At 32.7% G+C, this 70553-nt stretch overlaps 9 protein-coding genes across 10 annotated transcripts; 8 read left to right on the plus strand and 1 right to left on the minus strand.

Annotated features, from left to right (window-relative positions):
* Positions 1–3465: 3465 nt before the first annotated feature.
* LOC125810319 (GPI-anchored protein LLG1-like) lies at positions 3466–4631 on the plus strand. Its single transcript, XM_049489826.1, has 2 exons — positions 3466–3580; positions 4121–4631. The coding sequence occupies exons 1-2, from the start codon at positions 3496–3498 to the stop codon at positions 4462–4464; spliced, it is 429 nt and encodes a 142-aa protein (XP_049345783.1). The 5' UTR covers positions 3466–3495; the 3' UTR covers positions 4465–4631.
* Positions 4632–7765: 3134 nt separating this feature from the next.
* Positions 7766–14718, plus strand: LOC125810287 (uncharacterized). Its single transcript, XM_049489795.1, has 5 exons — positions 7766–8229; positions 9552–9588; positions 11094–11330; positions 11425–11472; positions 14058–14718. The coding sequence occupies exons 1-5, from the start codon at positions 7925–7927 to the stop codon at positions 14454–14456; spliced, it is 1026 nt and encodes a 341-aa protein (XP_049345752.1). The 5' UTR covers positions 7766–7924; the 3' UTR covers positions 14457–14718.
* Positions 14719–16277: 1559 nt separating this feature from the next.
* Positions 16278–24611, plus strand: LOC125810347 (uncharacterized). Its single transcript, XM_049489849.1, has 6 exons — positions 16278–16683; positions 19993–20056; positions 21458–22753; positions 22893–22953; positions 23033–23985; positions 24272–24611. Exons 1-6 carry the CDS (start codon positions 16278–16280, stop codon positions 24609–24611), a joined length of 3120 nt encoding a protein of 1039 aa, XP_049345806.1.
* A 1924-nt stretch (positions 24612–26535) lies between these two features.
* On the plus strand, positions 26536–29987 carry LOC125810348 (uncharacterized). The gene is given in 8 exon segments (XM_049489851.1): positions 26536–26992; positions 27113–27334; positions 27411–27658; positions 27740–27943; positions 28052–28144; positions 28290–28394; positions 28546–28935; positions 29979–29987. Coding segments are annotated over 8 exon segments (1728 nt in total).
* A 2305-nt stretch (positions 29988–32292) lies between these two features.
* On the plus strand, positions 32293–32739 carry LOC125810349 (agamous-like MADS-box protein AGL29). Its single transcript, XM_049489852.1, has one exon. The coding sequence runs from the start codon at positions 32293–32295 to the stop codon at positions 32737–32739; it is 447 nt and encodes a 148-aa protein (XP_049345809.1).
* Positions 32740–36382: 3643 nt separating this feature from the next.
* LOC125810290 (uncharacterized) lies at positions 36383–43876 on the plus strand. Its single transcript, XM_049489798.1, has 10 exons — positions 36383–36721; positions 38369–38464; positions 41607–41691; positions 41888–42009; positions 42237–42261; positions 42354–42437; positions 42522–42551; positions 42629–42734; positions 42836–42900; positions 43651–43876. The coding sequence occupies exons 1-9, from the start codon at positions 36629–36631 to the stop codon at positions 42897–42899; spliced, it is 705 nt and encodes a 234-aa protein (XP_049345755.1). The 5' UTR covers positions 36383–36628; the 3' UTR covers position 42900; positions 43651–43876.
* Positions 43877–45580: 1704 nt separating this feature from the next.
* On the plus strand, positions 45581–50705 carry LOC125810292 (protein ABA DEFICIENT 4, chloroplastic-like). 2 transcript variants are annotated; one of them, XM_049489800.1, is made up of 6 exons: positions 45581–45704; positions 46689–46842; positions 47560–47660; positions 48018–48149; positions 49940–50028; positions 50472–50705. In XM_049489800.1, exons 1-6 carry the CDS (start codon positions 45657–45659, stop codon positions 50617–50619), a joined length of 672 nt encoding a protein of 223 aa, XP_049345757.1. In that variant the 5' UTR covers positions 45581–45656; the 3' UTR covers positions 50620–50705. The 2 variants fall into 2 exon arrangements, with proteins under 2 accessions (XP_049345757.1, XP_049345758.1); XM_049489801.1 differs by having other exon boundaries at positions 45620–45704; positions 46695–46842; positions 50472–50686.
* Positions 50706–52122: 1417 nt separating this feature from the next.
* LOC125810303 (uncharacterized) lies at positions 52123–55578 on the plus strand. Its single transcript, XM_049489811.1, has 3 exons — positions 52123–52311; positions 52432–52495; positions 54968–55578. Exons 1-3 carry the CDS (start codon positions 52238–52240, stop codon positions 55241–55243), a joined length of 414 nt encoding a protein of 137 aa, XP_049345768.1. The 5' UTR covers positions 52123–52237; the 3' UTR covers positions 55244–55578.
* An 861-nt stretch (positions 55579–56439) lies between these two features.
* Positions 56440–59185, minus strand: LOC125810300 (ribulose bisphosphate carboxylase small subunit, chloroplastic 2). Its single transcript, XM_049489808.1, has 4 exons — positions 59000–59185; positions 57688–57822; positions 57517–57569; positions 56440–56819 (listed from the first exon to the last, which is right to left on the minus strand). Exons 1-4 carry the CDS (start codon positions 59177–59179, stop codon positions 56642–56644), a joined length of 546 nt encoding a protein of 181 aa, XP_049345765.1. The 5' UTR covers positions 59180–59185; the 3' UTR covers positions 56440–56641.
* Between the last annotated feature and the right edge of the window lie 11368 nt (positions 59186–70553).

Genomic DNA, 70553 nt, shown 5'->3' on the forward strand with positions numbered 1-70553 from the left:
GTTAAGCAAACTTATACTACTTAATTACTCATCATAACTATAGTTTGCTACAATTACCACTCGCGACTAACATTATACATTAATTATGTGGGCTGACTTCGAGTTTGTATATGTATAATTCGCCAGAATATACAAATACATATGTATAATATACAATTATCTAACCGATATACATATACAATTCAATTCTCTCCCACTCTCTACCCTCTCTCCTCCCTCTCCCAATCTCGTTCGCCTCTCTCCTCCCTCTCCCAATCTCGCTTGCCATATATACAAATGCATATGTACAATATACAATTATCTAACTGATATACATATATAATTCACCTCTCTCCCACTCTCTGCCCTCTCTTGCTCGCCTCTCTCCTCACTCTCCCAATCTCGTTCACCTCTCTCCTCCCTCTCCCAATCTCGCTCGCCTCTCTCCTCCCTCTCTCAATCTCGCTTTCCATATATACAAATACATATGTATAATATACAATTATCTAACCGATATACATATACATATCACCTCTCTCGCTTGCCTCTCTCCTCTCTCTCCCAGTCTCGCTCGCCTCTCTCCTCCCTATAACATGTAGCTACGAATTGTAATTATCAAACTATAGCTATAGAGAGTAATTAGGCAATTTTTGAGTGGCTATATGTGAAAGTTCCTCATAATTTTAACATATTGTTATTTACCTTTTATAACCACAATTTGAATTTCAACTCAAGAAAATAAACAAAATAAGTTATAAATGGATAGATAATCCTAAAAGATATTGAATAGATTGTAATTCATACCTTCAATATGGGAACATACATTACACCAATGCAAATTAAGAGTCTTAAAACATGTTGAAATTGAAGATTATATTGGGTTCAACTGAAGATTCTTTTAAAATAGGTTAAGACTTGAATGAGTTGACATTGATCTAATTCAAATTATCTTGAGCCCAACCCATACAATTTTGAGCGGATTGAATTGATTACCTATATTTGGGTACATTTTTGACACCCCAGTATCATCTAAGTAACATGCAATACATTGAGTATATAGTGATAATTATTCAAACCAAACATGTATACATACAATGCAAATATGCATAAATACATACCGTACACATTGTATGACAAAGAGAAATTAGAATACATGCATTCATATAGAGTACTATATGTGTTATATTTAGATTAATTGAAGCATGTTAAATACAAATAATTTAATCTAAATGTATTATTAGATGTGAATATATTTTCTTAATAATTGTTAGCATTTCGTTTCAAGAATTTTGAATACACATATAATATTATGTGTTGATGCAATTCTATCGTCTAGACATTTGTCTTTTTTTCTTTCTAAAAGTTTATAGATGACAATTTGGATGCCATTAATAGAATTAACCATGCTAGATGTCATTATCTATACTTGATTAACTATGTCTACACATGATCACTTTCTTATCCCACCAACATAAAATGTTCTTCCATGTAAATATATCAACAATATCAACCTTTTTCATTAATCTTCATAGGCAGTATGTTACTATACAAAATACCTATTGTTTATTTTTTATCTTCATGACAAAAATATAATTACATAATTAATATGTCACTATTTAGCTTCCAAAGATGAATTTTTGCTAAAATTCATTGTCATTTCCTACTTTTTGTAGTGATCCATAGGTGGTTATTGGAGCCACAAATTTTTTTCTTCTATGACCATTTAACAAAATGGAGACTATTCTTTTATAATTTTTTGTACAATAAACAAGGATGGTGTTTGAGCCATCTTGCTCATATTTGTATCATTCACAAAAATATATGTAATGTTTTAAAGAACATTTAAGGTTAACATAATGATTTTTTAAAATCTCATCACCTAGTATACCATATAAAAATATTTCATACGACTTTCACAAGTTATGAATGATTAAAAGTTATTAAACTAATCAAATTCAAACTTTAATTATGATGAACAGGATAAATGATACTTTTCTTGTAACATAATTCTTAACTTTAGTTATTCGTTTGGTAAATGGTTCCCAAAAATTGTTGAAATAATATTTGACAATCACTTCGAATGTCACTATCTAAAACATAGTCATAATTTGAAAAAAAATATTGCATACTTAACCACTATGGTAATTACAAACTTCTTCTGCTTGTTCTTTCACGTTGATAAAGAGATCTCTGGGGAACCTAAGAGCAATAGTGAGAGTTGCGCGATCGTTGTTGGAATGTGTAGAAACGGAAGAAAGAATTGGATCGGGGGATTGGTAAACTTTAGACATTGGTTTGAAGGTTGAATTGCGATAACCTGAAATTTAAATTATTGTTTTTATGTTTAAAATAATTACATATTACGCGAATATTTCTATCATAAATATGAATTCACTATAGTTTGAAATAATTAATATTGTCTCACTTATTAATAATTGAGAGAAGTATTGAAAAACCTTTGAACTTGGTGCAAATTGTTAGTCCCCCCACCCCTCCCTCAAAAAGAAAATTATTGACAGACTTAAAAACGCCATCTACTTGACTAACTAAACTTAGATACACGTACACCCTTGATACACTCCCGATCTACCACATGAGATAGTAAGTGGTCTCAAACTTTTATAGGAGCATGCGACTCTTAATAAAAAGTCGAGAGAAGTGTTGAAAATACCCAAAATTTGGTGAGAATTTAGAGGTGTATTTCACTCATGTTGGAAGATCGGGGGTACATTTAAGTTAAGTTAGTTAGGTAAATGGTGTTTTTAAGACTGTCAATAGTTCGGAGTTGAAATAATAATTCGCGCCAAGTTTAGGGGTGTTTTCGATACTTCTCTTTCAATAATTTTGTACTAGATTTTAAGTCAGATAAACCACTCCTTCAGTTTTCAAGTCAGATATTACATGTATCAAAGGTACTAGATACATGTATCTAGTGTATCCCATATACATATAAATCACACTTATATACATAAATTATATCTAATTTAATCCACATATATCTGAATAAATATAGAACGAAAGATAATTTTGAACAATGAAATGAAGACACATAAATCAACATAAATAGTTGTCCATCAAATTAAGACCCAATAAAAATAATATATTTTTATCTATATTTAATATGTGAATATAACTACAAATATGTAACTTCCCCTTCTATCCATAGATTGCATTAAGGGTCGTTTGGGAAAATATTAGCATATATGGTAAAAAAGATGAGCATGAATTACCATAATAGATTTTATGTTTGATTTAGGTTATAGAGAATAACTTTTAAGAAATTTATATAATTTTTGGAAAATAGTGTTTGGATTAGTTGGAACTAAGAGAAATTAAGGGCCTATAAGAAGGAACAAATCAATGGACAAAAAAACTAGTTCATTTTTAGCCTTTGTTTCTCCAAGTCTTTCTGTCTTTCTCTGCATTATAAATAAATAAGAAAAATTGTGAAAATATTCAAAAGAAAAAAAAGTGTATCAAAATAAGAAGAAGAAAATAAGAAGAAGAAGAGCAACAATGGCATTTGAAAGATCATGCTTCTTCTTATTTTTCTTCTTCCTTGCAATTGGCTTGGCTTCCTCTTCCCCAAACCACATCTCATGTAATTATTCCTCTCATTTTATTTTATTTATGCTCTTGTTCTCGATGTCATATCCATTATGGAGTCGGATTAATTTAGATTTAAGCCTTTGGGATTTTCACTCTAGGGTAACACGCTTCGATCCCAACTAGAGGGACTCCATTTCATAGGTTCAGATTCAAGACTTTGATTAAGGATAGAGAGGGTACTTACTATTCCATCATATATAGTCCACAACCATCGGTGATCCTCCATTTTTATTTCGTTTAATATTCCTTATTTTGTGTTATTTCCCACTAGACTCCATTAGAAACCGGTTCAGATTTTAAAGTTTATATATTAACATAAAATAATAACTAGATTCACAATTAATTGTCTATAAATATTTTATGAATTTCTTATTACAAATACATTATTTGATCAATAGAAGTTACTAGGTTCACATAAGGTAAGACCGATCAATGAGATTCATCTAAACCTCCCTTAAACATAAAATTACATTATTTATGGCATAATTCAACTTTCTATTTTATGTAACCTCTTTGACTTCTTCGTATGCAGATGATGCACTAAATGCTCACATGCTAGGAGGTCGTGGCCTTCTTGAAAAGTTCTATGTGAAGAACGATTGCCCCGTTGAATTCGAAAAGGAAGACTTGTCACCTCTCATCAGAACATGCAAAGGACCTTATTACAACCCACTTGTGTGTTGTAACGGATTCACGCAGATAGCTTGCAAGTACGCGGAACTTATTAATAATGTCGATAACGGGTGCTCAACTGACTTATTTTACGTCTTGAATAAACAAGGAGGTTATCCAAATAATCTTTTTGCACAAATTTGCAAAGGAGATAAAGAGGGATTGCCTTGTGATAAGCCAAAGGGTAACAAGGGTAGACATTAAGTTTTTTTAATTAGCTAGGCATGAGAAAAATGCTTGGATTGATTAATTTTTTTTTTTATGATATTGGTTTGTAATAGCCTTTGTCATTCATTTTTATTAAACATGGTGTATGGTTGAAAAATTTTAGTATTGCATTTTGTGATATGAATTTAATTAGTATTGATGATATGAGAGCTTGTATATTTGGGATGTTTCGTGTGATTGTGTCGAGAAAATAACTGATATCGAAAAATATCACAATAATTATAATAGTTTGTTTTAAATGGTGAGTGTTGCGATTGTTAGAATAAAGATAATAATATCATTCAACTATTCGAATTGAAATATCATCAAATTATTAGAATATTGATGATCATGATATTAGCGATCCAAAATTAAATTTTGTTTGGCTTATAGTTATGGCGAGATGTTTCTTGAAAATAGTTGGAGCCTATAAATAATAATTTCATCTTTGGGATTTGACTAAGAGCCCGTTTGGATTGACTTTAAAAAAATAGTTTTTAAGTCAAAAACAAAAAGTCAAGCTTAAATTACTTTTAAGTTAAAAAATAAAAAACTAGGGGAGACTTACTTTTGATTTTTAACTAATTATTTTAAATCATTTTAAACTTATTTTAAGTTATTTTTAACATTGTCAAACACTTTCTAACTTATTTAAGTCATTTTTTGACTTATTTTAACTTATTTTTATATTTGTGAAACAGTTCAGAAGTCAAAAACTGACTTAAAAGTATGTTTGACCAATTTTTAAGTCAATCCAAACACTCTCTAAGTCAAACAACAAGCAACATTCAAAAACATTGTTATTTTGTACTTGAGTCGGTGATTTCACCTTTTGATCAATGTCTCTCAATGTAAATTGTTTTTTTTTTCCAAGAAAAGAAGAACTATTTTTATATAGGAATAAGAGTTTTCATCAAATAATATTTATTAATAGGGTTCATGAAGTTTGTAATATAAATGTGTCCTCCAAAAAAACTTAAAACATATAAACTAAGGACTCTTTTGGCCCCAAAATTATTTGGAAACTCTAAGAAGCAACTATATTTTTAAGACAGCAGACATCCATGATGATTAGTCGTGATCCATGAGCATTTGAACCTTAAATTTTAGGGAATGTTTGGATGGAAAGAATTTCCAATTTTCTCTGGTTTGGATGACTTAAAAATTCGGAAAAATATTTTTCAAATAAACTAATATTCTTCCAATTTAAGGAAAATAATTTTCCTACATATAGTAAGAAATTAAATTTAAAACTCTCTTGCAACCTCACCACGTGACCCGAGGCCTAACTCCCGACCCTAACCTCAACCACAACCATAACTTAGGACTAGACTCCCAACTTTTCACCGCGACCTGAAACAAGACTCGTAACCCCAACTCGGGACTCGAAAGTCAACCCCAAGCCCAACCTAGAACCCAATTCCAACTCTGATCCCAACTCGAGACTAGACTCCCAACCCGTGACCTGACTCCTAACCCTTACTAGGGACTAGAACCCCGACCCCAATCCCGACATGAGATTGAACTCCTTATCAGGACTAGACTCTCAGCCTCGACCCTAAACTCGACTCTCAAAACTCAATTATCAGAGACCTGACTCTAAATCTCGACCCGACTTAGGATCTAACTTCTAACTAGGAACCAACTCTTAACCCCGACCCAAGACTCGATCCTAACCCCAAATTTGGTCGCAACCTCTATCTAGACCTTACTCCAACCAAAACCTTAGCCTAAGATCCAACCTCAACCTCAAACCCAACTCTGAACTGGGACTTGATGACCATAACCCTGTCTTGGGGACCTGACCCCGACCTAGAGCCAGACCTAGGACCCAACCCTAATTTGAGACAAGCTTACAATCTCGACTAGTGATCCGACACCGACTCCTAATCTCAACCCCAACCCCCACTTAAAATTTGACCTATTTTGACACCTATTCGAGGTCAAGGTCTGGTTGTAACTTAATGTCAGGTCTTCGATGTTCATTTGGGATCAAGAACGGGGTTAGGACACAAGTCAACATCATGTCGGGGCTTGTGATTAGGTTTGTTGTTGGGTCCTAAGTTAGTGTTAGGCTAAGGTTAGATTGAGGATCAAGTTTTAGGTTGGGGTCAAGTTTAGAGGTCTAGTCCCAAATCAAGGGTGGGGTCAAAGTTGTGTCTCGAGTTAATGTTAGGTTTATATGGGGTTTCTGGTCGGGACAAGGGTCCAGGTTTGTGTTAAAGTGTGGGAATCTACGTTCGCTATAATAGTATTTGTCCATATTATACATAAATGCTCTTAGAATAATAAAAAAAATAATTCTTACTAACCAAACACAAAAAACTAAGTAAGAAAATCACTTATTTTTCAAAAAAATAATTTCAAGCAAAAATAAGTGGTTTTGTTACTTCATTTTTGGTGTTTGGTTAATAAGTAGAAAATATTATCCAATGAGCATTTATGCATCATTAGGAAAATACTATGACACCTAAGACTCCACTCCCCACTTAACCTAAGACCCATTTTTCAATCACGACCAGGGACTCAACTCTCAACCCCAAACCTGACTCTTGAACTTAACTCGTGAACCCAACCTAGAACCCAATCTTAACTCGGGATCCAACTCAAGACCTGACTCTCGACCTCAATCCAAGATTCGACTCCTGACCCTAGATTCGCCCCCCAAACCCAAAGCCAACTCAAAATCCCAAACCCAACTCCCTTGGCCCTACTTTGACCTGGGAATTGACTCACGATCCTGATTTGGGTCGAGGTCGTGTCTAAGTCAAGATCGGAAGTCGTGTCCCAGTATGCATAGTGTTATATTCATTAAAAATATATAGTATGATACACAACACAATATAATATAATACTTCCTTTGTTTCAAATCACGTTTTATTTTTCGAGAGTCAATTTGACCAATTTAGTTAATTTTTTAAAATTAAAATTCAGATATTCCAAAATTATACAAAAAGTATTATAAATTACTTCCTTTGTCCCATATTAGTTGATCATCTTAATAAAACTAGTTGTCTCATATTAGTTGATTAACCTTACTAAATTAAGAAAATATTAATTAATTTTTTTTCCATATTACCGTTGCAATTAATTCTTTTTGAAAATGTTCATATTTGTTTGTAAAATTTCAAGAATTTTTGTTACATGAGTGAATTAATAAAATTATTTTTTATTTATAATTTTTAATATGTGTATAAAAGAAAGTGATCAACTAAAACGAAACGGAGAAAAATACTTCATACACTATTTTGGAAAGAGAGTAACAACCATCCAAAGAGAGTATTAACAGAAATATGAAATTCCAAGGATCAACATTTCTTTTCTCTAAACGCGGCTCCTCTTTCCCATTCACGCGCCGCCGTTCACCACCACATCATCTCTCACCGCCACCACCCATAACGTTACCGTCATCAAAAGGAAAAAAGATACTTCCATTTATGAATCATATGTTATTAATATGGGCGGTGTGACGTCATCCATCGCCGCTAAATTCGCGTTTTTCCCACCGAATCCTCCGTCGTACACGGTTGTTTCTGACAAGTCATGTGGCGGTAAATTATGCATACCTGAGATACCTCGGAGGGAAAACGTCGACGTTTTGAAGCTGCGGACTCACCGGGGAAACGAAATCGTCGCCGTATACGTGAAGCACCCAAAGGCATCCGCCTCTATGCTTTACTCTCATGGAAATGCTGCTGATTTGGGGCAAATGTTCGAACTGTTTGTTGAGTTAAGCCTCCGTCTTCGGGTCAATCTCATGGGGTAAAATTCTCATTACTCTGTAGAATTGCTTATAATAAAATTATCCAATTTTGCTTTCATCTTTGTTTCTCTTTTTGTCATCTGATTTAAACCCTTGCTCCTGAGTGTGTGCTATGGCATATTTAGGGGAAATATATTGTTTTGAAAACAATAACAACATATCCAGTTTAATCCCATCAAGTGGTTTGGTGAGTGTAGGATGTACATGTACGGACCTTACACTTACCTCACGAGGTAGAGTGACTCTTTCTAAAAGACAATCGGCTCAAGTAACTCATAACAAAACAATTTTAGAAAATAACATACAAAAGCAAAGCAGACATAGCAAAGAATAACGAAATCTTTCCATAGAATTCATATAATGAAGACTTATCTATTTAAGCCTAAATAGTTAATGGAGCATAAATAAGGCACATTAGTAAAATGTAATTTTCTTATCCTTACTTTTAGATTTTAAAGATATGACCAAAAACTTTTATAGTGATTTGAAAGATTTTAGTATTGACTTTTACAAGTGAGCTACCTTACTTAAAATGGAACAGAAGGAGTTTACCTTAGAGTCTTCTTATGATCGAAAAACATGTACATGCATGAACCATGTTTCTGCCTCTTCATGCAACGCATATTCAAGATTTTTTCTGGGGGACTCCACAGACACTTACGTCGACTACATGGAGGGGATGCCACAGAAGAGCCTTTGAAAGAACGCAAAGGAGAATTATATAGCAGCAACTGATAGTGCTAAATTTTTTTCTTTATTTGATGCACATACAATATCCTACCTGTATTTATAAAGGATAAGTATCTTGGCAAGGAAATCCATATATATGTTTCCTTTGTAAGCTCTTCTATACGAGTTTTCCCCCTTTTGCTATGAATTTGGATCTTCCTTCAAGAGTCATACTGTAAGGAATGGATATCATATAAAACTCATCAAGGACTTAGATTAATAAATGAGAATATTTTATTACAAGGAGCTGGATTATGAAGTTCATAACACTACTGTTGGTGGAGTTTATTTAAAAATTGCTTTAGTAGAATTCTTTTGTTTGGTAGAGGGAGAACACGAATAAAGATAATGTTTTTCTTTTGTTGTAGCTTAAGACTGTGCTGCATTATATTTTTTCTATAGCATACTTTTACTGAAGTGTCCCACAGGTCTAATGAATATGCAAATCATTTATTTTCACATGATTTTATGCCTAAATCCTTCTCTTCTTTCTTCTCAGTTTTGGTATATAAATTTGTCAAACTAGACAGTAGGATTTCTATTTTCCTTGGTTTCTTATACTTCACTGACTTGTTCATGTGTGCTTCTTTAGGTATGATTACTCTGGATATGGACAGTCGACTGGAAAGGTTAGATATCTATAACCATAAATGGTATTACATGGTTGATAGCAGCAGAAAGTCTGTTTAAATGATGATGTCTATGGTGGCTTTATCCTTTTTAATTTCGATTGGGGGAAGTGGAGGGGAGGGGTAAATCAACAAAGGCAACCTTCTGGACAACATTCAGCCGCCTTATAAATCCAAGTCTAGGGGAATTTCCCATCTTATCAGACAAAATGCATTGGTGAGAAGTATAAATTAGCAATGTTTTCTACACAAGCGTTCTATCATCTACTTGTTTTGAGCAACCACATAAGATGTCGTTGACCATGAGCTTAGATTCTCTGTTGGCATGGTAACCATAAGCTGAAAGCACCTTTTATAACTTAGCAAGCTTCTGTTCTAGGTCCAGTGAATTCTCTAGGACCCTGCCAAATGCAACTTGGCATTTTTAGCGCTACTTTGTGTTTTATGAAAATGGTTGATTTTCCCTTCTCATAAGGAAGACATGTCCTAGCTCTAAGTAACCAATATCCTGAGGATTTCTTAAGCCATTAACCTCCCTTTAAGCAAGAACAGTAACTGATTTTAAGAAGTTGTGTGTAATTGCCTGTATGTAACTAGCATAAGCTTGAATAATTCATTTTGAAATACTGAAGTGAAGTTCATGAATAAAATATGCCAAGGAGATCCTTCGTCTTTGGTTTTTGTGTCTCTTGTGTGAGTTGTTGAGCCTCTACAGTATGTTTTATGTTGCAAAAATGGGTAATCACCTCTTGATTTCTTACAACGTATGACAATTTAGTTGATATGTTTTTCTTGAGAAAGGTAGCTAAAGACTCTTTAGTTGATATGCTATTGTTCAGTAAGTATATTATTAGGTGTATGTTAATACGGAGTACCATCTTAAGGTGATAGCCTTATGATTAGCATTTCCAGTACTGCTGGAAGAGCTAACGTCAATAAATCTTCATGGATGTCCAGAAAATTATTTTCTTGCGTCTGTACTTCGATATTTTCTCTTTTGAGCCGGGGGTCTATGGGAAACAACACCTCCTTACCCTCACAAAGGTAGGGGTAAGGCTTGCATACATCCTACCCTCCCCAGATCCAATTTGTGGGATAACATTGGGTATGTTGTTGTTGTTGTTGGGTGTCCAGAAAACCTTTTCATGTATCTACCCATAAATTGTCTTTTTATTTTTCATTTTGTTGCTTCCCTTCTACACTAGCTCTAGCTATTTGGTTTGTGCATTTAGAAGTGTGATTACGATGTTGTTTGGGCTCTTCTTTTATTTCTCTTCATCTTTTTCTGTCTTAATATCGTAAATGACTTGTTTTTTTGGAGTCTTGAATAGATATCTAAGGACCTTATAAAAAATACGAAATTCGATATCTAATGAAGTATCAGTGAAGAAACTTTCATTTCTGAGAATGTTTTGTGACAGTATTTAGGTTGTCTTATGGGTTTATTCTCCTTATTGCTGTCAGCTGTTACTCATAATATGAAAAACTATCCTTCTCTGAACCAGCCATCTGAGTGTAATACATACGCGGACATTGATGCAGTATATAAATGCCTAAAGGAGCAGTATGAGGTCAAAGATGAACAGCTAATACTGTATGGTCAATCTGTTGGAAGTGGTCCAACCGTTGATCTTGCATCACACACACCCAATTTAAGAGCTGTTGTTTTACACGGTCCAATATTGTCTGGTCTAAGAGTGTTGTACCCTCTCAAACACACACATTGGTTTGACATTTATAAGGTAATTTACACTCTTAACAGGTTATAATTTGATTACTTTTTCTCTCCCTATTTTCACTTATACAAACTGATGTTTTTCCTCCAATTTATTTCAGAATGTCGAAAAGATTAGCTTGGTGAATTGTCCTGTTCTAGTCATCCATGTGAGTTGTCTTCTTTTCAACTTTTTAATCCTTCCATTCCCTAATTTACTTTCCTTCCTCCCCTTCTCTCGGAGCCCTCAGTTAAACTCTTACAACCTTTAGTCGGTATGAAGTCCTTGGAGGATGTGGGGAGGAGAAGGTACGGGGACTACCATTTTACTTGTTTGACCATGCTTGTAGTTTCTTCTCTAGAGAATTGCTATTTGATGGATCATGGGTTTCCTTTTTTTCAACTGAATATTTTCCATGCCACCGGATTAACTTTCTAGGTAAGTCATGCTTATTTTCTTTTCTTCCAAGTATAAATATTATACCCTTCGGGGTGGCCCAGTAATTTGGGCTTGGGATTTCAATGTTGGAGGTCTCAAGTTCGAAACCCCTTACCAGCTAAAGCAAGGGGTTTGCCTTCTGGGTCGAGCTCGTTGCACCGGGCTTGCCTAGTGGGGGTTACCTCTCCTATGTGGTTTGCGAGTTATTGCATAGGAGCGGGGGTTTTACCCTATGCGCACCTAAAGGGTAGCGGCTGCGGGTTTCCCTTGTCATAAAAAAAAATATATAAATATTATGAAAAATAGTTTGATCTGAATTTGGTTAAGAAGTTCCTAGAGGAAGAGAATTTTTTCAGAATTCAGTTAGCTCTGATGATGTCTCTGTAATGCAGAGTGACCAAACATTGCGAAAATACGCAAGTTATGCCCTGAACTTGTCCAGAAAATCCATTTTCATACTCCAACTTTATGGGTGTCCCCTTACCCTCCATTCTTAGTCACAGTGGAACTACTACCACCTCCCTGTCACACCCAAAACCAGTTACATGTTGTGTGATGGACAGGTGGAGTAAGCATTCCACATCCGGAAAGCTTTAAAATTCTCATTCTTTCAAAAAATCTTCCTGTTCCATCTTCTTCCTTTCCACCATCCTATCACTTCATGCTCCATTCCAAAAGAAATGATCTTTCAGAGATAGGTTTTCCATTTTCCTTTCTCAAACCCAATGCTAAATTTCAAATTTGGGTTCAAGCGAAGAACCACCAGCGAGCTTTGCCCGGGAAAAAATCTTGGGTATCCTTTTATTATCTCCACCCTTCTCCATCTAAGAATCTTCTCCGTTCAGCCATCATTTTCCTAGAGACCCCTATCCAGAAGTTAAAAATAGAACTGAAAGGACAACTTCACCGGAATTTTTTCGATCACACATATTTCAACCACATATAATCTTATTGTACTGTAAATATGATGAGGCTGAGAAATGAAGGCGGTTTCTGAGTGTTGATTATTATGGTTGTCTCTGCCTTTTTTTTAATTTTTTTTTGTGAATGACATGTGATGTATTCTGGAACTTTAGACCAAAGAGGTGAAGTTGGCTGGTTTTGAGGAGGTATAGGTGGGATTGGTGGTCTCTGGCATATTATATGAGGGGATAAGGTGGAGATTTGAGAGAATTTTTTTTTGAAGTGTGGTTGTATATAGGTTTTGTGTTTAGGAACGGGGATGGCCATGGTGCCGGTGGAGATGGAAAACTGGGAAAGAGGTCTTCTCTGGTGTTGGTGGAGGTCACGGAAGCAATGGTGATGGAGGATGGTGGAGGTTCTAGTGGGAATGAAGAAAAGCAACAACGAGAGAGAGAAAACAGGAGCAAGAGAATGGAAAAAGAATAACAACAACAACAAACCTAGTGTAATCCCACATTGTGGGGTCTGGGGAGGGTAGAGTAGACTGTACGGAGACCTTACCCCCTACCTCGTGGATGTAGAGATATTGTTTTTGAAGGTTCCTCAGCTCAAGTAACGCATATCAAAGTAGTTTAAGATCAGAAATACAGAAGTAAAGAGGACATAACAAATAATATGGAAAGCATTACATAGCATTCAAAAAACAAGAATAGTAACAACTAAATAATGCAATAACCGAAGCACAAGAAAGAACAGGTAGTAAAAAGAAGTGTAATGTAAGAAACTATAAGAGTAATGCTACTACTACTGATATGAAAGGAGAAACAAGTACAGTACAAAATGGTAAAAGAATAAGAGCAAAAGCTTTTTCAACTTAAGTGTAATTAGTTGGATAATATCCAATTAGAAAATGGCAACGGTACAGTTTAGCGCGCTTTTAACATTTTCTTTTGTTTTACGTCCATTTCAAAGGTGAGCACTTTCTCTGCCACGTCATCTTTAAGGGTATTACTTCCACTTTGATCAAGCATAGGGGAATAGAACGCTCGTTAAGTTGAAGTGTGTGATGACTTTTTGAACAAGTTCAGGGGGTAACTTTAATTTTTCCCTTAGACCATCCAATGGATTCTTGAATTATATATATACATTGAATGAACTGACTTTTCTTTCTGCAGCAACTGGAACAATTTTGTTTTCTAGCAAACCACTGAGCTAATGAAATACTTCTGCAGAATGTTAAACACACTCGTAATCTTGATGTTATGTTCTTTCTTATCAAAGATAGAAACTGAATTTCAGGTAGCCATTTTAATCAGTGGCCTGATAACAGCCAAGAATCATCTGAATGTGACAATTTTGAATGTACAAGTAATTGTTAACATTTTACTCAATTATTAACATTTCCATGTGTAGGGAACAGCAGATGAAGTTGTTGATTGCTCCCACGGGAAACAACTCTATGAACTGTGCAAGGAGAAGTATGAACCATTATGGATAAATGGAGGCGGTCATTGCAATCTTGAACTTTACCCAGTTTACATCAAGCATCTAAAAAAGTTTGTTCTTGGTCTTGGCAAATCAAAGACTACTACAAATGGTTCTCATAAACCATCTTTAGTCTCTGACACTAAGAAGCCAGCTGAAAGTGTCTCCTCAAACACACTCAATCTGCATTCTGACCTTCCAGAAATTTCAAGAAACAGTTTGGATAGTCGACTTGATAAGGCAAAGAAGTCGAACAAACCTGAGAAGTCTCGGATGAGCACAGGTTGTGTTGACAGGTTTAGGAGACGGAAGGGATTGGTGTGGTAATAATAGCTTTTGTATAGGGGCAATCCTGTTAATTTATAAAACATTGGATTGAGACGAGCTTAAATTGAGCGAAATGGACAGTGTGGATTTTTATAGCTGACTCCAACTTGCTGGGATTGAGGCGTTGTTCTTGGAACGTGACGCCCTAACGGGTGATTGTAGGTGTAAATAATTGCATTATCTGTATCATTTAGAGGTGAAGTTGTGATTTCTGCATCCATTTTGCCCTGTATATAATCTCAAATATTCAACTGTCATTTTTTTATATAGAAAGCTTATAATTTTTGGCTGTGATCATGAGTTCTAATAAAAGTACATTGGCAAGAGAGACAAAATATTATTTCCCTTACTAGTTATGGATTCATTAATAATGTATTAGCTATTTTTAATGTTTAATTAATGAAAGATGAATATCTATTGAGATTTTTTGAACAATTTTTATGCATAACAATTAAATAAGATTTAAATGTCAAACGTTATTGCAGAGGTATAACAATCAAACAACAATATACCTATTGTAATTATATAAGTGGAGTCTCACCTATTGTGATTATACAAGGGGAGTCTAGGAAAAGTTGAATTGATGTACGTAAATCATACCCTATGAAGTTGTTTCTGCGTAGACTCTCGACTCGAAAGAAGTAAGGGTTTTTTCTAACGTGCCTATGTAGCCTCCCGTTTATAAGTATGGTCGACAATATATTCATAACTGAAACTCTACCAAGACATTTTCTCCTTGATTCCCAGCCCAAAAAATTCTCGGATATCATAAAAAATAGTAGCATAATCTTTTATTTAGTATTTTAGACGATTATGACCAAAAAAAATAGCGGAGACGATCGTTATTTACCTTTGATGATAAATATTGCATTTCACAGTAGTGCTACATTTATTTTTAATGATAATAATTTAATTATCGTTAAATATATTTTTTAGTGGCAATTAATCTTTTTTCTAAATGTCTCTAAAGCTTATAACGACATTCATTTTAATGACAATTAAGTAATGCTGATAAATAATTTAATACTCTTTGTTAATGTGCATATTTATTGCCACTAAAAATTATTTTTGTTGCAGTGTAACTATATTAAATATTTATTTATTTCAATTTAACTTCAAATACTCATTGTAGTTAATGTACTTATAAGGTTTCTTCTCAATGTGCTAATCTTTTAATTAATTTCGACTTATTTTAGTATTAGAATATCAAGAAAATTTCAATTTAAGTTTAAATTTTACATTTGATTAATATTAATGCATGTAGAAAGCTTGAATTCTCATTGTTTTAATTCATTAAAACATTTATTTATGGTTAGTGAAAGTCAACAATTTGATTTTGACTTTGAAATTTAAAAGAAACATATACTTAGTTGGTGTTTTTTCAAACTATATTCACACTATTTAATCACAATTAATAATAATATATTTAAATAATTACTATTTTAAATTAAAATGTTAGATTTCTCTAACTACTTGCAATTACACGATTTGTGTTTTATAATGCAAGTCAATTTTTTTTATTTTAACTGCAAAATTTTAAAAGATTTGGATGCATAGTTGGTCTTTCCTCAAACTATATCCACACACTATCTAGCCACATTTGGTAATTTATTAAATATGTTAAATAAAATATTTTCCTTTTTTAGCTTAAAATAATATATTTCTCTACCTACTTGCAATTATAGAATTTGGTTAGTTTATTTTTCATGTATATAAATAATAATGTCACAGTATTCTAGTTCTCATAAGTGTCATTTCTTGGAGAAACATATTGATTCTTGATAATCTTTTTTCTTATTCTCATTCCTTATAACTTTAGTGATGGAGAGTAAGAAGACTAGAGGAAAACAAAAAATTCCAATGTCAAAAATAGAAAAACAACGTGATCGCGATGTAGCATTTTCCAAACGTTGCTCAAATCTATACAAAATGGCAAATGAACTTGTTAAATTGTGTGGTGTTGATATTGGAATAGTACTATTTTCACCTACAAATAAACCTTTCTCATTTTTCCACCCAACAACTGAAGCGGTCATTGAGCGATTTTTGAGTCCAAATTCACAATCAAGTGAAAAGACTCGCCTAGATGCAGATCAAGCACGAAATAAGGTGAATCAACTCAACAATCACCTAGATGCTATGGAGAAAAGGCTTGAGCACATAGAAGAAATTGAATGTTCTCAAACACTAATTCAGCTTAGTCAAATGGAAGAAAATGGTCAAAGAAGTAAGTGTAAATCGATTGACCAATTAAATGCAGATGAAATAACAAAATTTGAAGCATGGTTAAGGACCACCGTCTCTACTATGAATTATCGTCTAGAGAAGTTGAAAAATTAGGCTTTATCTTTGAAAAATGCACCTAGCACTTCGTAAGGGAATACCACCCCAAGTTATTATCAGTTATGTGAACCAATGATGATGAAATTTTAAATTGATATCATTTTAGAATTTTGAGATATGTTTTATTTTATGTTCTATTTAGTTTGTTTTAGTTGAGCTAAAAGTATGTATTCTGTTATAATTTTCGATATCAATATATGAATTTTTTTAATGCTTTTAAAACACATTTTTTTTCTTTGTATATTAATATTTTTTTAGTTTAAAATAGTAAAGAAATGATTTTAAAATTTTAAATGGAACGAAATAAAAGATGAAAATTATAGAATGACATTAATTTTAGAGGAAATTTTTTCGTCCTTAATTAAATGTCTTGAGTTTAAGTTGTTAGAAAGAAAAATTCCTTGTAAAGAGCAACAAAAAGTTATTTCTTTAATATTATTTCATATGTTCCAAAACACTACCAAGTCCTTGTATTTCAATCTTTATCATGTTAACAAGTCTCAAAACAGTTATACAAACACATGCATATATATGCTAATAAGTTAATTTGGAACACAAATAAAATAAAACAAAGCATCATATTATTTCATACGAGTTCAAATAAAATTAGATAAACATAAAACACAACATGGAATAAGAAAAAGGAAAATCTTCTCAATTTTGAAAATTTAGTTGAGACATAAAAGTATTTAGATATTCATGACTCCTCTTGCTAATATCTAAGAAAGGAAATCATCATATCATTACATGTGATAAACAAGAGCTTTTCGTTTCGAAAATTAATTTTATGACTTTAATGCAATAAATTGTAAGTTAGATAATCATCTTTTAACACCTCTAAATTTTACACCAAATAGCTTTGCTCTAGATGATAGGAAATATAATTAAAAGGACATGCAAATTTGGTTAGGTATTGTTCATAAAGTTGAGGATCAAGAAAATCGATTGTAATTAAGAATGATGTGAATGAACATTTATTGAATACAACATTTGATGATCATAAAAGAACATGTCTCATAAAGGACTAAGTGGCATTAATGGCCATAATGTCAGGAAGAAGAATGCTTATTTGGGACATTTTTAATTATTTGACAACTCTATCATGGATACTCTTCATCATTCATATTGTGCATCAATTATATGTTTACTCTGAGAAAAACATTAGTTTAGTTAGATGTTTCATTTGGTTTAGATACTAGTCGATACTATATACTATGTTCTATCGATTGTTTTTTGAAAAAATTAGTACTGATCATCAAAGCAAAAGAGAATGAATGTGGATGTTAAAGTTTTAATTTTGTGATTAAAGATAGTGAGAAATATAGAGAATTATTTTATCTTGATTATGAAGTAGTCGCATTCTAATTCTTGTATTAGTACTCTTTGTGTGTATATTGAATGGACTGTGTAAAGATGATTGTTTATGTATTGAATATAAACAAAACCACTTTCTAGATCACTAAATATATTTATACTCTTAATCTCTATATAATTGTTATGATCAATGTGATTCGTTAATTTCTTGATTTATTAAAATGTAAAACTCTATTGTAAGTCGATAATGCTTGATAGACGGGTTAACCCTGAAATGAGTTGATCTATCGGCTACCCCTCTAATTGAACCCTAAGCTCGGGGAATCATAAATTATTGTATTTTTTTTCTAAAATGACACTCTCCCTTGATTTTCACAATAATATTTGCTTGTGAATTTACATAGTTTTTTTGTTTTTTTATAAAAGGTTTATTTTACACAATCTAGGAACTTCCACTACACCATTTTAGGCCTATGGCCACACTAAATCTGGACAACGCTTGTAAAGTGTTGCCTAAAATATTTTTGGGAACGCTTTTAAAATGTAGCCTAAATTTTTAACTTTTGGCATCGATAATATTGGCAACACTTGTACAGCGTACTCTTTAATGGTATAGGCTACACTTTATAAGCATTGTCATAAAATGAAATAAATGGCAACAACTATTTACATATATGGCCACACTTTTAAAGTGTCTTATTTTTATAATTATAAAAACAACACATTAAAAGTGTGGCCTAAAAGTTTTCACCAAAATATTATATTCCCTCCAACATTTTTAACTCTCCCTCCCATTTTTATTGGCCAAAAATATTAATTGATAAAACATTAATAAAAACTTTTCTCTTTCTCTTCTTTCCTAGAACATACACTTTACTCTTCTTTCCTTGAACATAACTCTTGGTCTGTAGAACAAGCTTTTTCCAGAACTGAAGATCGAAGAGAGGAAGATGAAGAACTGAAGAGCTGAGCTGAAGATTCTCTTCTCCAGAACCCGATTTTCTCGAAGAGATGAAGAGCTAAAGCTAAAGAACTGAGGATCGAAGAACTGAAGAGAGGAAGCTGAAGAGCTGAGCTGAAGATTTCTCCTATACCGATTTCGTGAAGCGTAAGTACCAATTTCGTACAACTGAGATTCCTTTCTATTCTCTACTAATCATCTAGTACTAAAAACAGTCAATTGATTGAATTTTTGTTTTGTGTTTAGAAGGAATTGATTACTTTGGGGTTCTTATAGCTGAAATTTCAAAGTAGGGAAAGAAATTGCGAAAAATCTTAAAGTCAAAGTTAGCCCTAGGCATATTGAGCAGACGAGAAAGAGGGAATTACTACTCGAAAGCATTTGAGTCAGTAAGTATCTATCTTTTTTTTCCTTAATATTATAAATTTTGAATTAAACTATCCAGCTCCGTAGTGTTCAAGACTATAGTAATGCAAAGAAGCCACAAGTATTACTCAGTAAGCTCAGCTACACAAAACATTACAGTCTCTAAAATCCTATAACTCTGTAAGCTCAGCTACACAAAAGTATAGCCAAATAAAATCATGTAATCCTATAACTCTGTCTCCGTAGTGTTCAAGTCTAACATACTCACAAGTATAGCCAAATAATCCTATAACTCTGTAAGTTCAGCTACACAAAACATTACAGTCTCTAAAATCTTAATTCTTGCAAATGTATGCCTATAGAGATGCTTTGTGTATGCAGTTTATTAAGTTGTTGGATATTGCTTCCTAGAGGATTTTTTCGATATGCAGTCCAGACAGTTTTATCTCTTTTGTCAGTTTTAGTTGCCCATCAATCTTGGGTAGTTTAATTTACTTGCATTGGAGGTTGGTTGATATTTGGAATATTACTGTGCTTTTTCAAAAATTACAGAGTCTTCTTTTTTGATATGTAGCCATACTCTATGTTGGATGTTTGGAGGAGTAGGAGTTCCACTGTTAGTTTCTCCTATTTTGTGACTAGAAGCTCCTCTTGATTTTCTGAATGATATTGTTTGCTCATTTGCATAGGGAACATGTTTATTTCACCAGATGAACATATTCTTGATTAATACCTCTACCAGTTTAAGCTTTTCAGCTCTAGAACAGTCTACTCAGGAAATTTGGGTTGGAGAATAGATATAAAGTTGTGTATGACCAAGTGCTGGTTCTATTTTCTTGTAAATTTCTAACAAGACTAAAAACAAATCCAAACAAATATTGTAACTCAATATACCAAAGCAACAAACTTCTATACAAAACAAAACACAAAAGAATTGAATAAGAAAGGATTCAGGAGGCAGAACTCTGTTCTGCTATTGGACATAGTCTGACTGCTTGGAAACACAAGGTTCAGGAGGTAGAATTCTGATGCAGAATGGTTGAATATGACTGGTATGTTTCTGAATAAGGGAGGTGCATAGGTTCAGATTATAGAATTTTTTATGAAGGAAGCAGAGTGATCTGGTAGTCCTGGCAGGTTCTGATTGTAGGGTGAGTCCTGGCAGTTAACTGCAGTAGATAAGAAAACTGATAAGAACACACTCCATATGCCAGCTGCTACTTTACAGTGCAAAAATAGATGCCTAGCACTCTCCAACATTGTCTAACGGCACATATAACATTCATCAGGGCATGTTTTTCCTTCTCTAAAATGCAGTCAACTTTAGTCTTAAAATCTGGTTCAACTTGCTTGCTTTAGATCGTGTTAATTGTTTTCTTCCTATTTTTAGAACTTGAAAGGCTAGATAACACTTGAAGTAAAATTAATGAACTCTTTTTAAAATCAGGTTTCCAGTAAACCTTATCACAGGATTCTGTTAAGCCTTGAACACTTCTAGAGTCTTGAAAAATTTCACAACTCTTCTTATTCAAAGTCCTTCTATAAGTAATATTTCACCCTTTAGGATCCAAGATTATAGCTAATCTTGCTTTAGGTCAGGGATAACTTAGAATGAATAAACTCTACGAAACTTTAAGTTTTTTTGGTGTGATCGACTATCTATTATAGGATCATTGTAATGTTTGCTTGAATGTTTAAACATGGTAGTAGATGTTTGCTTAATCTTGATTAGTTTATTAAATTGTGTCTATCCTATTAATTTACTTTCTTTCTTAATTGTGTCTATCCTATTAATTTTACTTATTTTTCCTTAGAAGTATAATCAACATTCAAAAACATTTGTGGAGGATTCAAGGTTTGATTTGGCATAGCACAAGCGCCATGACTAGGTAAGAAACTATTATCATCTCATAACACCTGATTCTGGTAACTTACTCATGACTTTTAAAACTTATTTGTGAAGTAATTAATGATTTAATGATTGTTACTGAGATTAAATATTGATATATTTTTCTAGGAATTCAAATATCTCATCCAAGGATTGGATTGATTTAGCAAGGTATAGCAAATCGTATATTGATGGTGTTGAATCATTCCTAGATTTTGCTTACTCTTATGGAGATCCTCAAGGACAAGAAATTCAATGTCCATGTGCAAAATGTTGTAATATTCGTTGGACTCGAAGGAATGTAGTGTATGATCATCTAATATGCTATGGATTTGTTAAAGGTTATACTAGATGGATCAATCACGGGGAATGGGATATCAAGTTGAATGTTGACGATGATATGGATTACTCACGTGATGATATTGATGGGTTGTTAAATGATCAATTTAGAGATGTTGCACAGGCTGAAGGAGTTTATGATGGTCCAAATGAAAATGCCAAGAAATACTATAACTTATTTAAAGAGGCAAGCCAAGAATTATATCCTGGTTGTATAGGATTCTCTAAATTATCATTCACACTTCGTTTATATTTGTTGAAGTGTCTACACGGATGGAGCAATGAATCATTCACTTCTCTTTTAGAATTATTAAAAGAGGTAATGCCCGAGTTGAACATTCTTCCGTCTTACAATAAGACCAAGTCTATGGTTAAGAATCTCGGTATTGATTATGAGAAAATTGATGCATGTCCAAATGATTGCATGTTGTTTAGGAATGATCATAAGGATGATGAATTTTGTCATACTTGCAGAGCTTCACGATATATTAAAAATCCTAAAGTTGATAGTGAGGTTGAGCCTTCTAAGAAATCACATCGAGTTTCAGCAAAGACTTTGAGACACTTTCCATTAATTCCTAGACTCAAAAGGTTATTTATGTGCTCAAAGACGGCTAATTCTTTGAGGTGGCATGACGAGAAACGTTCTAAAGATGGAAAGTTAAGGCATCCCGCTGATGGTCAAGCATGGAAAGATTTTGATAGGTTGCATCCAATTTTCGCACAAGATTCTCGCAATGTAAGACTTGGATTAGCAAGTGATGGATTCAATCCATTTCGAACCATGAGTATATCTCATAGCACATGGCCATTTATGTTGATGGCGTATAATCTGCCACCTTGGATGTGCATGAAATCTGAATATTCAATACTTTCTTTACTTATACCTGGGCCACGATCACCTGGAAATGACATTGATATTTACTTACAACCATTGATAGATGAGTTAAAATTGTTGTGGGATTCTGGGGTTGAAACATATGATGCTTCAAGAAATCAAACTTTTCAAATGCGAGCAGCTCTTATGTGGACAATCAATGACTTTCCTACATATGCTATGTTGTTTGGATGGAGTACAAAAGGAAAGTTTGCTTGCCCTTGTTGTAACTATAACACTAATTCTCACTATTTTAAGCATAGTCAAAAAATGTGTTATATGGATCATCGTGTTTTTCTACCCATGGACATCTAACAAAAGATCTTTCAATGGAAAAACTGATTTCAGGCCTCCTCCACCTTTATTAAAGGGAACCGATGTGCTTAATAGCTTACAAGATTTTGAAAATGTGTTTGGAAAGAAGAGAGAGATCAAATGATGGCCCATGGAAAAAAAGGTCAATCTTTTTTGAATTACCTTATTGGCAGCACAACTTGTTACGCCACAGCCTTGATGTAATGCACATAGAGAAGAACATAGTTGATAGCATACTTGGAACTCTTTTGGATATTCCTGGCAAAACAAAGGATCATGCAAAGGCCCGGTATGATTTGAAAGAGATGGGAATTAGAAAGAATCTTCATCCAAAAGATACTGAAGATAATAAGAGAACAAAGTTTGCAAAAGCTTGCTTCTCAATGACAAATGGAGAGAAATCTGTTTTTTGTGGAGTTTTAAAGACAGCCAAGCTACCTGATGGTAGTGCCTCCAATATATCTAGGTGTGTGCAATTGGATGAAAGAAAATTGTCTGGTTATAAGACCCATGATGCTCATTTCATGTTACATTACTTGCTTCCAATACCAATTAAAAGCATCCTTCCAGATCATATGGTTATTCCTTTGATTCATCTATGTTCCTTCTTCCAACGTTTGTGTCAAAAAGATATCATATTGGAGGAACTAGATTGCTTAGAAGTAGAGATCAGGGAAACAATAAATCAGTTGGAGCGAATTTTTCCTCCGTCATTTTTTGATATAATGATTCATTTGCCTATTCATTTGGTGAATGAAGTGAGATTAGGTGGTCCAGTTCAGAACCGATGGATGTATTCCACTGAAAGAGAAATGGGTACATTCAAATCATATATCCACAACAGACGTTATCCAAAAGGTTGCATAGTAGAGGCGTGTGTGGGAATAGACTGTATGAATTTATTTTCTAGATATCTGCATAGGGCAGTACAAACCAGATTTAACAGAAGAGCCCGAAATAATGATGAATGTGACCCAAGTGATGCAGAAACAGTGAGTTTGTTTCCTAAAAAGGGATGTCCTTTAGGAGCAAAGAAAACTGATCCAGTTAGTTTAGATAACAAGTCACTAAGTCAGGCACATGCATACTTATTGGGAAATTGTGATGAGATTCAAGAATATATTAGGTACTTTAATTTTATATAGTATTTTCTTTTGTATAATTAATTTTTAACTTATTTTATTTATCATTTTAACAAAAAAGTACATATTGTGTAGAGAGCATGAGCAAGAGGTTAATAATCATCTGCGAAGATCTAAATGGAGCAAGGCCAAAGATCATTGTCAAAACTTCTCTCAATGGTTTGAAACTCGTGCTTTGCAAGAGGATGTGCCTGATTTGATAAAATAATTGTCTAGACGACCAAATTTTGTTGCTAAAAGATACTCTGGGTATCTCATTAATGGATATAGATTCCATATTAGGCAACGTGATGCAAGGCATAAAACACAAAATAGTGGTGTTACAGTCGTTGCCTCAACTACAAGTTTTGCAAGATCAAAGGATAAGAACCCGATTGCTACAGATTTGACTTATTATGGTAGAATAGTTGATATAGTTGAGTTAGACTATTATAGTCATTTTAAGGTTGTTCTGTTTAAGTGCGATTGGTATGAGGTTGAAAAAGATATTTATGGCCTTACTTATGTCTATTTTAACAAGAGATGCTCTCAGGAAGAGCCTTTTGTGCTTGCTTCTCAAGTACATCAATGCTTCTATGTGCAAGATCCATATGATCAAGATAGACATTAAGCTATGAAGACTGTTTCGAGAGACTTGTTTAACATGAGTGATGAATTTGAATCTGATCTCCCACAAAGTTATGAAAATGAGTTGTCTGAACACTTGATGGGACCATCCATACCAGAAGATGATGGTGAAGTTACCTTAGTAAGGACTGATGTACCAGAAACTGTTATTGATGTGCCTTCGGAGGAATTTGTTACTCAACAACTTGAGGTTGAGTATGAAAAAGAGTTTGAAGATGAGTCTGAAGAAGAGTTTGAAGATGAGTCTGAAGAAGAGTGTGAAGACGGGTCTGAAAATGAGTATGAAGATGATTCTGAAGATGAGTCAAACGATGAGTCTGAAGACGAGTTTGAAGATGACACACCATGAGTTTTAATATTTTTGTGATGACCATATAGTGCTAACTCACTCTTTTTGTTATTTCACTATTTTTGTACAAACACCTTAAGATATCTAAGTATGTTGTTGTTGTTGTTACTTGTAAATTGTGGTATTTGCTGCTTGTATAGGGTGAATCATGCATGTGCTCCAACAAACATGACTATACTAGATCTAGTCAGCTTTCTTGTTGTTCCTAAAGTCAATGATTATACTTACTTTTCTTAGATAAGAATTCTAAATTATGATGTTTTCTAATTCAGACATGCTTAATGAAGTTCTTCTGTAGATGGCATAGGAGGTTCTTCTTTTCTTTTTTTTTCAGGATCAAGCTGTTATACTATTGTCCTATTTTGTAGTGTTCCTAATGTATAATTTTTTTGCTGCAACAGAATTTAGCTGGGATGATGTGAAGGTTGATAAACATCGAAAAGGCAGTGAAGGCGGCACAGTGAAATCAGTCCTCTGTGTGTAGTACTCCCTTATCTTTCTGGAAGCTAATGATTAGTTCACTACTCATTCTCATTAGCACAATGAAGGCAACACATTTAAATCTTTTAGGGGTCGTTTGGTTTGAATATGAGTTATGATGGGATAAGTTATGTTGGGATAAGTTATGTTGGGATTAGTTATGATGGGATAAGTTGTCCTGGGATTATTTCTTATTGAGTGTTTGGTTTGTTATATTCAAAATAATATATATTGATAAATTTTAAGAACAAGTTGTTTGTTTACAAAATTACCCTTCACTTTATTTAAACTTTTTAAATTTTTCTTTGTGAGCTTTAGTTATTCATTTTTTAAAATAAAACTTTTATTTTTTTTAACTTAAATATTTTTGTTTATGTATTCCCATGATAAGTACCATGTGTATTTAAAAATATAACTTTTTTCTTATTTAGCTTAAAAATAGAACTTTCCTCTTAAGTTTATTAAAGAGAAGAAAATTTATGAGAAATCAAAATAAAATAAACATAAGAATTAGTCAAATAAATTCATAAATAAAAATTATATTTATATAGTATAATTTTTTAATAGAAAAATATGTATAATTATCATAAAAATAAGGAGTAGTAAATATTATTATACATGGTATTAAAAAAAATGTAAATATACATAAATGTAAAAAATGATATATAAAAAGGATTTAAAGGGACATATTTGTCATTTACCTATTCTATCTCGGGATAAGTTATCCCGGGATTACTATACCACCCATGGGGAGGGATAACTTATCCCGGTACTAATTATTAATCCCGGGATAAGTTATCCCGGACTTGCCAACCAAACAACATAATTTTTTTTTTATCCCATCACTATTTCCTTATCCCATCACTATTATTTCTAATCCCTCACACCAAACGAGCCCTTAAAGTTATATTTCTGTAGCTTTTTCTATCTAACAATCCTAGAACGTATATGATTATGAAGCTAGAACCTCTTCTCTTTGCAGGTTTGCTTTTTCTATTTAACAATCACCTGATTATTGTTTTGTAGGTTAACTTACTATAGGGAAAGAAAATAAAGAGATTAAAAGAAAGCGGGAAGAATGAGTCAATCAGCAGCACTAAAGAAAAAGGGTTCGAATCCGAACAAAGCTCAAAGTCCACTGAAGAATCTGAACTTTGATATGCAATACCGATCAAGTACTGAATTGGCTAACCAATTCAAGATTAAGAGAGAACAACTTGCTAACGAACGCAATGATAAAGCTAAGAAAGAGCATGCACCAATAGCACATAAAAGAAAGAATTCTGAGGATTTCATTCCACAACAAGGAAAGAGTAAATTGCTCGAGTACAAATCAGTAATTCATTCGTCTTCGAGGGAAGAGTTTGGTACCTCACATATGGTTGTTGGGAAAGGACAAACTAAAAAGAGCTTATTTCAATCTGGAGAGTCCATTCAAGAGAAAGGAACTAAACTTCATATGCACAACTTTAGGTTCCAAACGTCTTCCAAGAAAGGTGTTACTGCTTCAGTACATGTGACTGGGGAAGCACTTGGTAATGCAGAGGAATAACATGATATTCAAGATCTACTAAACTTCAAACATGTGAAGAAAAAGTCGGTCCTACCGGCCACAAGTCCTGATCAGTTTCTGGAAGAACAACGACTACAAAAAGAACATGATATTCATGATCTACCAAACTGCAAGCAGGTAAAGAGGAAGTCGATCATACCAGCTACTAGTCTTGATCAGTTTAAAAAAAAACAAGCAATACACATATATGATGAAACAAAAACTGATAACCACAAAGTAGCTGATGATCTTGTGGATCAAGAAGAAATCGGCGGGGATGAGTGTGCTATAGATGAGGAAATTGGCATTGATTGTGGTTCAGAAGGTATGTCTTAAGCGTTGTAAGATATATTACTTATATAAAAGAAATTTCTTATTTCCTTACTGTTACATCAATCTAGGAATATTGGAGCCGAAAAAAGTTCGAGAAAAAACAACATGTAAGGATATTCACGCAAGAAATTTGGAAGAAAGAAAGAAGGTGACATTTGATAAAGGACAAGCAGTGGGACCAACTGGTAAGATAGTGTCAGAATTAACCAACTTTATAGGAACAATTTCAAGGAACTCTAGATTCATCAACTTGATGTACACTAGTTGGCATGCAGTGCCAAAAGATACGAAAAAGCGCATGTTGGAATATATCAATGTAAGAACAATCAATTTTGAGATTGCATATTTTATTGTTTGCTTTTACTGACTGAAGCTAAATATATTTTGTTTTGCATAGTCCAAATTCCTAATTCCAGTAGAAGGAAAGAAGTGGGTGATGACTAGTCTTCGTGATGCTTGGAGGCGATACAAACAAAAAATTAAAGAGAGATATTTTGATAAAAATAGTACCGTTGAGGATATACTAGCAAAACGTCCTGATGACATGCCAGAAGAACAATTCCGTCAATTGATCAAGTATTGGAAACACCCAACTGTTCAAGTAAGACTAAAATAGTGCATTTCTACTCTTCAACTTATTTTGCATCATATCTATTCTTTTTTTTTGTTTTATTTATTAATTCAAAGATCTTTTTTTATTTTAATATAGGCCATGTGTGAGAGGAATTCTCGAAATAGGAAAAAGCAAAAGTGGAGGCATCGAAAGGGACCTATTAATTTTGCAAGAGTACACGTGGCATTGGTAATACTTAGCAGACATTTCGTAAAAAAATTGAATGTCATGAGACCAATCCACTTTGTCTTTTTGGATGAAAAACTTACCATATCTTAAGCTTTCTTTAGAACATATTGATACGTTTTTTAATCTCTTTTGATATAATTTGTAGCGTGCAACCAAAGAAAACAATGAGGAACCATCAAAGTCTGAAATGTTTATTGCAACTCGTACAAAGACGGGAAAGGATCTTCACATCGATACTCAAGCTGCAATAGTAAATTTTTTAAAGTGGATTAGTGATGAATTTAATTCAGGTTTAAAATTTATATATTGCCAGGAGGGTGGTATTTTTATTTTAATATGCTTGAGTCGCTGGAAAGAAAGAAGTGCTTACATTTAATATGAATGTCAATTTTATTCAATAGGTTGAACTTCAGAATCGCCAAAATTCCGGGGAAACAACAGATGATGCTTTTACGGCAGTGTTTGGAAAGGAGCAGCCTGGTCGAATTAGGTGCTATGGTAGATCAGTGACAACAAGTTCTTTGAAGAAAAATGAGGAAACTAACAAGCTAAAACAGAAATATGCCAATGAAATCACTTATCTAAAAGAAGAAATGAATGAAATGAGAGAAGAAATGCGACATTTCTTTAGTCAATTGCTTTAAAACAACCCTGGATTGAATGTTTGAGATATGCCAGGGTGTGTTCGATCTAACATTGCTTCACCTATTGATGCGAGTAGTGCACAAGCTGTAAAAGGCCAAAATCTTCCACATTCTTCCGGGTCAACTCATGATCCAGTTCTTCAAAAGGTATTTTGTATTTTTTCAAATGTTCTTTTTTTAGAGCAATAAGTTAGAAAATTAGTATACTAAAGAACTATATCCTATATGATTGTAAATTTGTGATAGTTGGCTAATTAGTCCTCTCAGTTTCTCTGAAAGTCTTCTTTCTGGTAGTTGGCTTATTAAGGCAGTTAATTTGCAAGCTTTTTAACTTCATGTTTGAATCTTTCAAAGTAGCTCTAGTTTTGGCATGATTGTTCTGGAATTTTTGGTGGCTCTTCCTGTAGTTCTTCTTCTCATTGGTTGCTCATTTGTGTGTAGTTGTGGCTCCAACCGGCAGTCCTTGCTTGGTAGTGATAATAGGAGTCGCAAGGCCAATAGGTATATCATTTTTAGCCTGATTTGTGTCTTAGTCTAACGACAAATGATTGGATAATAGTATAGGGAGCTGGTTCAGGGCAAAAGTTGAAGGGTTGTGGATTGACTTTTCGAGCTCTTTCCAATACCTTTATTGATCTCTTAAGGAGGATCCATTTCTTCAGCTTCCAGTTCTTAGACTTTGGTGGCTCAAATTTACTCTTGGTGATAGTATTATTAATTAGCAACAAAATCCATTGTTTCTAATTGACTGTCATGATGTCTCAAGCTTTCGTACAGTGAATTTGTACTATTTTGCTCTCTGCCATCTGTATGATCAGTTTTTGGTGGCTCTTCATCTTGAACAATGTCATTAGTGACACTGTGTATTGGATGAATCATCTCGAGTCAGTGTTGTTAGGATCTGCCTAACTGTTTCTCTTATGAGATTGACAGTATCATTTATGTTGAAACTTCTCCCATTGTGGCTTATATCATCATTTTCTTCCGAGAAATCTTAAGGAGAGTTGTCTGTATTCGTTTCAGCTAGTGTTTGTTGTTATTTATTTCATCGAGTTGTTCATTCCCTATTTTTTATACAACATCTGAAAGAATGTGCTGTGATATCAAATGCCACATGCTGATGTGCTTCTGTTTTTTCATCTGTTTTCTGTATGTTTCGTCTTCTGCTTCTGTTATCTGTTTGTTTGCAGAAAATTTAATACATAAGGAGAGGAGAGTAAGCAATCACATGTAGAACAGTAGAAGTGTTCATGACTTACATTCACTACTTGTTGCTGATTGATTATATGAGTGATCTTGAACTTCTGGAAGAAGAATTCTCTTGATTGCTTCTTGTACTAGCTTAACTGCTAAAAGCTTAGCGCTTCAATCTCTTGGTTATTTGCATTGTGATTTGTAGTCATTGACTCTCTTTCGGAATAACTCAAAAATGAATCAGAACTTTTTGCTGCACAAGACTTGTTGCCACTATCCTTGTGATTATCTTCATCAGCTCCACGGATTAGTTTGCTGTCCAATTTTGTAGATTCATCCGAAATCATATGTCTATGATCAAGCTCCACATGCTCCTATTCTGCAATCTGATTTTTTGTTCATAATTGGTTTTAATTTTTAATTTTATTTTAAATGTGTAGGGAAATGGAGGTGATCAAATTTGAAGGGTCGCCACAAATTAATTTGATCTCATTGAAGTGGATGATGAAGAGTTTTTGAACTATTGTAAAAGTTTGAATACGTTATATTTGATTTTGTGAAATATATTCATTGCTAGAATATATTGAACTATTGTAAGAGTACTTTTTGAACAATTATTGTGTGCACATATTTAGAATGTTGTTTTATAAGTATGTGTATGTACACAAGACATACTATCTTTTGAAGTTTATTGCAAATCTATATATTTGAATTACTTATTAGCTAATTTGATGCTTGAGTTTATTTATTGCAAAACAATATTGGTGTTTTTTAATTAGAAATTGTGGCATATAAATATTTTATAGCCAAAATAATATTGCCACACTTAAAAGTGTAGCCATAGGATTGTAAATTGTGTATGCACATGGGCAAGGACTACACTTCAAAGTGTTGTCATACATAAGATAGAAAAGGCAACACTTTAAAATCGTGGGCAATATGGAAGAAAAGGCCACGCTTGAAAGTGTAGCTGATAAGGCAACACTTTTAAGTGTAGCTGCGAAGCGTGGCCTTTTTTCCTTTTAGGCTATGCTTGAACGTGTAGCTAACAAGGCAACACTTTTAAGCGTAGCTGCAAAGCATGGCCTTTTTGCCTTTTAGGCTACGCTTTTAAGCGTAGCTATTAAGACAACACTTGAAAAGTGTTGTCTAAAGTCAAAGGTTACACCTCTTTAGGCTACCCCCAAAAAAGTGTTGTCGAAAGTCAAAAAGTGTAGCCTTTTATCAAAGGACACACTTTTTGCTAGTTTAGACAACACTTTTCTAGGGTGGCCGTAGCCCTAAAATGTTGTAGTGTTCCATAATTTTGTCGTGGTTCATTTGTTCAATAGATCTTGACATAATACATCCTAATAATAAAAAAAAATATAGTAAAATTATTAGTTGATTCATAATGAGCGTTAAGATTGAAATTCTCTTAAAGAAGACCGTCAACTACTCAACAAACAAGGTAAGAAAAGTGAAAAAACAGCAGTCACACACAAACACAACAAAATGATGAAATGAAGAAAAATGAACGAGAAGTATTAGAGGAAGAATTGTCGAACTTCTTACATGGATATCTAAAAATAAGGCTTGATGAATGAAATCTAGTCACGTTACAAAAGTCAGTAGAGTTCACCAACTTGCGAGATCAAGAAAGATTGTCTAAACTTAGTAAGTACATTAAATATTTACCTATTTCAAATTAAATTTAGATTTTTATTATAGTTGGTTCACTTATAATGCTTCTTTTCAGTAGATCTTGTAATTAATTTTGGATTTTTTTTTTACTAAAGTTAAAATTTTATATTTGATTGTCATTAGTGCATATGGAAAGTTTGAATTTGTATAGTCTTAATTCATTGAAACATATCTATTCAAATATTTATTTAAATTATATTTGACTTTGACTTTGATTTTGACTATAAAATTTAAAAGATTGTTGTGCATAATTGGTATTTCTTTGAATTATCTTCATAGTATCCAACCACAATTGATAAGTTTATAATGTGTTAAAATATTTACCTTTTTAGCTTAAAATGCCAGATATCTTTAACTATTTCCAATCACATGATTTGGTAAGAAATTTATGCGAAGAAGTTTTTGATGTATATATATAGTGCCACTATATTCTATTTCACACGAGTGTCATTTCTTAAAAAAAAGAACATATTAGTTCTTAGATAAACTTTTATTTATTCTTGTTCTTTATAATTTTAGTGATGGAGAGCAAGAAGACTAGAGTGCGACAAACATTTTCAATGTCAAAAATAGAAAATCAACGTACTCGCAGTGTAGCGTTTTCCAATCGTCGCTCGAGTCTACAAAATGGCAAGCGAACTTGTTGATTTGTTCGATGTTGATATTGGAATAGTACTATTTTCGCCTGCAAACACCCCTTTCTCATTTTTCCACCCAACAATTGAAGCAATCATTGAGCGTTTTTTGAATCCCAATTCACAATTAAGTGAAAACACTCACCTAGATGCAGATCAAGCACGAAATAAGGTGCATCAACTCAACAATCACCTAAATGCTATGGGGAAAAGGTTTGAGCATGTAGAAGAAATTGAATATGCTCAAACACTAGTTCAACTTAGTCAAATCAAAGAAAATGGCGAAAGAAGTAATTGGAAATCGATTGACCAATTAAATGTAGATGAAATAACAACATTTGAAGCATGGTTAAGTACTACCGTCTCTAAAATAAATTATCGTTTAGAGAAGTTGGAAAATGAGGCTTTATCTTTGAAAAATGCACCTAGCACTTCATAAGTGATATCACCCTAAGTTATTATCATTTCAAATAAATATTATTTTAGAATTTTGCAATATGTTTTTCTTTATGTTTTGCTTTAGTTTGTTTCAGTGATGCTACAAGTATGTATTATGTTATGATTTTTTATATTAATATATGATTATTTTTTTAAAAAAATGCTATAGTATACCTTTTCTCCTTTGTATATTACTTGTTTTCTGGTTTAAAATATTAAAGAAAGGGTGAATAAGAATAAAAGATGAAAATTATAGAAATGATATCAATTTTTGAGCAGATTTTTTTATTCTTAATTTAATGTCTCTAAATTTGAGCTTTTGGAAAGAAAAATTCCTTGTAACAAAAGAGTTCTTTATTGAATGGACAGTACAAAGCATGAATCTCAATTTTTAAGACGGATGAATTCCAAATATCAAATGATTAAAAAAATTATTATGAGAATATCTTGTTATTAGTATTATATAATGGACTATGTTTTTAAGAAAATTTTTTAGATTCATATCGATCTTAATAAAATTTTACCCTTTGGGATGACCCAGTGGTTTGGGCTTGGACTTCCATGTTGGAGGTCTCAAATTCGAAACCCCTTGCCAGTGAAAGCAAGGAGTTTGCCTTCTGGGTCAAGTTCGTCGCATCGGGCTTGCCTAGTGCGGGTTACCGCTCCTATGTAATTTGCGAGCTATTGCATAGGAGCAGGGATTTTACCCTGTGCACCGAAAGAGTAGCGGCAGTGGGTTTATTTCCTTGTCATAAAAAATAATAAAATGGTTGACTTTTTAATTAGGAAAGTCATTCAATCTTGTTCTTTGATTGATTTTTGTGTGAGATTAAGTTTGATGTACTATTATTGTATACAATTTTTTACATTATTAGGTAATTTAGTTTTGAATGGAAATATAGCAATTTTAAAATAGTATTATACTTACTTAGGTTTTTTTTTAAAAAAAAAAAAAAACTGTAAATTACGGAAGATTAAATAGTATTAAGGAAATTTGGCCACCCCTTGACCAATCAACCTAAGTGGTTGTTCAATTGAAATTTACATAGTAAATAAATAATATTCATTATTTTAACATGGAGCCTAGCACCTAGGGGTGTACATGGCCGGGTTGGTTCGGGTTTTTCAAATATCAAACTAAATTATTTGTGTCGGATTTTTAAATTTATAAACCAAACCAAACCAATAAAACTCGGGTTTTTCAACCTCGGGTTTTTTCGGGTTTTTCGGTTTCTCGGGTTGTTTCGAGTTTTTTCGGTAAAGTATTCATACAAACATATAATTTACTTGTACTTCAAATATTTTTTTTAGTCCTACCAAAATACAACTATCTAAGATATTTCTTAAAAATATAACACAATATAATATGATTAATGACACTAAAATATCCAACAAAAATAATAATAATGAAATCGCGTAAAACAAATATTGCAAATTAACAAGTCATAATGAAAATTATCATAATTTAAAAGTACTAAATCATGCTAAAATTAAGTTTAATAAGTATTAGTTACATGACTAAATATTAAAGAAAATTAAAATTAGATTATGTATTTTAATTGTCTAAACCAATGTAAAACTAAAGAACAAATATTCAATATTATTGTCATTCTTAGTGTTGAATTGATTTTCTTTTTGCATTAGTATTGATTTGATTTTGATTTAAGCTTTATTATAATTACCAACATCTATGGACTATAATCTTTATTGACCTATTCATAATTCTAAGTTTCAAACTTGAAATAATATATTAAAAGATAAAAACTATGGAAAAGTATAAGAAATATTTAAAAATTATATCAAAGTAAATATTTTTATGTATAAAATAAAATTTTAAAATTATATATATAAATTCGGGTTGGTTTGGTCTCGGGTTGGTTTTTTTAAGTTAAAACCAAACCAACCCAAATATATTCTGTTTTTTTTTTTTCCAAAACCAAACCAAGTCAAACCAAACCACTAGTCGGGTTTTTTTTCCGGGCTGACTCAATTTGCGGTTTGGTTCGATTTTCGATTCGGTTTTGTACACCCCTACTAGCACCTTGTGTTGCATTTTAAAATAGTGGTTATTAAAATTCGTTAGCACATTAAACGTTTACCTATTTCAATGAAATTTAAATTGTTTTATTATAGTACACTTATAATGATTCTTTTCTATCTTCTAATTAATTTTTACTTATTTAGTATCAGAACATCAAGATCTGGACTTGTATTACATTACATAGATTTTGATGGTATAGAAATTTCATACACTGCACAAAGCTTAAAATCTTAAAGTTAAAATTTTAGATTTGAGTAATATTAATGCTAGGGGAAAGTTTAAATTCTCATTGTTTTAATTCATTAAAACATTCCTATTCAAATATATTTCATATTGTCTTTGTTAATACAAATTAGAAATTTGATTTTGACTTATATAATTTAAATGATTTTGGTGCGAAATACTCTGTTTACATTATCTAATCACAATTGATATCTTTATCAAGTATGTTAAAATATTTACCATTTTAGTTAAACTGTTTGATTTCTTTAACTTTTATTTATAAAAAAGAAAGACTTTGACATGAAGAAATTTTATGTCATATAGAAGGATTATATTAAAGAATAATTAGTTATTGTTGTTGTTGATTTTTGTAGACTAAGAAATATTTGTAAAATAATGTATATTAGAAAATTTTGTAATAATAACTACAAGCATTTATTTATTAAAAAAAAAAAAAGATATGTGATTTATTAATGCAATATCTTAGAAAATTATGATACCTTGTTTATAAATTATAATTTGCTCATTTGGTAAGATTGTCTAAGAGTTGATGAAGTTTTGATAATTTTCAGAAATCATAGTGTTCTGCTCTTGCTGAAATCATTACTTTTAATTCTACCGTGCTCTAGCAATTGCACTTTGTAGACCACTACTATGTAGTTAAGCAGGGACAATAAGTCTGTAGTGACGGAAATCTATGAATGAATTTGGGGGGGGGGGGGGGGGGTTGTCCAGTACTTATCACTTCCCAAAACAAAATTCATAAAGTCCTCGGTAGGATTGACAACATTCCCCTCAAGGCACGATTTCGGGACAGAATCTCTTGAATAAAAATCTTGTCATTATTATGAAAAAAAATACAATATAATAAATTCATACTGCTCATCAAAATAAAAAATTTCAACTTCAAAACAACTTAATTTTAAATCAAGTAAATCAATTCAAACTGAATTGTAACAACCCTATTCAAATATTACATGCCATTATTGATCTTCATTTTTTGTAAGTTTCTCACCCGATGTTCGATATTACTATTAGAGTGGTTCCACATTGGGGCTAAATATCTCCTAACACAAGTGCTTTCAAACTTCATGAGACTCAAGATCATAAAAGAAAACTTACTACTCCATCGCAACTTTGTTGGTGTCATTGTATTTCTTTCATGATATTCAAAAGTTTGGATTTTAAAAGTTTTAAATATATAAAGTTGTCTTTCTAGTATTTGACAAGAGGATCCACGTGGCAACCACCAATTGGGTAAAAGAAGAAAGATCTTAACAAATGACTTGTCTTCAATTGTTCAAAAGTTTGACATAGTAAACGACAAAAGTCTTTTGCTGTTGTTTTACATAGGCAAGAAGAGATGATTGATTGAGAAAAAACGGTATCGTTTCATCACCATTCTTGTTGGTTCTCCGGTCATTGTTCTCTTTCACTTTCGTAGAAGTTACAGTGTTGAGAGCCATTACGCGCAAATTCCCAAACTGAGTTGTTGACCAAACCCACATTCAACGCTGAAAATTTCAAACTGATTTGGTAGAAGGAATAAAAGCTTGAAATTTTGGGATTTAGGAGTAAAAGTTGAAGGTTTTGGAGGATTTTACGATTTGGGGTTGTAAAAAGAGAGATGAATCCGAATTGGGAGCTTCAGAATTGTTGTAATCGTGACCAAAAGCTCTTTCTTGTTACCATTGGTGTTTTCACTGTCGCCATTCTTGTTGTACGTTTCTCTGTCTCTATCTCTCTTTGGTTTTGCTACATTGTGATTTTAGGAGTATGGAATGTTGTTTTCTTTTCCCCTTTTTGGATCAAGTTTTGGTCTTTATTGGTAGTTGGAGACTTGTAAGCAAAGAGCTTTTGGCTTAACTTTTGCAGTTATATGTTCCTGTTTTGATTTTTGTGGCTAATTAGGAGAGGAATGTAAAATTTCAAGGTTATTGGTATTGTTTGATAAAAAAGTTGAAAAGGGAATTTAATAATTCTTTTGGGTCCTTCTGAAGCTTGAACTTTTAAAATTTTTAAAGCTGGCTCTGTTTAACTAGTATCTATCTATAGCTGTAGGAGTCGTTTAGTTGGCAGACTAAATTATCCTGGGATTATAGTCCTGACTAATTTATCCCATCCGTTGGTGTGATAAAATAATTCCAAGTTTGATGGGATACAATGGGTCATCCAGGATTAAAGTTGGGATTTATTACTAATTAGAGCTTCTGAGTAGTATTGTTGGCCTTTATTTACTTCATTTTGTTGTCAAAAAAAAAAATGAAGTTTGGGTATAAGAAGAGAATGTCCGAAAACTATTATGAAGTCAGATTCAGTTTGAAAGGAGGAGCAGACTATTTTATAGAATGTATTCTATCTTCATATCTTTTTGTTCTGGTCCTTAACAGTCAACACCATAAAAAATTAATGGTTGAGCAGTGATCATCAGGAAACGGTTAGTTTAGGAGGCTGTTCCCAATTATGTGTTGATAGGAATAAGGATTTATGTGTAGGTGAAATGTTTAGCTAGCGCTGAAAGGTGTGGCTTAATGGTCGATTAAACTAGAATGAAACCATGGAGGACCAAGGTTTGAATCCCAGTATAGACCAAACCATGGAGGACCAAGTCATAGCAGCGTTAGGATGGGTACTGCTTGGCAATTCATGAATATCTTTAACAAGAATTTTGATTGGTCGACATGATGTGTGTCGTCAAAGTTTTGAAACGGTATCTTATGACTCAACATATTGAATACTTAGTGAAAGATAGGAAAATCTGTCCACCTGTTTTTTGTTCAAAGTCACTGTATATTGTATAAAATAGTTTCTTCAGTACATTTTTTTAACCAAATTAAAGTACTGAGGTACGTCCACATGTGTATCCAAATATCTTTTAGGTTCGAGGATCACTTTATCTGAAACCTACTGCTTTACCCTCATGCAGTTGAGCTTTTTAAATTGTTAAGGTTATTTAGCGAAGCAAGTCACTATTTCCTCAACATGTTCACAAGTTACAACACTGCATTCATCTCAGAAGCATATGTGTAAATTACTTTGATGCGGTACTTGCATTGAGAAGATTCATGATATATGTATATGGTCATAACACCTCATGTGAGTTATTACTGGTCTTCCTGAGAATAAATATAAGATGTGTAAGGCAGTTAGCATTAACAAAATGCAATACCAACTCGTGTGCAAATGATATACATGAGTTGCCATAAAAAAAGATTCATTTTATCTTTGTATAGTTTCCATAAAATATCCCCAACTGTTTTGTACTTATCTCTGGTTTTTTTGTAAAGATTTTTCATATTCATTTTGCTATTTTCTTTTGAGAAGGTAACATTTTGCTATTTTTCCCCCCTTCTGAATATCAAAACAGTTATGGAGGACATTTCTCCTGACACCTTTCAAGCTCATTACTGTATTTCTTCATGAAGCAAGTCATGCGATCGCTTGTAAGCTCACATGTGGTCAGGTAAATTCTCTTTTGTCATGTATTAGATGCAAATGATCTGTAATCTCATGTGATTACTTGTTCATTGGGTGAATATCAGTCGAGTTTTATTCTATTATATGACGGTTTAGGGCCTTCAAGAGCTTCAGTTTGTATTAGAAGTACTTATATCTAATGTCGCTGTACTGCAGTCCCATAGACTTAGGTGAAATGTTCTAGTTTTTGGTTCAGATAAAGAGATATAAGAGGTCAGTATTTACAGGAAATAACTGATAAGACTTTACTTAGTTTTCATGGCATACATTCCCTTCAGAAAGTGCAAGGCAATGAAGATGAATTTACCTTTTCTCTTGAACTTCAAGTGTCGGTTTTATTGCTCTTTTCTTGTGTTTATGCATGTGTTATTTTAAGAGATAAAAGGAAAATGACTTGACTTTTGTCTTAAGATGTTCTTTGAATTTTTTAGTTCCTGGATTACTTGTGTAGTTCTATCAGAAATTTTCCAAACATATTTTTTTTGGCAACAAAGATCAAACATATTTATAGCCTGTTTGGCAATGTTTTTTTTTTTTTCAAAGTTGAGCTATTTGGCCAAGCTTTAGGAGAAGAAAAAGTGTTTTTGAGTAGAAGTAGAAGCTGTTTTTGAGAAGCTAAAAACTTAGTTTCTCCCCAACAGTACTTTTTTTTTGAAAAGCATCTTTGAGAAAATATATTTTGAAACATTTTTTAAATACTTGGTCAAACACTAATTGTTGCTCAAAAATGTTTTTCAAATTGATTAAGCCAATGTCAAACACAAGTTGTTTCTCACTAAAAGTACTTTTTTTAATTCAAAATAAATTGATTTTAGAAATCTGGTAAAAAAAGCTACTAATTTGTTATTAACAGGCATAAAACCTCCCATACTACTCGTTCAAGTTAAAAAATAATGTTAAAATTTTATGATTTCTAGAAATAATTGTAAAATGATACTTATAATTATGCTTTCCTTCGTTCCAGTTTATGTGACACAATTTCCTGTTTAGTTTGTTCCAATAAGAATGAGACACTTATATATTTGATAATCCTTTACTTTTAAGATTTCAATACCATTCCCGTCATTCCTTTAAAGAATGGCATAGACCCACTGAATTTAGAAGTAAATAATTTATGATAAACTTTATTTAGTAGAAAAGTCAATGTTTAAAGTGCTTAGTAATGCTCGTAAAACGATTATAGAGGACAATACAGTCTTCTATTCAATCAAATGATTTTAGCATCTGCGTCTTTAGATGAAGAAAAGCAACTCTCCAGAAATTTAAAATTTCTTGAGATAAGTCGTCAAACATCTTAAAAATGTACCAACATGTACAAAAGTTCCCTTATAAAATGCATGAGCAACAACAATCCTATCTCCTTCGCTAAATGATTTTAGAATTTTTTTTTATTTTTTTTCACAAGTCTTCAAAAATTTGAAGGTACCAACGAAATAATTTCAATAAAAATTCTTCTTTTTTATCACACCATACTAAAGTACAAATTAACTAGATTGCCAAAACAGTAGACGAACAAGAACGAATGATGCAATTGCCATTGATGAGACCAATCTCCGCCTACAACATGGTCATATTTACAACTTCTTTAAATGTGTGTATCCTTACAAAGAGAGAAGTTATACAAAAACTAAAGTCTTAGTGTTCACTAACATCTTTAAATACATGATTCTTTACAAAGAGAGGTTATAAAAAAATTACAAACTTAATGTTTCTAGCTTGTTTAAATGCACAAGTCTATACAAAACAGAGGTTATACAAAAACTACGTGATAGCCAAGGCTATAAAATAGAGAAGAACTTTAAAAATAATAAGTTGTATACAAAACCTTGATATATTAGTATCAGGTATCATCTTAAAGTAGAGCTAAAACTTCTTAACCATGTCAATATAACAATGAACTTGAATGGGAAGAGTTCTCTCTCGTTCTAGCTTGTCTTTTTCATATGTGGCACTTTGTAGTTATTTCTGGTGATGGATTCAGGATTTTCTCTAAGGGAGTTCGAAAAACAAAAATGTAGGTCCTGAGATTTGAACTTGGAGCTTCAAGACCCGCTAGTCTTCAGGCCTCAAGAGATTCAAAATCTGTATATATTCGCTAAAAAGATACCTTATAGTTATATATAGGGTACAACAACAGTCATAAACATAACTTTGTTTTGAAATTCTTACTTTTGAAAGATCTATATGGGTTTGGATCGTCTTTAAAAAGAAGAAAGAATCTTCCAAAAAATATTTGACTGAAAGAACCATGTTTCATCAATACGAACATAATTGAACACGTCTGAAATATAGAATTTGAATGGAATGTGCCGGACTCAATTATTACTAGAGAGAAATGAAGTCTTGTCTTCTTATTTTCCTCCATCAAAATGAGGCGTTATGGCGTTGGTATGCGCCCTCATAGCTCCTTCTCAGTTCTCTGATACGATTAGGTTTCTTTGGCGTATTAAAGGGGAGCTATGAGGACACATACCAATGCCATAAAGCCAAATTTGACTGAGGAAAATAAAAAGGCAAGACTACCATTCTGTCCTTCGATGTTGGAGTCTGGTACACTCCATTGAAATCATATAATTTTAAGCATGTTCATATTGATGAAAATTGGTTGTTTTTGTCCAAATCTGAAATGTTCCATCTCCTTCTTGATTAACAAGAGCCAAACCCATATAGATTTTGCAAAAGTAAGAATTTCATAATAAAACTTATGTTTATGGCCACATGCAATTCAATGACCGTAGAAGTTAAGTTCAGAGAAATGGGTGAGGTGGATTTGACATCTTCAAGGATTGCTGGTTTGCACCTACTGAAGGAAAAAAGAGAGTGATAGGTTTCTAATTGAACGAGTAAAAGAAGAGGAAGAACAAAACTAGCAAGGAAAAAAAATAGAGTGAAAGAGGGATCAATTTCGTAAAGCTGGAAGATGTAGATGATACTAGATTAATTTGAAAAGGGGAAGCTGAAGACATCCAACTAATCTCGTATTGTTCCATATGACTAAGTCTAGGAGACTGATAGGGCAATGCTTTAGTTGTGCTTTTTGGTTTCCCTGGTAAATTCAAGTTGATACTATTTAGGAGATACTGAGATCTGTGATTTTATATTCTAAACCGTATGTTTTGTGGTTACAGGTGGAAGGAATGCAAGTTCATGCCAATGAGGGGGGAGTAACACAAACACGTGGTGGTGTTTATTGGTTGATCTTGCCTGCTGGATGTAATACTTTCTTTTAAAAAATTCCAAAATCTTACTGAAGTGCTTGCTTATTTCGTTTGTAAAAGACTGAAGTGTTCCCTACTCAAGTTCCCTGTTGATGATGTGCTTTAAGTTACTTTTCTAGGTGCAGATTACTTTGTCCATTTAACTTCTGGCTACCTTTAATTTTTCTGATCAAAGTTGTACTTTCCCGAAGATCTTGGTTCGTCTTTTTGGGGGATGGTTCTCATACTTGCATCGACAAATCTTCTCACTGCAAAGATTGCTGCTGGTTGTTTCATTGCTGCTCTGCTCATTGTGCTCTTTATTGCCCAAAATGTAAGGAGCTAAGTTAAAAAAAAAAAGACTTTAATTTCAAAAAAAAAAAAAAAAAAGACTTGAAATTGATCTTGTACATTGACAGCAGATAATTCACTCTTTACATTATTTTTTCACAAGATAGTATAATATGTGCATATTCCCAAATTTTATGTTGTAGATCTAGTCTAAAATTATTATTTTTATAAGGATTTCAAGAATCTTACATGGTTTACTATCTTGAACAGTGGACACTGCGAGGACTTTGCATAGGTTTGTATATTCAGGATCTTGATCAGTGTCAATACTTGATATGCATTTGCTTTTGTGCTTAGTCACTGATCCCCACAGACTGGACTTGCCAGGATTTATCATTTTTATTGCTGTAATATGGGTTCTGCAACAACTAACAACAGTTCGCATTCTCCGATATGTAATTCTCTTCATAGGTATGGACTTATCCTGTCCCCTTCCTTTTCTGCATTTTAGTTTGGTTTGTTGTGTTGCTTACATTCCTTCTTGGTGAACTGCAGGTGTTATGAACAGCTTGTTTTCAGTTTATGGTACAAACTATCCATTCTCTAGGATCTAATTTTTCCCAGATGGCATGACAAAATCTGACATATATATGACAATGCAGATATATATGATGACTTAATATCTAGAAGAGTGAACTCAAGTGATGCTGAGAAGTTTGCGGAACTCTGTCCCTGTCCTTGTAATGGTGTTGGTTGGGGAGTTATCTGGTTAGTCGTAGCTTCAAAGTGAATTTGAACTAATGAATGGTAGGAGTTTAATTCATCATTTGTGAATCACAAATCTGTTTGTTGGTTGGACTGTTTTGCAGGGGAATGATATCTTTTATATTTCTTTGCGGAGCGATGTACCTTGGACTTGTCATTCTCTCATGAGGTATTATCTTTGTTGCTGATCTAATTATGGTCTTACTTCCTTCTGGTTTTGTTGGATTGTTATCTGGCTTTATTTAATTCCAAGTGCAAACCTTTAAGTTCAGTAAATAGATACTAATCACTTACCAGGTTCTCAGTACGTTCATTGTTATCACTTTCTCCAGAAATTGGGTATTTTTTTATTAGTTTCACTACTGATTGATTGAATTCTAGCATTTTTCAGTACACATAGCATTTGATAGTTTGTTGTGCAATAAACAACTATAGTAATCAGATCAAATCACTCTTCACCTCCTAGTTACCATTCTCATTATGAATGTTTTAAGTGAAATGGAAAGTGATGATTCATATAACCAATTCCCTGTAGCTTGGTATTGACATATAGTTGTTATTGCATTAATGAACCCTCTCATGTATCGTCTTCCTTCACTAGCACAATATTTTAGTGACTAAATAAAGGAAGTAAAGAGAACTAGAGTTATCTAATTGCCAGTTCTATGATAGAAACACAGAAGAAATGCCATGGAAATCTAACTCAGAGTAGCGATATGTGCTTAGCTTTTCATTCAGCTTTGTTGCCTTATTTTCCTCTTTCGATTTAAGGTTTCTCTGAACCAGAATCCAATTTACGATTTGAACTTGATCAATTCAATTTTTAAGGTTCTTAGCACTGATCACATTGTAGCTGCTCAGAACTATGTAACACCTTGACATTTTCACAGTCTAATTCAGAATATGTTAATCTTTTCAGGTTCATGCAAATGACATTCAAGGACCTTAAAAATCCTGAAGAACAAAGTAGTTGCATTTGTTGATCTCATATTCATTTCCATTTCCTCAATGATGTTGTATAGTTTTTATACATCTATTTTTGTTCCCTATGGGCTCATTCTTTTACACCCTTTCTTTTGGATGGGGTTAACGTAGTCATGACTTTGTGTTTATATACCAAAATTCAAAAGTTTATCTTACCTTTATATTGTGGAAATTGAAAATTGATTGCTTAGCATGTGTATGCCCTTGGTTTACTAGTGACTTAGTTCAGCATTTGCTAAGGGTTTTTCATGCCTGAATATGACAGGAAACCATTACGTGGGGCGTTTAAGCTGGTCAAACTAACTTAAAAACATTGTGTTGGCTTATTAACGCACCAACCATCAAAAGTGCTTACGAGTTAAAATAAGCCAAAAATCATATGTTAGTGACTCATACTTGTGATTTTTCAGTTTACAGTTTGATTAATATTTTTCACTATTTTATTACTTATATTTTTTTTCCAATCTCAAAAATTCATTTCCAAAATAAAATCTCTAACTTCCTTTTTCATTCATTTTCCACAATTTGTCTTTTTTTTCTCTCTTTTTTTTTTGTAAAGATTAGATATTTCTAAGGGTGTGTTTGGTACGAAGGAAAATGTTTTCCTAGAAAATATATATTTTTTCAATTTATAAGCACTTTCAGTTTTTTGGTTGTAAAGATTAGAAATTTTTTCAGTTTATATTTTTTTGTAAATAGTTTTAAGGGCATTTTAGTTGTGTTAAAAATAGCTTGAATTTTGAAAACTCTCTTGGTAAATGGATCTAACTCAGATGTTGTGACCACTTTCTATAAACAGAAAAAATGTTGTGAACACTTTCCATGAAATAGGGCAGTGTGGCTGGATTTTAATTAAATTTTATTATATGGTTTTTTTAAAGTTAGGCACCTTGTACTATGCAAGAAAGTTGGGCAAAAGTTTAGTCCATTAATAGTGGTTATACAAAAAAATTACAAGATATATCTTTTTATGCTAGCCTTTCTCCCTTTTTGTATTTATGTTTTTATAATGTGTCTGTATTTTATGATTTCATGTATTTATATATCCAATATCAAATATGTATTGATGTATTCAATGTATTTGTATCCAACATTAATTTCATCTAATGTATCATGTATGCAGCATCAATTTGATGTACTTGGTATCAATTTCATATCGTGTATCTAATGTCAATTTCATCTAGTGTATTCAATATCAATTTTATCCAGTATATCCGATATCAATTTCATCTTATGAATCTAGTATCGAATATTTAGTGTATCCAATTTTAAAGATACTTTGATATAACCTATGTATAGATACATGTATATGGTATCAAATATGCTTGATCAAGAACAAGATGAAGGAAAATGATTTTTGTAGTGAAAATAGTAAAACCAATAAAATATATAGCTAATGTATCATGTATGCAATATCGATTTGATGTATTCGATATTGGTATCAGTTTCATACAGTGTATCTAATGTCAATTTCACTAGTGTATTCAATATCAATTTTATCCAGTATATCCAATAACAAATTACCTAAGTGGCCTTCCAACCACGTCTCCTCCTAATCCACAACAACCCCCAACCCCCCACTCAACCACTCCTTTACCATCTCACCCTCGCTACCCCCAAAATCTCACTCTCTGTTGGCTAATAGGACTTGAACACACGACCTTATAAATTTTCATAATATCTTAATCACTAGACTAAACCATTGACTTATCTTTATCTCAAGAGGTGTCAATACTATAAATATATATAGTCATGAATTCATTAGTTTGGCATAAATTAAATAATTTTTTCTTTGTTTTTTGGTCACATTGGTTAGTTGAAATTATTGATTGCTTCCCATGTGCAACAACTTTCTATTTTTGTTACGTGCACTCTTTAAATTCAACTCTCTTTATTAGACTCTCCTAAATTCTTGTGCTGAATATTTTCTCTACTTGAAACATGGCCTTCTCTTCTTCTTGTTTTTGCCACTTTTCTATTTCACACAAGGTATGTTATCTCCATTACTACAATATTATATCTTATTTACTCTGTGATTTTGAACTACCTTTTGTCAAATCTCCTAATTTGGACTCTTTTAAGGCTCCAATAACTTGTTCTTATTGAGTATTGACTATTGAGTTAGTTTTTTTAAAAACAAACTATCCTCCAGTGTTTGGTATCTACATAGAGAGATATGGATGTAGACTGATGGCATCAGGCATATCTGAACTCAATATATTTTATGTGGAGTATACATTTAAGTGTAAAAATCTATAAAGTTTGTAATAAGTAGCAGTTATAAACTCATGACTTTTAAAGTATAATGGATTCAACCCTAAGAATTTTAGAGGTTGAACACATAAAGATTAAATTTTGGATTCAACTAAATTTGTATTACACACTTCTGAATAAAAATGAAGAAGTACTTATTATTTCATCTCGATTTTTGTTGATGACTATTGGTTTAGTTGTTGTACTTTGAGGGACATTATTTACAAGCTCTGTTTTATATTAGATTTAATCTTGTTGTTTTGGGTTGGTGTCTCTATCATCTTTATTATCATGTAATTGTTGTAGCATAACAATCATGATAGGTTTTTTTTTTTTTTTAATAAATATTGGCGGGTGTCTTAGAGCATGGTAAAATTGATGTTGTGTGACCTATAGGTTACGATTTGGAGCCACATATCAGTTATATACTTCTATATTAGGGTAAGCTATTTGTATCACACTCCTATCAGATGTGGTCCTTTCCTTACAGAATGCTTCATGTATCGAACTGTCTTTTATACAGTAAATTTTGAACCCTTGAGTGAAAATTCTAGCTCCACACATTTAGCATATTAAAATAACAAAGTAAAAGATTATACAAATGAACTCACTATACATGAAAATAGAGGGCACCAACTTATTTTGTTCGTTTATATTATAATTGGAAAATTTAGTAATGTATTAATTAAATAAAAATTAGAATTGATTTTATACTATTAGCTGCAGAGGAACCAAACTGTCCCTTTTGCTCATGGATCAAATAGCTCTGTTCTTTCAAGGCAACAATATTTTCTTGGAGGATCAAGAGTCATTACAAGTCCAAATCTTCCAAAAACTCTTTTGCAAAGAAGGAGCTCAAGGGTGTCTGCTTCATGTAATCACTTTCCTCCTTCATTCATTAAATATATTTTTATCAATTGTTCCATTTTCCTACCTGAACGATGAAAATACTTCAAGTAGGTAAAGGAAATAACCGATAGTTGTGGTGTGTTTTGATAAATAGTTGGTGATAGTTCAGGTAGAAAATTCACATATTTAATAATTCATATATGAAACTCGAAAAAAAAGGGAATACTTTAAGCGTGTTTTTGAATAGGGATAAGGCACAAGTACCCCCCTAGAGTATAATCGAAATCCCAGAGACGCACTTTAACTAAACAAAGGTTTTATTACCCTCCTGAACTCTTTTTTTTTTTTTTTTGTAATTTTGTACACATTTTGGCTTACGTGGCACACTCCATGACTCCACACAATTGAGGTGCGTGAGAGATATTTGGATGCCAGTGTCACGTAAGTCAAAAAGGTGTACAAAATAAAAATAAAAAATAAAAAAGTGGATTCAGGGGGAAATAGGACCTTAGTTTAGTTAAGGTGTATCTCTGAAATTTCGGTCATAGTACTCTAGGGGATACTTGTACAAATAATTTTACTAAATAGTATTGAAAGAAATTGATAAATTCTCTTGATTTATTAAAATGTACAAATAATTTTTTTATTTATTTTTATTTTAATATAAAATTTAAGTAAAATAAAACAATAAGAGTAAATTATGAGATTTTTGGGTAATTTAGTATAAGCCCTTCTTTTGCAGGGTTAGCAAGTTCTAAAGTTGTTAAAAGTGTATTCCCAATGGGAACAATTGCAGTTCTTCCTTTTTATGTCATTATGGTTGTGGCACCTAAAGCAAAACTTGTAAGTAACATTTTCAATATAAGTAATTTTTATAGTGTTAGATTATCTTTTATATGTTACGATGGATAATCTATCAAATTCTATATTTCAATAAGATTTATTTGGAAATATCTTTTAAATAATTTGATACTGTAAAAAAGAATTACTTATACTGACAGTATATGAAACTTAAACTCTTTTTAAAATATTATCAACCTAAATTGGCTACTTCCTTGTCACATTTTATAGAGATATGGAGATAGAACTTTTTTGAAAAATACTTTTAATTTTAAAAAATAAAAAAAATCAGGCCAAACAAAGTATTGACAATTGCTTAATTCTCTCATAAATATTATTGTTTTATCATGCTAATTGCAGACCCAAAAAATGATGGAAAGCAACACTCCTTATATTGTGCTTGGACTTTTGTATTCATATCTCTTATACCTTTCTTGGACACCAGATACATTGCAACTACTATTTCCTTCTAATACATCTTGGATTCCAGAGGTTTGTGCTCAACTATATTTATTACCGATTCAGAATTTTAAGTTTATCGTTATTGAAATTCATTAAGTTTTGAATAAATTATTTATATATATTAAATGAAAATTTTAATATGGTTATAGGTTTTAGTTAAAGCTATTGAGTTTAATCGATCACATAACTTAATTGGTATATTTGCCCCTTGATTCTCTCTCGGTAAGAAATTATCCATATTCGGTGTTTACATCAGGTCATATTAATGAGTGACTTATATATTAAGGTGAAATTATTTAATTAATCAGTTACTACTTCTATCTCAAGTTATGTGGTACCTTTCAAATTTTGAGATTCAAACAAATCTATCTTTTTTACCGTAATTTATTCATACATATTTTTAAAATATTTTAAATTGTCAATTATTGTGACTTATAGTACTTTTTATGTTGTTTCAAAGTATATAAATTTTGTTACAAAAAACTTCAAGATTCTTGACATGAATTCGCAATCAAAATTAGAATGTTTGACTCTTACGATTCAAACGATGCCACATAATTAAAATAAAAGGAGTGTCATTTAATTATATGAGTAGGGTTGTTCATGCTTATGATTTAAAAATCAAATTGAATCGCAATCTGAACCAAATCGATTAAAAAAACCAATATTTGGTTTGATTTGGTTTTATATTTTGAAAAACCGACACTATTTGGTTTGATTTTGATTTTACTAAAAAACAACCGCAAAAATAACCAAACCTAACCAATAAATTAGATATATAAAATTTATAATTAATATATTATTCATAAATAAAATATAAATATTTTGTTATATTTTAATCAACTTAAGTATTTAACTTTACCATTTTCTGAAGCCCAACACTTAAATTTTAGCTCAACTATTACAATCGTAAGTCCAAGTCCATCAAAATCCATTATTTTAGTCTTTACCTACCCTACCTCACATAATATAGTCACACTCTCTTAATTGAATCACTTTGTTCGTGTAATAATAACTCTAGTATTGCTTAATTGAACCAACAGTAGTTTTTCTATGAATTGTTCATGTACCAGGTGTTTGTGTCTATTGAGATACGTATGTCGTCAACTAATTTATTACTTTCAAACAAAAAAAAACTAGAAAAACTGAACTAAACCGACAATAACCAAACTGACAGTTATTTATTTCATTTGATTTGGTTTGATTTTAAAAATTTTAAAAACCGACTAGATTGGTTTGATTTTAATTTTAACCAATAATCGATTCAAACCACAAACATCCCTAAATATGAGTATAAGAATATTTATTAAATTGATACAAACATAGAATATGAGTATATTATTACCTTCCATGTGTTCTCTTTTCACCTTTAATAACATGCTCTTATAGCCGTTTAAATATTTTTATAAGGGATAAGGGTCTGAAAAATATCTCAACTTTGGTCGAATTTGTTATTGCGATGCTAAATTTTCATGAAAACCTATTACCTCCCTAAACTATTTAATACCGTATTTTAAACATAAATATTTGCCCACGTGGACATAAAAAATAATGCAAAATTATAATAGTAATGTGTCCACGTGGGCACATATATACCTTTAAAAAATAGTTCAGGGGGTAAAAAATACGGTATTAAATAGTCTAGGGAGGTAATAGGTCCTCATGAAAGTTTAGTATCGCAACAACAAATTTGACCAAAGTTGGGGTATTTTTCGGACCCTTATCCCTTTATATAATATATGTAAGATCATAAAATTCAATTTTTTTTCTTAAATTTTGTGACTAGTTAAATATTATCCTAACATTGTATTGTCATTCAGCTGGCTGGTATAGCTAAAATGTTTTCCAGGGAGATGACATTAGCATCTGCATGGATTCACCTCTTGATTATAGATCTTTTTGCTGCTAGGTTGGTCTATCTTTGTCTGTATTTATTTTTTTAAATCTGAATTAGAAAAAATAACAAAAAATATTCTTTATATTTATGGATAGATTTAAAATACACTTAAATATGCATTGAACAATTTTGATTTTTTTAAAAAGTTTGTAAAAAAAAGTAAAAAATTGATATTTGTTAAATATTTAATAATTTAAGGATAAGGCACAAGTACCCTTAGATTATGACCGAAATTTCAAAGAGAAATCTTAACTAAACTAAGGTTAAAATCTAACCGATAGACTTTGATGATATTTGATGGTGACTAAAAATGTCAACTTTTTATACTAATTATAAGATTCAATGAATATTTAAGGGACTCATTTTCTCTTTTCTCTTTATTTATTTTTCCTTTTAAAAAAATAATTAAAACTCTTATTAACTTTAGTTTTTTTTTCTTTTTTTTTTTAAAACAGGCAAGTTTATCATGATGGACTGCAGAATGATGTAGAAACACGACATTCTATTCCACTGATATTATTGTGTTGTCCCATTGGACTTGTTGCTCATCTTATCACCAAAAAACTCTATTTATTAAGGTTCTTTGAAACAGATAAAGAATAATTAGTTTTAGAAGAAGTATTATTTTTGTGTTTAATAATTTTAGAATACGACACGATATTTTATTTTTTAATTGTAATTATATTTTCACCAACAATTTCAAGGAAATTTAATAGTTATAATTTAAAAATTCACGTACTACTAGCATTTTATTTTTTAATCTTATGTATACTAATAAAAAAGTGGAGACAAAAAATATTAGGCGATCATTTTCATCAATCTTAGCTTTGATGGACAGAGTTATCTAATACTTGTTACTAGTGGGAGGCGACAGATATCCTGTGGAATTAGTTGAGGTGCGCAACAACTAATCCAATGGGAGGTGACAGTTATCTCGTGAAATTAGTTGATGTACGCAAAAACTAGCTCAGATCCTCCATAGATTGGGTTTGAGAGCCGTGTGATGTGTGACTATCTAGCACGGTTCGGAGAGCACTTGTAGTCTGTGTTGGTTAATTGAAGGCCCCCTATCAAGCAAAAAGGACGCGGCTCTTCCTACGACGGAGTAATCAGCATTGACTCTATTTATTATTATGGCTAATCAGTGTATCAAGATGTCAATCTGAGATCTTATTTCTGTTCGATACGTCCACCTACGAACGATTAGGGGTGTTCGTGGTTCGATTTGAATCGGTTATTGATTAAAATCAAAACCAAACCAATCTAGTCAGTTTTTTAAATTTCTAAAATCAAACCAAACCAAACGAAAAAATAATCATCGTTTTGGTTATTATCGGTTTAGTTCATTTTTTCTGATTTATTCGGTTTGAAAGTAATAATTTTTTGAGGACATACGTATCTCGATAGACACAAGCACCTAGTACATGAACAATCCACATAAAAGCTATTGTCGGTTCAATTAAGCAATACTAGAGTTATCATTGCACGAACAAAGTGATTCAATTAAAAGAAAGTGTGACTATTTCATCTAAAGTAGGGTCGGTAAAGACTAAAATGGATTTTGATGGATTTGGACTAAGGATTGTTATAGTTGGGCTAAAGTGTTGGGATTGAGAAAATGGTAAAGTTAAAAACTTAAGTTAATTAAAATTTAACAAAATATTTATATTTTATTTATGAATAATATATAAATATTATAAAATTTATATACTTATCTAATATATTGGTTTGGTTAATTTTGTTGTTGTTTTTTAGTAAAACCAAAATCAAATCAAATAGTATCAGTTTTCAAAATTTAAAACCAAATCTAATCAAACCAAACCAAATATCATTTTTTTTAATTGGTTTGGTTCGGATTGTGGCTCGATTTGATTTTTTAACCAAAACCATGAATAGCCCTACTCGGCACTCGCGATCATCCAAAAAATATTTAATATTTTTTTAAAAAAAATAAATAGAAAGAGATACATATTGCCAACTCAACTAATAAACTAATGATAGGATGGAGATAAATATAAGTCCTAGAAATATGGAATGAAAGTAATAGGCATTGTATATAAGGAGTTTTTATTGTTTAAAGGAAATTAGGCATTTGCCATAATTGTAGGAAGATAGAAAATACTTCTAATTAGTTGTTTATCAAAAGTATACTGGGGCTTTGCCGTTCCCTTGATGCTGACTGAAATTGGGTTCCAGCCACTTTCACATCCCCATTTATCCGATGGGTTCACTTATTTGCCCCAAACCTCGTCGGCCTGGGAATATCAATACCCATTCTAACTGCCTTCCTTTAAGGTGATTTTTTTAAAAAAATTTCTAATCTTATTTTTCAAGATTTTAATGACCCATTTATGTTGTTGATCTTCTGTTTAATGGGTTGTTCTTACTTTTTTTTTTTTTTGATGGTGGGAAAAGAAATCAAGCTGAGGTTTTTATTTCAAAAGGGGGTGAAGAACTTTTTGATCTCATTGGTAAAGAGGTTAGAATTTCTTTTCATGATTATCAATTCACCCCATTGTATTATTTAATTGTTGTCTATGGTGATGTTGTTATTGCTTATGTCTTCATAAATTTTGTGTTATTGTTTTCCTTGATCCGGGGTTTATCGGAAACAGTCTCTCTACCTGTCAAGGTAGGGGTGAAGTGTGAATACGCTCTACTCTCCCAGGAGATTCCGCTATACTGGTTATGTTGTTGTTGTATGTGAATCTATAGGGATGTTTTAATTCCTTTTGTATTTTTCAAAAATGGAAGATTTTTAAATGAGGAGGGTTGTGGTAGGATGACGGTCAATGTTGCGAATAGTGATCCGGCTGATGATGAAGAAAGAGAATAACTGTGATGAATCTTTGAATATTGAATCCGGCATGAATAGAGCATAATGGATGCAGAGTATTCGTGTAGCTATTCTCCATCTAGTTTGGGATTCAGGCTAAGTTAATTGATTAGATCACTATGTTGTTTCTATAGGAATTGACATAATTACTTAGGGATGAATCTTATCGTATATAAGTTTCTCTGCATGTAATTAATTCAACATGTTGTCTGTCAAAGCTTCAGATGCTAAGGTGATATGTATACGGACTAATACGAGTGTCTTTACATAACTAAACTTGCAAAATAGGGGCGGAGCCAGGTAGGGGAAAAAGGGTTCGTTCCCTTTGGTGGTAAATTACATTGTATATACAAGGTTGAAATAGTTTTTTCTTTTTATACAGTAGATGTTGAATCCCCTTGGCATCTTCGTGTATTTACTTCTTCATATTTTTGAAACCCCTTAATGAAAAATCCTGGTTCTGTCATTGCTTGCATATTGTTTGAGTAAGTTGGGTTTGCATGTATCTATATAATCGCAAATATTGTAGCATGTTTGCATATTGTCAATATGAAAATATCCTCATTGTTGGCAGAGTGTGTAGAATTCCAAGCTACATAATGCGATCTTACACACTCCGTTCAGTTCTCATTTATGATGCTCAATAGCTATGTGAGTGTTGTTTATGGTATGAGTCTCATGGAGAGGAGCCAATTGACACATGATTTTAGTAGTTCAACGAAGGTAATCAATCAAGTAGTTGGCCTACTAGAAGGGGATCTTGGGTGCAGTGGCGGAGCCACATGTTGTTGAGGTTCATCAGAAAGTTACATTGTGAGGGTAGAATAAAAATATTTTTTATGTATATATATTACATATTGACACTCCTTGGCTTCTATGCAATCTCACTTCTTTATATTTTGACACTCCTTAGCCAAAATTCTAGTTCCGCCACCGCTTGGGTGGCTAACCCGGAGCTCCTTCTTCTTGGTGGTTTTGATACCTAAATTATTTTTCTTAGAAGTAGCTTTGATTCTTAAGGGGTTGTTTGGTAGCTGATGTAGAGTCAAATTATGCAAGTATTAAATTCTGCATACGTAATACCACGTTTGGTAGCTGGGTAGGAGGTAAGTTATTCAGTGTATAAAATCAACATGTTGTTTGGTTTGCAGTTTAGAAACCCGCATTATTGATACATGTATAAATTATGAGGGAATCTATATTATTGTTTTACACAGGATAGAAGGTGGAATAACTAAACCCTGCATAACTCTAACCAGCTACCAAACGGTAAATGATTTTAAGGTGTCAAGGTAATGTCTAATTGCACAGAAAATATTCAATCCGCAAGAGTAGTTAAACCCTGTTTCATGAGACAAATTGGAAATTGAAGGTAGTTGAGTCCAATCAAATGATAATTGCAATGTTCCTGTCTTTCTGTTTATCCCAGTCCTTGGCCCCATCATTCCATCCATCATCTTTTTAACCATCTCAATATCGAACTCTTATGAGGACACTAGATGTGCCTTCGGCAAATATTTCTAAAAGGAGCCTTATGGAAACACAATTATGGTTTTGTATGTATTCTTAATGAAGCATAATTTATCCCCCAAAGCATGTTTTTGAGTTTGCCAGATGAACAGAAAACTAGAAAGGTAATAGATCTTCAGTTCAAATCATGTTTTTAGCTTGTACCAATTGCATAAGGTAGGTAAAAATTGAATTTGTTGGTTACTGTTCTTTCCTGCGTCGTTTAATTATAATCTGGAAATGTGAGTTTGGGAAATGCATTTAATTAATATGACTTGTATGATGGTATCTTTAGTAGATTTGTTTAGTTAATTTCGACTGTTTTTTTGTTTCTACTGATCACATTCAACTGTCAGTTTACCTGTGTCTACATGTATATGCTATGCTGCTCGGACTCTTCAAAAATGTTGATGGGTGCGTGTCAGATCCTCCAAAAGTAGTGCATTTTTGGAGGATCCAACACGGGTGTAGGCATTTGGAGAGTCCCAACAACATAGTGCATATAGGTGTTTCTTTTGTTGCTTGCCTACTGTTTACGGAAAATGTCATAACTCATTCCACTGATTCAACCTGCCACTTCTTAAAATGATCTTCATGGTCTAACAGGACGGCGTAGCTGCAAGACAATATGCATCAGATTTGTCATCATCCCCTCCATTCTTCTCTGGTTCACCGCCTTGCAGGGTTATGAATCCATTAATCCATGATGCTCAATTCTCAAATCAAAAGCAACACCGTTTATCTTCATCGCCAAGTCCATCTACTTCTCCATCATCAAGTTGTAAAGGAAGGTGTGCAAGGGCAAGACTCGGGAAACCTCACTCACCAAATAGAGTAGAGGGCTTTGACTGCCTAAACTCTCGCATGGCTGCTATGGCATAAATCTTCCTTACTGAACGGTATATAAAGGAATATCGATTATTAACTCTGTATATAGAATATTCGACTAGAAAATAAGAACAATTTTTTGGAGAATTTAGGCTAAAGTTTTGGTTTTGGTTTTGCTTTAATATTACTGTGCAAAGATGTCTCTCTTTTGCACAGTGAAAATAAGGTGGTTGAGAGGTGTGATAATTTTGTTTGGGTGCATATGTAAATGCACTCCATTGTTTTTGGTGCCCCAAATTTTTGATATTTGAAATTAAACTAGTAGTATTGTATAATGTATATATGTGAAATTTTTGAATAGAGAATGGTGATTTAAGTTTCGTTTTTCTCCCCAACATTTTTGAAATCTTTTTTTAAAGATTGTGGTGTCTGATCCAATTTTTGCGCACCTTGGCTAATTCCACGAGATATTTATCATCTCCCATTAGCAATAGGTACTAGGCAACTTTGTCCACCAAAGTTATGACAGATAGGAAGAATCACCTAGTGTTTTTGTCTAGATTGAGATTTAAACATAAGACTTTACGGCTCTCAACCATTTCATTGACCACTGGATTCTCCTGACCATATCTTGTGTCTCACATGTCTTATTATTGGTAAGTGGATTCACTTGAATATGCAGGTGGACCCAGGGATTTGTTGTTTTAGTTCTTTAACCTACCTATTTGTTGCATATAACTTTTAAATTTCTTGTGATAGTGTTCTCAAGTAGTATAAATCTTGTAGGAGTATTTCATTTGGAAATATTTGAAATCCTATCTCTTTTATCTCCAGCTTCTACAATTATGGCCAAGAAAACCTTTTGAGATATAAAAAATATTTGCCTTGAGAGTGACAAACTTGTCCTTTGCTAATAGCCTGTTTGGTCGAGCTTTCAAAGCCATTTATTTTTTTGGCAAGTGATTTTAGTTGAAAAGGTACTTTCGAAGAATAGCAACTTGTTGGAAAGCGTGTTTTTTTTTTATTGTTAAAAATGTACTTTTGAAGAGTAGCAACTTGTGTTTGAAAAAACACTTTTGTCAATATCAGAGCATCAGTTGAGGAATCTTAATATCTTAATTGATTGACTATTTGAACTTTCGTTCGATTCTCCACCTAATCTCCTCCTCTATTTCTCCTTCTCCTACCTCTACTCCAATTTGTAGACAATTTGCATTTAGGATTGAAGATATTATGAAACACAAAAAGTCATAAACCACAAGAATCAAAATTTACAAACAAAGCACCAAATCATCATATAATTAGGTCCTCATAAATCCAAAACATAAACCGAATAGTAAATTAAGAAAACATAAACAGTTTGTTGGAATTAAGAAAAAATAAAAAAGAACCTCCTAAGTAGCATTTAAAAACAAAGTGTCCCTAAAGACAATTTTGTTCCTAATATGAAACTTAGTAGCCTTCTGGCTTGTAGGCAATGAAACTGATACACTGCACTTGACGCACATTGTCAAATCCAATGATTCTGATCCATGCTTGTGGGTATGCCTTCTTAGCCTCTTGAACCTCAGCCAACACTTGGGTGGCATCAGTGCACCCAAACATGGGCAACTTCCACATGGTCCAGTACCTGTCAGACACAAGCGGATTCAAAATTTCAACTTTTTCAGAATCTATGACTTTTACGAAAACTTTTGATTTACATATACTAATTCTCAAGATTTTCGTATCTATATCTATGATGTAACTAAAAAGTTTGTGTTCAATTGGGAAAAAGGACAAATATACCCCGAACTATCGTAAATGGTATGCAGATATCCTCCGTCATATTTTTGGGACATTGGTGCTACTGCCGTCCAAAAACTAGAGCATATATATACCCTTTATACTAACGGATATACACATGTCATAATCTTATCCATGGACCTGACATTTATTAAATATAGGATCGACGGATAAGATTGTGCCACGTGTCCCTATTTAGTGTTCCGTTAGAGTGAAGGGCATATATGCTCTAGTTTTTGGACGGCAGGGGCACCAATGACCCAAAAATATGACAGAGGGTATCTGCATACCATTTACGATGTTTCGGGGTATATTTATCCTTTTTCCCTTTAAACTATGTATTCATTTCTCACTTGCATGTCATCATAATTTATATATACTAGTGATGTTCAGAGTACGTTTTATGAGTTTTTTTTTAATACACGAGTTCAAAACATGATATTTATACTAGTTTTCAAGATTCTCGTACCCACACCTATGATTTAACTAAAAAAGTACGAGTTAATTGAATAAATTCTTTAAATTTTGAATCCGCTACTAACCTTCCATCATAGTATCCTGGTGACTTGTGGTTCTCACGGTAGACAAATCCGTGCTGTACATAAGAAACAACACATTGAAGTATTAAAAATAAATCGTATCTAAATATAAAAATGTGTCATTTTCCGATAAAACGAAAGTAAATGTGACAAAATTTAGAAAAAGATATTGACCTCAGTCTCAAATTCCAAGCAAGGAACCCATCCATTTTTCAAAAGGTACTCAACTTCCTTAAGCAATTGCTCGTCAGACAAATCAGGAAGGTATGAGAGTGTCTCGTACTTCTTCATGTTAATTGGTGGCCATACCTATATACATATCCCCAAAAAAAATAAAAAATTAAGTTATCGACTTTCTGAAAATGTTGTTACACTCTTATCGAATTATCTAAAAATGCACTATTTTGAAGGACTTAACATGTATTTGTCAACATTTTTAAAAACAATCCAAGCAATATAGGCAACGACTCGTGATGTAATAACACCTAGTGTCTATTGTAAATATTGTTTAAATTTAAGACTTATTATCACAAAATATTCTTAAGTGTTGTGGTCCATACCTAGTAATTTGAAATTTTAGATCTACCATGGATTTAGGATAAGTTATGGTATTGTTTTCAACTTGAACTATGGAAAAATTAAGTTGTATACACATAATAAGATAGAGATATTTTGAATTCATTAATTTTAGATCCTGAATTCGTCTTTAATTTTGAACATAGAGTTTATACGTGGGATACACCATTTTATCTTTTCCATGTGTATAATATAATCAAAGATAAGTTAAGCAATTGAATCTTTAACTTCTATGAATTATCAAATAACTTAAAAGATACTCTCTTATTTTAATTTTTATGTGGAGGTATTTAATTGTATATGGAGTTTAAGAATAAAGAAAGATTTCTGTAATTCATGGTCTAAGAAAATATAAATATTTATGTGATTATAAATCATCTCATTAGGGGTAACTTAAATCAATACTACTATTAAATATAAAAATGTGTCGTTCTTTTGAAACTGACTAAAAAGAAAAATACTAATTGCATATACTAGATCAAAGGTGAGTAACTCACATATACTCCCTCTGTTTCAATTTGTTTGTATTACTCTTCTTTTTTTATAATTATTTAATTATAACTTCCCACGTGACAATTGACATGTTTAAAACCACAAAATCAAAGGACATTTTGGTACATTCTACATAACTTTAGTTTAAAACCACAAGATGTCAAATACTTTGTTACTTTCTTAAAATTATGTCAAATTAAGATCAGACAAGCAAACTAAAATAAAATAGTACTACTATCACATAAATTGAGTCAGAAAGAGAGTAACTAACATATATAACATGTAACAACCTATAAACCCCTTAGATAATTGAATCAAGAAATAAGGCAGATTACATGTTACAACATACTAAGAAAATATCAATTGTTCATACTGTCAGTGTATATATATATATATCGAAAATCGATGAGTTAATTACCTGCATGCACCTAACTCTTCCACCATTGCTAGCAATGGAAGTGATGTCAAGGTTTTGCTTCCTTGAAACAGGGAAAGTAGCAGTAGATTTGAGACCAGTGAAAGGTGCAACCATGCTGCTAGCTTGTGTAACATTGGAGCGTGTAGCAACAGCTGCAGAGGAAATAACAGAGGAAGCCATATTGCTTCTTCTACTTTTTCTTCTTTTTTTTTTTAGTTCAATATGAACCTTTTGATGTCCACTACCCTTTATATAATGAAATGATAAGGTTTGATATGTTATGTGGTTCTTGATAACATTATACAATTACTTAATATCTACATATGAAAGGTTGGAAATTCTTTTCTTCTTACATTTTAAGTCACCACAATAGAGGTGACACGTGCAAGCACCTCATTAATCTTATCTCATCCAAGATGGGGGTAGGAAGAGGATATGAATGTGTGATTGAGGTAGGTTGAGTCTTTTTGAGTCCTTCAACTTGTTATTTATATTTTGGGTATGGGGCTGAAATATTTATGATTTAGTAGTTCAAAGTAAATTGATAGCTAGAGGACTTGTTTGCTTGCTTATATTGTCCACAACTTGATGCAATACGATGATTCCAACTTGGAATTTTTTTTCTCAATCCCGCAAGTTTGGACACTCTTTTAAGTTGTAATTTTCATGATTTTGTTTTTAGAGTTTTGGTGCTGAATTTGTATAATTTTCGATCGGATAATACAATAATAATGATATATTAATATAATTTCACAAGTGGAATTTGAGGAAGGTAGGATGTAAGGAGACTTTACTCGTGCATTTGTGAGTGTTGCTCCCTAACACAGATCGTCAGGTAATATAGTGATTCGAGAGTCGGATATTATACCTATAGAGACTTATGATTTAGGGTTATTAGAATTACTATTACTAATAAATTGTAACACCCCATAAACTCTACGCTAAAGATCTAAACCTCTCATTGTAAGTGCATCAACTTGGACCGAGTCGGATGTTGTTTAGAAACATAAGAGACTTCTAGCACTAAGTCGAGTTTAAAGTCTTCTAACAGATTAAGTTTTTCCGCGCAATCATGCAAGGATCATGTCACGCCTTGAGCCTACACCTTGGACGTGGCCGGCACTCGAGAATCATTGTTGGTCCCCAAGCGAACCCTTGGTATGGCTAACTACTTAGCGAAAGACCGACTCAAGCATTTAAAGGCTTAAAACAGAAGTAAACCCTTAAAATTTTAAAATGCTCAGCTCATACTGTTGAAAAATACTCAATGCAATAATAATAGTCTGCAAAACATCACAAAGGAAAAGAAAGTATTGAGAGACTCCTCAAGTTTATCTATCTATGAAGCCTCTATAATTTAAGATGGTTGTCGTAACTAGAAATCAAAGTGAAGTCCTCCAGAATGCAAGGAGGCAAGTTATCTGAAGTGCAAAGTGATCTCAATGAGACGCCTATTGATGATCTTGAACACATGTATCTGCGAATGACATCAGTACATTGAACGTACAAATATGTAATAAAGTTGAATGAATAAATAATTGAACTGATAAGGCTGGAAGTATGGGTGTCAAAAGAATATGAAAAATCGACCAAACCGATTGAACCTACCCAAACCGATTTATGTTATTTTTTCAATAAAATTCGTGGACTTTTATTTAAGTGTATAATCGTCCCGAACAATTGAGATGGTCTTTTTAATTTATGAAAAAATTGAAAAATTCCCGAACCGAACGAATAACCTTACCACTCTGTTTGGATCATTGTTACCCATTGTTTCATAATGTACTGTATTGTATTGTACTTTATTGTATTATACTGTATGGTAGATACAATGTTTGGCTAGACTGTATTGTTTGTTGTTGTTTAATAATATTTTTATTGTTTGGTTTGACTGTATCGTATTGTATTGTAATTTATAAATTTACTAAAATATCCTTAATTATTCTAGGGTAGGAGGTTTGACTAGAATTAAATAATATAGGGTAAAGGGTAAAAAAGTATTATGAAATATTATGCCAGGATATAATTGGAAAAAGAAATTAAGTAACAATAGGAACACACCAAATCAGTTGTTCCATAATATGGGGGTTTTCATTATTACGTAACAACGAAATTTAACAATACAATATAATATATATTTTAAGTAACAATCAAAACAAACATTGTAGGTACGGTAACGATACAATACAATACAATGGGTAACAATGATCCAAACAGAGTGGTCATGTATGTAAATATATTTTATATATTAACAATATGTCAAATTTAATATTAAATATATTTTATAATAATTTTTAAGTATAAATATAACCTAGGTCCTAGGCCTCTAGTGACAAGACAACTTTGCATCTTTGCTCTTTAATTAACCTTTTACTTAATTAGGTTTAAAATTAAAAGATATTGTAATAAATAATCTATCAAACAATACAACAAAACATATGCAAACACTCCTATTAAATGTTTAAGATCAAACAATACCGCAACAATGTTTTACATTCTTGTCCTCTTGATGAAGAATTAAAGTGTTTCTTCAATAACATATTTGTGAAAGAAATATTTTAATAGTAGTATATTTTGAAGTGATATTTTAAAAGTAAAAAAAATAAAAATTAACCGAACCATATTGATACCGAAGAGAAACCGATATGATTGGGATGGTTTTAAAAAAAATCTAATTTTGGTTATGTATTATAAAATAACCAAAAAATTGGGATAGGTATAATTTTTAAAAAAATAACTGACCGAACCGTACCATTGACACCCCTAGATGGAAGAATACTCACCTCAACTCAACTCAATACAAAGCAATATTAAGAGATGAAATATTTAAAGTTCATAATTAAAAGATGTCAACTCAAGGATGTACATAAAAATACATTAAATTACTTTTTAACTCTTATTTGGGAGATTCTCTAACTGAAAACCATCATTATGAGCTATGTGATGATACAACGTCTCACCCACACTTCTAGAACTGTCTTATATCTTCGCAGGGTATAGAACAACTCAACTAAGTCGATCCACTAAAGCTCTGCTCAAAAGCAATAAGAAGTCGTCTAAAAAGTACGATCTTTTATCCATGTGGGCTACATAGTTTATGAGGAATGTGAGTTGTCTAAGATCGTCCCCATATCGGTGTTCAATGCTATTCCCAATAAATTATATTCATGCTCAAATGTATAAAACACACTATTTCTCAATTTGAGGTAATTACTCAAAGGATCCTCTTTAAGAGGTAATGTCTAAATTATCTCTGGAAACTCTTTATGAAAATCAAAGTTCTCTTTTCCAATGTAAAAATGATACATTTGGGAATCAATCAGTCCTCCATACATTACTCAAAATCGTTCTTTAAACTCTACTCAAAACTCATCTTTACTTTCTCAAAATCAATTTAAGACGAAAGAGTTTGGTTAAAAAATTCTCATTAAAAACTCAATAATAACTCAATAATAGGGTTTATGCTGAAAATTAGACTGAACAATCAACTCTGGATTCTCAATACAAAATATAAAACCTCAAAAATCAAGAATAGAACTCAGAACTCAATGATGAAACCCATCTCAAGAATTATCAAAACTAAGGATGTAACCCTAGATTATTCTTTACTGGAATAAAGTAGATGTAGGGGGTGAGGACGAAGTCAGTTCATCACTATGAGTAGCCTTACATACCTGGAAGAACAAAGTTCTTGGCGAAATCAACGAAGCTCGAAGAATGCTCGAAACCCTAGCTTTTCTCCTCTTGGAACCTTGCTCTAAAGACTTGAAGTGTTAATGAACGTACAAGATTTCATTAACATTTTCTAAACTCTTAACTAGGTGTAAAAAAAGTTGGGGTTTAGGCTTAGAACGGGTGGAAAATATCCCTCTTAAAAACAGACGAAAACCTTCTACGGATCCATCTACAGTTCGTGGTTTGTTCTATGGGCCCATAAATCCCATCCATGAAATTTATATTGAATTTTTCGACACAAAAATTCATTATACATGTCCAATCTACGACCCATAGAAGTTCCTACTGACTGTAGATCCAATCCGTATACTTTACATAATTTTCAGGCTCAAAAGTCCATTTTACGGGTCCAAACTACTGCCCGTAGAAGTTTCTACAACCCATAGAACCTACGACCCGTAGAATAGATCTGTAGGAATTAAACCACAAAATCAGACTCTAAAGTTTTTGACGACTTGATAGTACGGGTCATCGCAATTTTGAAGGCCCGTAAAACAAGTCGTAGGAATTGACTTCAAGCAACTCTGATGTGATAGTCCTTGGTAAAACGGTTATAGCTTTTTACTCCGAACTCGAAGTAAGACAAACTTGGTGTCGTTCGAAAGATGACTCAAATAAATTCAATTTGGTAGGTCATGGGTCACCTAATTCATTATGTGCCAAGAGATATGATCATTTGAAGTTAACTTAAGTAGAATCTTACATCAAAACTTACTCTAAGGAAGCTTTCAACTCAACTTTGTGCTAGGGGATTCTAGTGACCTTAACTCATATCCAAATCCAACCCCAAACTAAAGAATTGAACCTTACGCGCAAATGAAGAATGGTTCAGGCATTAGCTTAGAAATTTTCGGGGTGTTACGGATCAACTTCAAACAGCCATTCTCTTAGAATATGAAGTGTTAGGTGACCCTCAACCAATCAAGTTAAAAGTCTATAAATCTTCTTTCCAACTCCACTAATCGTTCATTAATCCCAAGTTGAAATAAAAAGTTATGATTGATTTACTAAACATCCTCCATCATGATAGTGAGTGACGACCATAATGTCAGCCCGTCACAAGTGTGCGTCACACTTAACCAGTGAGCTCAAATTTTGGCCATGTTATGAGGTCTTAAGTGACGGTCCTTTACTCAAGCGACGGTGCGATCAGAAATTTTATCAATTTTGTTATAAATGAATATTTTTGTCTTAAAACCTTTGTTTATCTCATCCAAGATGGGTAGGCAGAGGATACAAATGTGTGATAACTGAGGTTGGTCTATACTCACATTGGAATTCGAGTAAATTCGGATTCACACCGAGAAACCTCATATTGGGGGTACCTAACAAAGGCAACTTTGTATCAGGGATGAAGGAGTACTTACCACCATCATAACCCTTGTTGGCAGGGAAGGGCGGGGGGGGGGGGATGGATTTGAAATATCATGATATAGTAGTTCGAAGTGATTGATAGCTAGAGTACTTGTTTGCTTGCTTATAATATTGTACATAACTTAATGCAATACCATAATTCCTTGACAACTTGGATTGATTTTTTTTCATTCTCGCAAGCTTTTTTTTTTTTTTTCATTCTGGCAAGTTTAGACACACTTTTAGGTTGTAATTTTCATGATTTTCTTCTTAGAGATTTGGTGTTGAAATCGTATAACTTTCGATTGGGTAATACAATAACAACATATGAATGTGTTATGTATAGTTTCATAAGTGGGGTTTGGAGAAGATAGAAGGTATAGAAATTTTACGTACCCATATATTTGTGAGTGTTGCTTCCAAACAAAAGTCGCTAAGTAATATAGTGACTCGAGATTCAAATATTATACCCACAAAGACATGATTTACAGTTGATTAGAATTTACTGTTATTAATTAATTGAACAATTTATTTTCTTCAAGAGTTGGTTTGATAATAAAATACTGCAGAAATATAAGCCAATTTATATATTGTAACAAGTAATCAAGAACAAGCTTTGAGACATTTAAGGTTTAACGCAATAGGAAGAATGCTTCGAGGGTTATGTCACTCATGTTGTACGTTCACTTGAACCGACTTTCTAATTTATCGAGTTACTGATTCACATGGTTGATATTACAACTAAGATTCCTTCGAGTGAGGAAATCCGAATTCACATCTCCGCATTGGGGGCTAAATCAAGTTGTTGGTGTACAAGACAATCAAAATAAGATGTTTACATCAACTAAATAAATAAACAGGAGCTTGGAATTCTAAACTTCTTGTATTACATCAACTATTGTAAAAATAAAAATAAAGAAGAAAAACACGAAGCTAGGAGTCTAATTCACCAAGTATTTCATCAAATATGGTTGGCATGCCATAGTTACAAATAGGACAATAACGGTTCTTGTGTAACCAAGTTGTAATGCAATTTCTGTGAAACATATGTGAACGGGGCAAACAGAGGATATTCTTTCCAACATCCTCAAGTTGTTCAAACATTGATCATCATCAATAATCTCCATTCTCTCCGGCAACTGCATTATTGATAGGTTACTGGCCGGTAAGATTATTTTCGGTCTCACACGCTGCGTAACCTCTCATCCCAAATAAATTCCAATTTAAAATTCATTTCAACAAACATCTCCATTCGTTTGAGGGTAGAGCCCTTATCATCACCACAGTTGGTGCTGAAGTACACTGTAAAACAGATGGTGTGACATGTATTCATAAGGTAATATTTTGAGATGAAATCCTAGACCGGATGATATATTACTTATTCATATATGTTAAAGTCCATCCCTAAGTATTAGAAATGCTTTGGGTGTGAATTAAAGTCATAATGAACCTTTAGCACAAAGTCGAGTTGAGAGGTTCTCTAACGATTAAGTTTTATGTAAATTCATTCTCAAGGATAAACTTCAACCAATCATACCTCCTAACATATGAAGAGTTTTATGTCTTAATACCAACCCTATGAAAGGCTTTGAAGTCTTCCTTCAATCGGTTTTGATTGTTTATCATTCTAAGTTATGTTAATTTTTTTTAGCTACGCACGAATCGCCGTGTGAAGTGGATGTCCGTCGCTCCGCCGCATAGCAAGCTCGGTGCTACTGTTAAGGTTGCATAAAGTACCATTGTCACGAGCCAAGCCTTACACCCTGGACGTGGCTGACACTCGAGAACCGTTGTTGGTCCCCAAGCGAACTCTCATCCTGGCTGAATACAAACGGAAAACTAACTTATGAAGTAATAGGCTTAAAACAAAATTGAATCAGTTAAACTCAAATACTCAACTCATAAAGTCCGGAAAATACTTAATAACAATACTTATAGTTTGTAAAACATCGCAAAATAAAGTAAATACTGAGAGACATCTCGACTCTGTCTATTTATGAAGTCTCTACCATTAAGGAGGGATGCGGTAAAAGACCCACGACATCCCAAAACTACTAACTAAAACGTAAATGTGAAGTCTTCTGAAATACAAGGAGGCTCACCACAAGCTAGCTGGAGTGTAATCGATCTCAACAAACCGCTTGTTGATGATCCTGAACACTTTTATCTACATCATAAAAAGATGCAGGTCGAATGACCTCAGTACATTTGAATGTACGGGTATGTAATATAGGCTAGCCAACAATGAGAAACACCTTCTACTTTTTGCTAAAGCAAAATAACCGAATGAAGGGAATGCAATAGATAAAAACTATACTCAAGCTGAATGTAAAGAAATAAAGGAGTTAAATAACTTAAAGCTTTACAAAATACTTACTCATCTCCAAATCAACATAATAAATGATATATAAAAATACACTCTAACTCTATTGGGAGATTCTCTAACTGACAACCATCACTATAAGCTACGTCTTGTCCACACTGCCAGAATTTTCCTATATCGTGTCGGGATATAGAACCTCTCAACTAAGTGGATCCACTAAGCAATAAAAATTCATCTAAAAAGTATGATCATGTACCCATGTTGGTAAGCATGGTTTATGGGGGCTGTGAGTTTTCGAACTCTTCTCGTATCGGTGCTCAATACTACTCCCAATAATATGTACTCTTGCTTAAATGTATAAAACATATGCTTTCTCTAGTTTGAGATAATTTCATAAACTATCTTCTTAAAAGAGGCAACTACTCTGAAATAACTCTGAAACTTTTTGCTCATTTAGAAAAAAAGATTTCTCTTTGCTTAGTGTAAAAATACATTCTAGGTTGAGATAATTACTCAAAAGGGCCTCTTTAAGAGGTAACTGCTATATACTCAATCTTTATGAAAACTCTTTTAACTTTTCTCAAAATAACATTCTCTTTCTTTATGTAAAAATAAAATATTTGGGAAATACTTAGTTCTCTTATACTCTTGCTCAAATCTTGGTTAAGCTCTTTCTCAAACTACTCTTTACTGCCTCAAAACTCAATTTAAATAATTATATTTTATTTAAAAGATTCTCAACAAGAACTCAATGAATACTTAGAAAATCGGGTTCATGTTGAAAAATAGACATGAACAATGATCTCGATAATCTCAATGTAAGATACAGAAACTTTATAATCAGTAACTCAAGAACTCAAAACTCAATATCAACTCATCTAAACAAATACTCAAATCTAAGGATAGAACCCTAAATTACTCTTTTACTGATTTGAAAGTAGATGTACGACATGAGAACGAACTAGTCCAACACTATGATAGCCTTACATACCTGGAAGAACAAAGTTCTTGACAAAATTGATGAAACTCGAAGAACGCTCGAAACACTAACTTTTGTCTCTATTGCGAAGATGAAGGTTAGAGAAGAACCATGGATTGAAAAACTTAGGATTCTTAAAGAGAATCCTGAATTTTGAGCCTTTAAATCTTGAGAAATTGGAGAAATCATTTTTTTTGGAGTTCTTGACCTTTGGATTAATGAAAATTGGGGCATCTGCGAATTGCCACACGTATAATGATGCTATTAGATTTTAAGATACACTTAAAGAAGTTTATTTATGGTAAAAGGTCAATAATACCCTTCTAGAGACATCAGAAAACCATAAAAATCAAAGAAGACGACCTTTTAATACATCTTGTCGGTCAAATCGACGATCTGGAGATCTCCTCGCCAAAAATACTCGATGGATCACTCATTGATACTTTATATCTCCCAAATGTATAGAAGCTTAAGGTTTTTGGAACAATTCGGTGAGCTAATTGGTATTTCGCCAACTCCTTTGGCGGATCACCAATTGAGAAGGTGAGTTCACCCAATTTCCAGCCCGGGTACGTTCCAGTAAAACAATCATAACTTTTTACTCCAAACTTAATGGAGTTCAAAAGAAGACTTAAAGACCTTAATTTTATAGGTTATGGGCCACCTAATTCATTTTATGCGGAGAGATATGAGTGTTTGAAGTTGACCCTTATATGAACTCATGTGAAAACTTAGCTGATAGAAATGCTTTGAGATTGGCTTGGTGTTTGAGGTCCCTTATGACCCTATATCACTTCAGATACTATTGATACACTTGGTAAATGACTTTATAACACATGAGAAAGTAGGACATCACCCGGTTCAAGCTCATATACTTACGACAAACGCTTTAGATTTTTAAGAGTAGAGTTGAAAGGTGTTATATAATGATTCGGGTCTTAGATTATAAATTTTTTAGGGTGTTACAATTGCGTGAATAAGCTTCAGTTGCGTGACCGCGCATGTTACTTCAGAATTCTTACACTTTTCTCTTCTTTTCACGTTTTAGGAGGGGTGCTTATGTCTTTTCCTCATCCCAAAACTCCAACCCATGACTATTAATTTCTTTCAGAAGCCAAAGTTAATCAGTTCTGATTAATTCAACCCTCTCATTCTAAAAAATATATATACTCAAGAACTTCAAGAAAACACCAAATAGGGTTTAAGGTTTCAAGCAAGTTTTTCTTCAAGCTTCTTTAAGAATCTTGTTTTTCCAGGTATGTAAGGGTATCATAGTGATGGAATGATTTTATCCTCACGCTCTACATCTACTTTCTATGAGTAAAGAATAATCTAGGGTTATATCCTTAGTTTTGATAATTCTTGAGGTGAGTTTCGTTAATGAGTTTTGAATTCTATTTCTGATTATTGAGTTGCTATATCTTGCAGTGAGATTCTTGAGTTGATTGTTCATGTCTATTTTTCAGCATGAACCATACTATTGAGTTATAATTGAATATTTATTGAGTTATAATTGAATATTTATTGAGTTATTATTGAGAATTCTTTTTAACCAAACAATGGTTTTAAACTAATTTTTTAAGAAAGCAAAGATGGATTTTGAGAAGAGTTTTATACATTATTGAGAAAGAGTATAAGGGAATTAAGTATTCCCAAATGTATCATTTTATATTGAGAAAAGAGAAATTTTGATTTCTGAAAGAGTTTATGCGTTTAGAGATATTTGAGAGCATAGTTACCTCTTTAAAAAGGTTATTTTGAGTAATTACCTCAAAATAGAGAAATAATATGTTTTATACATTTGAGCATGAGTATATTATTGGGAGTAGTATTGAGCATCGTTATGGAGATGAGTAAAACCTCATAAACCATGTCTGTCAATATGGGTAAAAGATCATACTTCTTAGATGAATCCTTATTGCTTAGTGGATCCACTTAGTTGAGAGGTTTTATACCCTGGCACGATATAGGATGTTTCTAACAACGTGGGCGGGACGCTGTATCATAAAGTAGCTCATAATGATGGTTGTCAATTAAAGAATCTCTCAAATAAAGTTAAGGTGTATTTTCAGTATATTACTTCTTATGTTGATGAGTAAGTATTTTTGCAAAGTTTAAATGATTTCATCCATTTGATTCTTTAGATTCAATTGAGTTTATGTTATATCTATTGCAGTCCTTTCATTCAGTTATTTTTCTTCGGCTATATTACACACTCGTACAGTCAATGTACTAATGTCATTCGACATGCGTCTTCCTATGATGTAGATATAGGTGTTCAGTATCATTAACAAGTGCTCCGTTGAGTTCACTTTGCACTTTTTGCTAGCTTTTGTGAGCCTTCCATGCATTTTCGAGGACTCCACTCATGTCTTTCAGTTTAGTAGTTTTGAGGTGTTGTGGGCCTTGTCCTGACAATCATGTTGAACTATAACGGATTCATAGATATATAGAATTGAGTATCTGTCAGTATTTCCTTTGAACTATTTTGACAAACTATTATTATTTTCAGAGTATTTTTAGACAGTTTTAAGTATACTATTTTGAGATAGTTTGAGTTTTGAGACTTTTGAATTTAAATTCTATTCAAAAGCTTAAATCTGCTTGAGTTAGTCTTCCGCTAAGTAGTCAGTCAGGCAAAGCGTTCGCTTAGGGATCAACAGTAGTTCTCGAGTACCGGCCACGTCTAGGGTGTAGACTCAAGCGTGACATAGGTTAATCCACTAATTTGTGCCTCTTAGGGCCATATAAGGATTTCTATGACAAGGCGAAATACTCGAGTCCTATATTGGCGCATAGTTATAGGATTTACGTATTCTAAAACCAACTTCCTTTTGGTACTAAATAGTCCTTCCAAACAACATATATATATATTGCTCATATGTATGAAAATCAAGGCGAAGAAGGCCTCCTTCCGGGGGGACCCGAGCCATCAGTGAGATACCACTCTGGAAGGGCTAGAATTCTAACCTTGTATCAGGACCTACGGGCCAAGGGACAGTCTTAGGTAGACAGTTTCTATGGGGCGTAGGCCTCTCAAAAGGTAATGGAGGCGTGCAAAGGTTTCCTCGGGCCAGACAGAGATTGGCCCTCGAGTGCAAAGGCAGAAGGGAGCTTGACTGCAAGACCCACCCGTCGAGTAGAGACGAAAGTCGGCCTTAGTG

The sequence above is a fragment of the Solanum verrucosum genome, unplaced genomic scaffold (assembly GCF_900185275.1).
Source record: "Solanum verrucosum unplaced genomic scaffold, falcon-dt-bn FXZP01000038.1, whole genome shotgun sequence".
Lineage (NCBI taxonomy): Eukaryota > Viridiplantae > Streptophyta > Magnoliopsida > Solanales > Solanaceae > Solanum > Solanum verrucosum.

Excerpts from the sequence above, each read along its gene's own strand:
- LOC125810319 (XM_049489826.1), top strand. The coding sequence starts at position 3,496 with ATGGCATTTGAAAGATCATGCTTCTTCTTATTTTTCTTCTTCCTTGCA. Across the intron at positions 3,581-4,120 it reads TTCCCCAAACCACATCTCAT|ATGATGCACTAAATGCTCAC; the intron begins GTAATTATTCCT and ends CTTCGTATGCAG.
- LOC125810287 (XM_049489795.1), top strand. The coding sequence starts at position 7,925 with ATGGGCGGTGTGACGTCATCCATCGCCGCTAAATTCGCGTTTTTCCCA. Across the intron at positions 8,230-9,551 it reads CTTCGGGTCAATCTCATGGG|GTATGATTACTCTGGATATG; the intron begins GTAAAATTCTCA and ends GTGCTTCTTTAG. Across the intron at positions 9,589-11,093 it reads ATGGACAGTCGACTGGAAAG|CCATCTGAGTGTAATACATA; the intron begins GTTAGATATCTA and ends TCTCTGAACCAG.
- LOC125810347 (XM_049489849.1), top strand. The coding sequence starts at position 16,278 with ATGGAGAGTAAGAAGACTAGAGGAAAACAAAAAATTCCAATGTCAAAA. Across the intron at positions 16,684-19,992 it reads GGAAGAAAATGGTCAAAGAA|AGTCTTCTTTTTTGATATGT; the intron begins GTAAGTGTAAAT and ends CAAAAATTACAG. Across the intron at positions 20,057-21,457 it reads GGAGGAGTAGGAGTTCCACT|GAATTCAAATATCTCATCCA; the intron begins GTTAGTTTCTCC and ends ATATTTTTCTAG.
- LOC125810349 (XM_049489852.1), top strand. The coding sequence starts at position 32,293 with ATGGCAAGCGAACTTGTTGATTTGTTCGATGTTGATATTGGAATAGTA.
- LOC125810290 (XM_049489798.1), top strand. The coding sequence starts at position 36,629 with ATGAATCCGAATTGGGAGCTTCAGAATTGTTGTAATCGTGACCAAAAG. Across the intron at positions 42,010-42,236 it reads TGCTCTTTATTGCCCAAAAT|TGGACACTGCGAGGACTTTG; the intron begins GTAAGGAGCTAA and ends TATCTTGAACAG. Across the intron at positions 42,262-42,353 it reads ACTGCGAGGACTTTGCATAG|GATTTATCATTTTTATTGCT; the intron begins GTTTGTATATTC and ends TGGACTTGCCAG.
- LOC125810292 (XM_049489800.1), top strand. The coding sequence starts at position 45,657 with ATGGCCTTCTCTTCTTCTTGTTTTTGCCACTTTTCTATTTCACACAAG. Across the intron at positions 46,843-47,559 it reads CTCAAGGGTGTCTGCTTCAT|GGTTAGCAAGTTCTAAAGTT; the intron begins GTAATCACTTTC and ends CTTCTTTTGCAG. Across the intron at positions 47,661-48,017 it reads TGGCACCTAAAGCAAAACTT|ACCCAAAAAATGATGGAAAG; the intron begins GTAAGTAACATT and ends TGCTAATTGCAG.
- LOC125810303 (XM_049489811.1), top strand. The coding sequence starts at position 52,238 with ATGGGTTCACTTATTTGCCCCAAACCTCGTCGGCCTGGGAATATCAAT. Across the intron at positions 52,312-52,431 it reads TCTAACTGCCTTCCTTTAAG|AAATCAAGCTGAGGTTTTTA; the intron begins GTGATTTTTTTA and ends TGGTGGGAAAAG. Across the intron at positions 52,496-54,967 it reads TTGATCTCATTGGTAAAGAG|GACGGCGTAGCTGCAAGACA; the intron begins GTTAGAATTTCT and ends ATGGTCTAACAG.
- LOC125810300 (XM_049489808.1), bottom strand. The coding sequence starts at position 59,179 with ATGGCTTCCTCTGTTATTTCCTCTGCAGCTGTTGCTACACGCTCCAAT. Across the intron at positions 57,823-58,999 it reads GAAGAGTTAGGTGCATGCAG|GTATGGCCACCAATTAACAT; the intron begins GTAATTAACTCA and ends ATATGTATATAG. Across the intron at positions 56,820-57,516 it reads CCAGGATACTATGATGGAAG|GTACTGGACCATGTGGAAGT; the intron begins GTTAGTAGCGGA and ends TGTGTCTGACAG.